This window comes from Coenobita brevimanus, chromosome 50 (assembly GCF_032717465.1).
Source record: "Coenobita brevimanus isolate Jiangsu-jjx chromosome 50, ASM3271746v2, whole genome shotgun sequence".
In the NCBI taxonomy this organism is placed as follows: Eukaryota; Metazoa; Arthropoda; class Malacostraca; order Decapoda; family Coenobitidae; genus Coenobita; species Coenobita brevimanus.
This window is the reverse complement of record NC_137003.1, coordinates 55,330,559-55,391,506: the sequence shown is the minus strand read 5'-3', so window position 1 is coordinate 55,391,506 and position 60,948 is coordinate 55,330,559. Positions and strand designations below refer to the sequence as shown.

Sequence of the window (60,948 nt, the reverse complement as noted above, 5' to 3'; positions counted from 1 at the left end):
AGTCGGGAGGAAAGGCCAATGCTAAAAGAGAGTATCGTGTTGGAGTGAAGAAACGGCAGTATAGTAATGAAATGAAAAGGAAGATAGTTGAGCACATGGACAAGGGCGCAAAAAACAGTGAAATCTGCCGTATATTTAACATCCCAGAATCGACAGTGCGTAGTATGAGGAAACAGCATGGTGGTAGCGAGGCAGCAAGAGGTGGCGCCAATACGTCTGGCGTGGCTAAATAAGCCCGCCACGCACCTCGGATACTTACCCCCAACATCCATTAAACACCTCAACCTGGTCTCTGTGGTATGTTTCTCCTCGTATAATGTGTACTGTACAGTTTTTATTGTTTGTACCTCACAATGCAATGTACAATAGTGATTTGATGTACTGTATTGCAAGTGAAAATGAAAATCTGATGTTACTTTAGGATAACCAGGAACCAATTAGCCTTTTTGCCATAAAGACAATGCCCCGATTTTCGCTACTTCCACTTTCGCGCATTATTTTTGGACCCAATTAGGCGCGAAAATTGGTGCCCCACTGTAATCCAGTGTTGCCCCATGAGAAGCGTAGGAACCCTGGGCTAGGCAGGTTGGTCCTGACATTCAGATGAGAATGACCATGCTCGCCCATCCCTGAGTGGCATTACGTGAACAGTAAACCCAAACCATCCCTCGGATATAAACATGCACCAGCTCAATCTGACTGGAGTGCCTTAATTGCTTACTAAACCAACAGGTGCCATAATTTGGTTATGTGGTTACCACCCAACATAGTAAATGGTTTCCTGGAGTACAGGAAACCATTTGGCTTGTCACTCAGTAGCCACCTGTAGACAGGAGGAGGAGGAAAGAATAAAGGAAAGAAGGACAGACGAGGAAGGATGGAAAGGTGGAAGAGAGGAAAGGGCAGGTGCCCGAGAGCAGCATTGCATCGAGTGAGTGGATAGTGAGTGCCCCCACCAACCACTGTCTTGGGAACTTTCATCATGAAAGTGATGATGAAAGTTCCCAAATCAGTGGTTGGTGGGGATGCTCACTATCCATTCACTCAATGTAATGCTGCTCTCTCTTTCCTCTCTTCCATCTTTCCATCCTTCCTTTCCTGTCCTTCTTTCCTTCATTCTTTCCTCTTCCTTCTGTCTACGGGTGGATACTGAGTGACAAGCCAAATGGTTTCCTGTACACCAGGAAACAATTTACTATGTTGGGTGGTAACCATATAACCAAATTATGGCACCTATTGGTTTAGTGGGCAATTAAGGCACTCCAGTTGGATTGAGCTGGTGCAGGTTTATATCCAAGGGATGGTTGGGGTTTACTGCTCAGGTAATGCCACTCAGGGATGAATGAGGCTGGTCATTCTCATCTTAATGTCAAGACAAACTTGCCTAGCCCAGGGTTCCTACATTTCTCATGGGGCAACACTGGATTAGATGAATGAATGAAGTCGCAGCGCACGACTCTGAGGTTGCCATTATCATACCCTGGCAACCTCCTAGTCAAAAGTGCATCCGATTTCGTATCATATTATAAACAGATCACATTATACACGAACATGTTATACATAAATCACATGCATCTCATATTATACACGAAACTGGGTACACTGTTGAGGGGTAGGCTGCCAGGGCACGATAATAACAAGTCAAGCGCCGCAACTATAGTTTCCAAATAAATGATACTGCAGGGAGAACTACGCTAAACTACAAAGGTGTCAGTATAATGTTCCCAAATACAAGATACTTCAGGGAGTACTATGCTAATACTTATATAAACTGTGTGTGTCAGTATATATATAACAGTATAAGACGAACTGAAACATGAACATTTGTCATCCTAATGTAAGTAGGTGTGTGTATAGAGAATTAGGCTACGGTTGTGACAAAAAAAGTTGCCTCTTTTTTTTTTTTCTTTTTTTTTTTCAGTGGGTAGGCATATCTTTCAGTATTTTTGACCCAGTAATTTTTATATGTGTGGTTAAAAAATAAACGTAAATGTATAACTTGTTTTTGTTTTATATAGCCATGACTTTTTCCCCAGACGTGTCCATTTATTGACAAAACCTCGCTATTCCGAAGGATGGCTGGCAGTAAGTTATTTATTCAATTTCTTTCTTAAGGAGATGGAAAGTCACAGCTGAGAACAAACATTTGTAATAAACAAAGTCAATTACTGATGAGTATAAAAGTCAGCTGTATATCACCTCATTAGTGTAATGAGATCTGTAATCACTGTCCTTACGGTAATAAAAAAAAAAAAAATAAAAAATAAAAAAACAGCATGGGCTGGCTAACCTGACAGCACACATACCAAGTCAAACTATAGTTTTTCTAATAGTTAACTTCATGAACAATGTGGTTCAGGACAACATGCTCCTATGTTCAATATGGTCAAGATTTCTGGTTAATGATTCTGAGTCATGTCTTTCTTCAGTACTGACAAGCATCCCTACAGACATACTTATTCATCCCACACAAATGCACTTCTTCCTTCTACACAAGTTTAACCTAAGATATTAAAAGGATTGGAGATTATATTAAGTTGATATACACAATATACACAATAGTTTGTAATATACACACCTATAAAACGTTTACAAGGTGGTAGTGGTGGTGTTCAAGGAGCTAACACATATGCACAAGACACTCGGGCCAGGAGTACTCTGATTAATCACTTTAGCTTGAATCTTGATATTTGAGGTACAGGATTAAACCACATCAGTCTAGTGACATAGTGCTTATTATTCTTGCTATTACCAGATGAATTTACTTTGCCTGAGAAACTGTTCAAATCTAAAAGACTATTCAAACCAGATGGGTTGGATATAGCCTTCATTAACCCATTCACAGCAAGAGATCTCTCCTTCAGTGAATAAAATCAGCTGGAAGTAACAAGAATAAATGAATGAAATACAATTACAGATTCAGGGAGTTAGGTTCAAGGCCCATTATTCCACCTGAATGGATGATTAGCTCGTTAGTACTTTTAATCCATCCATCATCATGCTTTTATACCACCATCCACTACCTATGCTATATATATTTTATCAGCATGGCTAGGCAGGTTCTTAAGGACTTTCATTTTTACTTTACTCAGTTCTAAAAATGTGCATTACAGAATGTTGATTAAAAATATAAATAAATACCAGATTTAAAACAAACCAAGAAAAATAAATATAAAAGGCTAACAGCATACAATCCCAAGCTCCAACAAGGCAGGCACTAATCAGAAACATTGCTGGTAAAATTCAATAACCAGCTGAGCTACTGAAGGCTTTATAAACAATATTAAGTTTCTATTAAATTTGTTGTGTCAAACTCTGAATGTCACTGATAAGTAAAAGGCAACTGAACTATTCTCAACTGTAGCTGTAGCATCCTCTACCTCACTTATTAAAATCAAAGAACTGTACAAACAGATTCCCTCATTCAACATCTCACAGTAGGTTCTAAGTCAGAAATCTTAACAACATAAATGCAACTATAATGGTACAAGCACTGATCATACATTAACACTTCCAGTATCCAACTGTTCAGCTACTTCTTCACAATATCCCATATCTCATTCACTTGATACTTAATTCCTCATTACTGAAATAACACTGTTTTTGGTTGATATTTTACTGTTTTATTGCATACATCCTTACCATCAGCTACTTGCCTTGTTTGAGTGGAACTTACACAGTCCAGTAATGGTGACAAAATATTCAAAACATTGGAGGGGTGCTAATTCAAAAAATTTACCACATTATCTGTTACAATTGCAGTAATTATCGTATCTGATACTCGTCTAAATATGTTAGCAAAATTACTACAAAATGCCAGCAAATCAAAAGAGTACCCAAATCATGATATAATAATTAATTTCTACAGTTCATCATAATACCACAGGCCAGACTGGTATTGTTAGGATAATTTTGTATAAGCTCTTCCCTAACCCCTTCACTAAACTTTTGTATTTATTCATTTACTGTTTTGCTACTCATACAGCCAAACAACTTTTCCAGATTAGATCTCATGTAGTGATGGTGATAAGATCCTAATGCTTCATCACCTAGTATTAGGAGGAAGGTTAACACACCAAGACACCCCTGTCTTTGGTTGCACCAATTTGAAACACCTGAAAGAGAATGGAACACTAATTCTGAGAACTTAGCATTACATAGTAACCTAATCATTTTGTCTCCATTATTAACTGATCAGTATTACTGGACTACTCATTCACAAACTTATTGCAGATCCTGAAAGATGCCCTAATGCTACATAATTAACCCCTCTGTGGCCAAGCTGGTGGAATACATCGGGACCCACAGGCTCGCCCCAGCACCAATTTTATATATACTGTATATATATATATATATATATATATATATATATATATATCTCCTGTACTCCAGGAAACCATTTACTATGTTGGGTGGTGGCCATATAACCAGATTATGACACCTGGTGGTTTGGCGAGTGATTAAGGCGCTCCAATCGGACTGAGCCAGTGCAGGTTTATATCCAAGAGGTGGTTGGGGTTTATTGCTCACGTACTGCCACTCAAGGATGAGTAAGGCTGGTCACTCCCATCCTACATGTCAGGACCAATTTGCCTAGCCCCGGGTTCCTATGCTCCTCATGGGGCGACATAGGACTGGATGATGGATGGATAAATGGAAAAAAACAAAATACAAAAAAATACGGCCAGAGATAAGCATGACAGGCTGGGATGGGAGGGGCAAGGAGTTGGTGAGGTAAGTTGCAGCTGTAAATACAATAAACAAGGGGAAAAAAGAAAGTACAATAAAAGAATGACCCAAATAAAATAAAGGAAAAAAAAAAAAAAAAAAAAAAAGGCTTACCTTTTACACTGCAGGGTTGGGGGTTGTACAGTGGGGAGTGGGAGTGGGAGGGATGCTTATCTCTCTCCCATCCCTTCCCACGTCAAAGCAAACATTAATAAGCAGTCACTGTCCAAGAAGCACACTTTCTTTACTTTCTTATTCTTACTTACACTAACACCTGACGGAAGCAAAAGACTGACATCCACTCATCTTATTCATGAGATGTACTGACTGTCTGCATGGTTTAGAGGGTAGAGCAGGTCTGTGACAACGTCTCTCAGACCTTCGTTCCCTTCCTGAGACTGTTTGCATTTTTTTACAGGTTGAGCTGAATCAATACTGCAGGCAATGCTCCGATAAAATGTTGTTCGAGGCCAGTGGCCACAAAGGGGTTAAAGTGAGAGAAGGAGCCTAATTAATTTTAAATGTTATATACTGTAAAAAAAAAAAAAAAAAAAAAAAAAAAAAAAAAAACTTTGAGAAGATTCTCCCCAAATACAGTACTGACCATAATGCAAAAAAGCAATGGATGTTTCTCATAGATACTAAGACACAAAGGCTTCTCATAGAGCTGTCATAGCTACAGAGTTTGTATCACAGCATATTATTAAGCTACATACCAAAGTCCCTGTTATTCATACACAATAAACAATTTACTGCAGTAGCACACAGAAATGTATTCATATATGCATGTTCATTTACATACATGCACCACATTGCACTCTACCAATGCATCCTTCAGGGAATTAATAAGTTATGCAGGTACATATGCCGCTACTCCAGACTATTATCATAAGGACAGCCTACCCCACAAAGCCATCCTGACAGCAACCTTTGTCCCACATACTTGTCCAGTTAATTTCAAAGACCTGTGCTGTGCTAACACTGCTACAGCCACATTACATGAAAAGTCAGATATATCCCCAATTGCTCTCACTTTACTCAAATTAAATGTTAGGTATACCTTGTGTCTGAATCACCTCAAAATTCAAGGTTCTCTCACACCCACAGTAGACCTCAACTTGATGAGCTACTTGGGATGTACAGTACAGGTGTTGGTAAAAAGGGAAAGATTTTCTTTTTCAAGTGTTTGCATTATGAGAAATGCAAGGTATTCTTGGTAAATCCTGATTTTTATTCTTACTGATTATGATTCCAAAAAACAATATGAAGGATGAGATATTAATGTGAGGATTTGCCATGAGATGCAGCCAGAAAGTCCTATTAAACTCATTATAAGAAAACAGAATCTGTACACATACAACTATACAGCATTCCCAACCATATTAAGCTCCAGTGAAACCTAACTTCAAAATACAGCATTTTTAAAATGAAACCCCGAGGATCCTGCATATCAAGTTGACAAAACTGTTAAGTGTTGCTGAGACTTCCCATCATTGGTGAGAAGTATGCCCAGTCTCTGGTTCACTCTCATGTCAAGCAGTCTCAGATTACCTGACTCGTTGCTCAACAGTCCACACTAATTTAAACAAGCTTTTATTGCCTCTTCCATTATTGTAAAACCAGGCCAACCTGAAATATGAATGATCATGTTAGTATAATTAATTGGGCTACAAATAGTATGGTTTTGTACAGTACTGGTACTGTACAGTGAGGTCTTGTTACACGATTGTTCAGTATGTGGGGGGGGGGGAAAAAAAAAAAAAAAAAAAAAAAGTTATATCATCATGTGAGTGGATGGTGAGCACCCCCACCTTCATATATCTCAAAACCCCAGTGTGTGGGATATCCAGCCAAAAAACTATACCTGAAGTGAAAGGGTTAAGGCCTCCATAGCACCAGCCACTTTCCTTCCCTGTGCCACTCTGCTTTCCACTTCCTTCATATATTTACTTCTTTTCTATCAATTCATCTAAGTACTTAACTAACAAACTGCGTTCTAGAACACACCGAGGGGGACTGCACCTGACATTCAAGACCACACCCACTCCCCCCAATCCCATGCTGAACCCTTTCTCATTCCAGTGACTCTCCTCTCCCTCTCCACAACTTTCCATTCCCTCTCCATCCCCTATATCCACCCCCACCTCCATAACCACCCCTTCCATACCACAATCATACATTCACACAGACCTCTACATCATCTCACTGTCCTTGTATCACCAACACTTCCCAGCATATTTCGCTCTACAGGCACATAATCAATCAGGCTCCTTTCAGTATTCTCCACACTCCCCCTGTACCATGCATATTTGTTTATGTCTTTGTGCTTGAAATATGCACTACAAATGCAAAAACTCCTTTCCTGACACATATCCTTCAGTCTCCTTCCCTTCTCACTCTCTCCTAGTGCTCCATAGTGACTCATTATATTATTCACAGGAACAGTGTCAATTTTTCCATTCACATCACCCATGATGAACAATTTATGACTCCTTGGTATCTATCTTATCACCTCATCCAACTAATCACAGAACCTATACAGTACTTTTCTGCCTCAACCCTGTCATTACAGGGTTGCAACTTTCACCTTCTTGAGCTGGAACTTGACATACATAAACCATGAGCCAACACATTTAAAATCTTTCATTTCCCTCTGCCATTGATCATTTATCAGCAATGCAACTGCTTCTTTACAACTTCCACATGCATTCATACCTGGCCTCTGACAATGACATGTAGGAGCTGCACTCCGCAAATTGGCATAATTACCTAAGTGTACCGGCAGTATACTGTAGCGGGTCAAGCTCAAAACTAGCCTAGAGTAAAATGCATTCATACCCTCCCACTCCTCCACTTCACACCCTTTCATCTCTGTTTCACACAATGCCAACATGGCATACTTAGCACTCGTAAACACATACACCACTTTCATCTTCTTGCTCTCAATCTCTCTCTCTCAAAAAAAAAAAATAATAATAATAATAAAAAATAAAAATGTTTTGCTATGAAACATGGGGGTGTTGATATCACCTGTCCTCATATAATTAATCAATGCACATTTAAAAACATTTCTGAGGAAACACAAGCACATAATATATTACTAATACAAGGTACTACTGATGGTATTGTATGCAATTTACATACAAACATGCATGAAAATGACACTACGCTTCCTCTTTAGCAATCCCTATGTTAGAGTTGACCATGGTATAGATAATCTTTTCAATGGACCAGAAGCTAAACCAAGTGCCAAAACCAGCTAATTACTTCCCAATGGTTGCTGGAAGCTAATGGGGACAAAAAATTTTACGTGTAATAAGATTTGTGATAATGTGGGTCTTGGTTTGGACTCATGATTCCATGAAAAAAGTGAGTGTCTGTACTTGAGGCTTAATGCTTCCTGCCTAAAAGTGATGACTATGTGGCTAGTTATTATGTTTGTAGCCACATTTGACTCTCATCGTAGTACCTCCCAGGGACTAGGGTAGACATCCATCTACTACCTGTTTCTTTGTTTTTTGTAAAGCCTTTGGACCTAAGCATTTCAGAATTGAGAGCTAATACTATATCATGAGGAACTCAAGAACAGTATGAGGGGGTGGAGGGATCGGGGGAGAATAAATGAATGATGTTGATATGGTTTCCTGCAAATACTGAACAAAAATACTGGTATGCACACACGTCAGGTCCAGGTGTAGTACTGCATTCTTGTCTACTGTCTCCTCAGCTTCTACCCTTTACCTTTTGCATTTAACTGCCTATCTGTCACTTCACCTAGATCATACCATCTTTACTTCTTTACTTTTAAGAGTTCCTTTCATTCCAATCCTCTGTCCCCCCCCCCCTCAATCTTTTTCTTTGTTTATGCCTGACCTTACCTTGTTTGGTTCCATAGTGGGACAGCGCCAGTTGTAGAGGTAATACTGTAAGTTGCCATCACCTTGCCCAAACTTAAGCTCTTCTAAAAACTCAGAGTTTTCCATCAAGTCCAAGGCATTAAACACATCATAATCTGCCTGCAAAGACCACCAACAATGTTTAGTAATGTTAATGTACTTGAAAATCTGAAGCAAACTACTGAGAAATTTCAAAAGTATAAGTATAGACTAACTCAGGGGGAAGGCATGTCTGTGCTTTCTAAGTGTCTGTACTATTAAAGACTTAAAACCATGTTGGTTTTACATGAAAGACATCTGTGTGTGTGTGTGTGTGTGGTCCTGGACTTGTTTCAAAGTCTCCCACTAAGTGTGTACAATGGACAGACAAGCCATAGTAGCTACAGGCCCTCTGCATAAAAAAATATGGAAGCTGTCTCTGGAGTGTAGCTTTGCACTCATGCTGCATCCCACAATTTCTTTTTGCGAGGTGAGGGAAGCTAAGGAGTGTTTCTTTATCTGGGAGCTCTGCCGTCCAGGTACATCAGTGTCACCATGTGAAGGCATCCCTCACTAGCACAACGTAATGTGATTACCAACACTCAATAACTGTCCTGGTTACCCACCCTACCTAGGCTGGTTGACTCGCTAAGATGTTGAAATAACATATCTATTGGCAAACACTACATCTGAGCTGCAGCCACTAGACCAGGAATCATACAATTCTGTACTGGTAACCCATGGCATACATCATGAACTGTTCTCAGGAGGACTGCAATATATAAGTTGGATGGAAAACTTAATTTAAAAGCTGCTTTGATCCTCATTATGACTAAACTAGAACAAATACAGGTATAGTACTGACCTGAAAATTTGTTTACCCATTTTTCAACATACCCTCTCCTATCTCAGTGCCCATGAAACTGATCTCTCTCTCTCTCTCTCTCTCTCTCTCACACATGCATGCACAAGCGCACAATGTTCACACACACACACACACACACACACACACACACACACACACGAGAGACATAGTGGGGAGCAGATGTGTAAGAGCTGCGCTCTGCAAATCAGCATACCTACCTAAGTGTATCTGCAGTATAGTGGGTCAAGCTCAATCCCAGGCTAAAGTAAGAGATGATCTAATATCACAGTGCAATTAATATGCAAAAAAGTGAAGTGCAAAGGAAGTATATATTGAAAGATCAGTCTTTATGGAAGAAAGCAAATTTGAGAGAGATGAAAATGAACAAACTTGCCCACACATATTGACAAGTATATGCATATCAGAACAAGAGGTCCAGGAAGAGGTGTGCAAATTAGATAAAGGAAAAGAGAATGGTCCTGATGAGATTCATGTTGGGTATTACATAAGGTGACCAATTTGGTGAAGCTAAAAGCAGGACATTGTCATGTGTATGTATATATAGTGGAGGAAGAAAAAAAGTGCAAAAAGATCATAAAAATTTTAAGAGGAGAAGGAGGAGGATAATCTTACATTCTTAGCAGTGATGAGAGCATCTTTCATAAGAACCTTCCAGGGTGTGCCAGATGACACATTGTAGAAGGAATATGCTGCCTTTAGGCTTTTGTAGGTTGGATGGTGCATCACTGTTGATGGTAGGGTATAGTAGCTCACAAAGTCTGAAATATATGAAAACTATGAGGTACACAATATGCATTGCTTTGACAGACCACCACAACACTTTTCATCTTCAACCTTTACTCTCATAAAAACTGTAGAGCAAATACTGTACAGTACTTAGAGCTCTGTTAAGGTCTGATATGTATCAGTAAGTTTACCTGAACCTCATAATACTCCATACCTTTTATTAAACTCCACTGATTTCCCAATTATAAAAGACAGTGACTGTGATTTCACTTATGAGGATTTACATAAAAACTGCTACAACAACCCTACATGCTATGATGCAAAATTAAGGACTGCGAAGGCTTAACTTACCAGTAATTTTGCCATTATTCTCTACAACATAACTATCAATTATCTTGTCTTGAGGGAGAAACCAGTGCATAAATTCTTCTTTGCTAAACACAGGTGCCAAGTCAAATTTCCGCAAATATTTGGCCAATAACTTGTGGCAACGATCTACATCTTCCGGCAATAAACGCCTGAAGCCTGGTGTAGCTGTGTCTGAAGGGAGACGGTAAAGCTTTAAGGTCCGCTGCATGGTCATGTTTTTGCCCAGGTGGGAGAACTTGACATCAATCAGCTTGCGAGGGTTGAGGGAACGATGCCAGTACCTGCATGATGCTACAGGTCGTGGCAGTACTACCCCTGCAGTGTACACTGCCTGTAGGATTTGATTGTATCTTAGCACAAAAATATCAACACTTATGTTACAATATTTACAGTGTACATAGCATTTCTTTAATGCAATGAGAAAAGATAAAATTCAAAAGCCTACAACACATACATAAGGTTGTACAATTTAGCTTTACAATATACTGTTTTCTAATGTCCTGTCACTGCAGGGAAAGGGACATCTTCATGTAGCAGCACCTTCAACACGGAGGCTCTGCTGCCACATAATACAACCTCCCTATTCCCTGAAAGGGGGATGGCAGATTGCAAGAGGGCAACTTCAGCCTGCAGTCCACCAGGTTCACATCATTGAAATTTCCTCTTCATCCATACTGAATTTATATGAATAGCTCCATTAGTTTATGTGCTGGGAGCAAAACAGAACAACTGGGCATTGCACCACTGAGAAGTGAGTCTCAGTAACATTTTTAAAAATTCAGTTTCTCCAGTTCTAATAAAAACTTTGTTTGGTTTATAATCCTCATATACAATTGTAATTTAAGATTCTGTAATATGAAATACACTTTTCGCAAATCTTTAGGTGAAACCAGCACAGAGCAGTCAGTATGTTATAAACATTTCAAATGCAACTTTTTTGTTTTTAAAAGCTAATATAGCTCCCAATCTAACTGGTTATCTCATTCCTGTCTGCTGCTTCATGCTCAGAGGTATTATTCTTTCTACCTGTACCTGATTTATGCACATACATAAACTAGCGGTGATTCAGGAAAAGTGGGAAGTTAGCGATACTCCGAGATTCAACACCAGGCATTGCATCACTGCACTTGAACTGGTTCTCAGTGACACTTTTTAAAATTAGGCTTCTCTGGTACTAATTACGAAAGAAGCATCTAGTTTGCTTTATACTCTTTGTCAAGAGTTGCACTATTCGATTCTGCAATAAAAAAACATACACAAAAAACAGTATGCAAAAAACAACTGTGAGTGGTGTATAAACATTTTGCACTTTTTTGTCTTTTTTTCTTAAACCTCTTATTCTTTCTAAGCTATTGGGTTCATCTCATATCAGCTTGTTGCATCATGCTAGGGTAATTTTTCTTTCTATCTCTACCTGATTTATGCACATAAATTATATCAATTTGTGGAGATACAGGAAGAGTGGGAAGTTAGTGCCACTCGGCAGTTTAGACATCTACTCATCAAAATGGTTTTTATTTATTCTCCTATTGTATTTCTGCTGAATCATCATGAAAATTTAGTCTTAGCTATGTTTTGTGACACAGGTTTCATGACAGAATGACCTAAATTTACATGCCGAAAATCGCTCAGCAAAAAAGTTATGAAAATTATCTCTGGACCAGCTACAGTATGTGTGTGGCAAGCACCCCATGGCACAATCTAAATAAGCTAATCCACTCATCCCTGATGGTGGTAATAGTACTGTAATAATACGGATCAAAAAAACATGCCAAACCACATCAAGAAATTAAATTCTTACAATTTACCTGAAATATGCCAGTAAGGTTGACCCTCCTAGTGATCTCCTTGATCAAAACAGGAGCAAGCCGCTTGGACCGTAGCTTCTTGTGCACACAAAGGAAGTTGATCTCTACCATCTGCTGTTGGCTGAGGGGTAAGTTATATTCACTTTCACTTTTTACCACCCTCATATGAAATGACCTGCATACAAGCACACCTGACTACATAACTTACTGCAAATTAATCAAAATCTGCAGTGTTTAATATCATATGAAATGGCCCACATTTTTGTCATCCAAATTCATGTCCATCTCTGAATCAAAATCTTAGTAAAACCATGAAAACAATGTTACAGCAAGGTCATTTTACTTCGGAGATGGTCCAAGCTAACTTCAGCAAAACCAACTTTGATCTTCACAGCATATGAAAACAGCTCCAGAGCAGTCTTAGACATGCCTGGAGGATGAAGATAGATGAAATAAAGGGTGGAAATGGTGACCAACATAAAATATCTACTGAACCAATTACTCTTGAAAACAATATTAATTATTGCAATGAGAAAAATGCAAGTATAAGCATGAACTCAGTAACTGTGAAGCAGGTAATTCAAGACATATCAAAATAAAACAAAAATTTAAATTAAAGTCATATTAACCTTCATTTTTACCTGATACCAACAAATGGTAATTGACTCAACATATAGCACTACTGGTGACACATAATTGTATACCTGGTTGTTTAGATGGGAGAACATCCAACATATGAATCATACCTAAGATGTCAGCTAACATCACCCATACCAAGTAGGGTGACGTATGATCTTGGAGGTGAAGATCATGATGCACAGATAACAGAAATACAGCTAAAAAAATAAGTCTATCAACTGATACCCTAAATTAGCTTGATATGACCAAACTTTCGGTACCATTGCCACTGAGCTTTAGCCATGAGTGGGAGGTAGTCTATAACCCACAATCAGAGCTAAAATGTCCATCTGCCCCTGTACTGAATGGTTAAAGCCATCCCCTCGTCCTATTACTCCCACCGAACTTCCAGCACCTGAGTAATATGATTACAGCCCGTAAGCGGCGTCAGAATGTACGCATGCATTCCCCACCAAATGTCCAATATTGTGCAGCCATAGGGGCATGTCTTTCCCAACCACCACCTCCAACAAACACAGACCACAAGCCACCAGTACATGTTCAGTGACAGCAGCCGTCCGTCTCTCTACTGAACACTGAAAGTCCCCCTGTCACGGTGAGTTGTGTTCCTGAATGGCCACTCAACGTCTAACAGACCGCAAGCCACGAGTAAATATACGGCAAAAGAGCCTGTCAGCCTGTTGACAGAAGGGGGAGAATCTTGCCCACAGCCTCTCTTCTCCCCCCCCTTCCCATCCCTCCTTCATATCCTCCCGGCTCCCCCCTCACTTCCTTAGTCCCTACCCTCCTCCATGGTGATAACAATGACTTGAGAGTTTTCAAAGGTTTTTGCAATTTATTCGATTACTATTGGCATAGAAATTCCGCAGTAAACACGAGAAAGCTCATGAAATTCTGCATCTAGACCTATGCTTAAATCTTAGAAGGTGCTGGCAAAATTCTAAACTAGGATGGTGGGAAGCTATATGAAGGTAAGTATTACTCCTGAACACTATTCTTGCTATATTTCTGTATTTTACTTGTCAGTTTTGTGTGTTTTGATTAGCTTGTAGTATAAACACCAGTGAAGATGACGGTATACCATCAATACCAATATAACCAATTTCTGGTGGCATATTTGGCTGTAGATTTTTTTTTTAGCCCTGGAAGCTATCACTCATCACAGAGAACAGATTTTCAAACCGTTGTCAGTTTTTTGTGGATTTTTGTTGTTTATGCAAGTTTTCTCAATGTTTAGCATTAATATGGATAATCCTATGTGTGTTTTGGTGTCTACAATATGGCAGACTGACCAGGACACAGTGCCAAAATTTGGAGGGGTAATGTACAATGTCATGTGTAAGTCGGGTAGTTTTCGCTTTTCATTTTTTTTTTTCTATGGTTTTCATGGTGTTTTGCATTACTTGGGATATTCCTATATGTGTTTTGATGTCTAAATATGGCAGATTGACCAGAAAACAGTGCCAAAATTAGGGAGGATACTGTACATATAGTAGTGTATAGGCAGGGTTTTGTTTTTGTTATTTTTTGCACATTTTTCTTGGTGTTTAGCAATATTTTGGATATTTCTATGTGTGTTTTGATGTCTAAATATGGCAGACTGACCCGAAAACAGTGCCAAAATTAGAAGGGGTATTGTTCATACAGTGATGAATAGGAAGGGTGTTTTTTTATTTTCAATGTTTATTTTTTATTTTTTATTTTTTTTTGAGGTTTTCTTGGTGTTTAGCATTATTGTGGATATTTCTTTGTGTGTTTTGATGTCTAAATATGGCTGATTGACCTGAAAACAGTGCCAAAATTAGAAGGGGTACTGTACATACAGTAGTATATAGGTACGGTGGTTTTAGTTTTTCAATGTTTTTTTTTTTTCTTCAAAGTTTTCTTGGTGTTCAGCATTACGTTGGATATTGCTATGTGTGTTTTGATGTCTAAATATCCCTGAATGACTGGAAAACACTGTCAAAGTAAGCAGACATATTGTACAAATAGGTTAGGCATAGGTTGGAGGTAGGGTATAGGTAGGGTTTGGGTATAGCAGGGGAATAGTGTTCATAATCCGGATGTCACTACCCGGACATGCCTTTGGCTCAATTATGTCCACATAAATGAGTGATTACACTATTTATGTACAGTACTACAAATACAAGATGAAACATGACAGCAGCTGGAGTACAGATTGGAGAGGGAAGTATGTATGGGTGGCTAACTGGTTGATCCAGGCCTTATGAACTTGGGATTTTACTGCGCTTACTCTAAAACCCAATTTTCCTAGAAAATTGGTCAGGTTGGAATAGCTCTCCCCCCCCGTTGGTCTGGATTGGGGAAGTTATACTATATTTCCTTATCATTAGCCTACTTCTCTTCTATCACACCATTTCCAAATTTCTTCCTGTAATTCAAAGCATCACTAACAATAAAACCGAGAGAACTATTATAAATGTCAAGTGAAATAGGTCATATATCCATTCACTCATTATTCACACCTATTTTTGGATGCATCTCACGAACACTCGCTAGTAAAATGCCATTCCACCAACTGACAAGTTTTGAAAATGAGCGCAAATCTTGGCATGTTAATCACCAAACGTATTGCGCTGATCCATTGCTACTGTCAATTCTTTGGCTTCCGTAACTTTCCTATTTTGCTTTCTCAAACATTCACTTATGTGTAGCCACAATCTGCAAGCAAACGAAGTATTGCAGCTGAGCAGAAATTTGGTTTTAATGATGGATAAAGTTATCGATAAAGTAAAAAATAACTTCTCTAATTCAATGTGGATGGGCTTAACAGTCAAACAAGAGGAAAGATCTTCAAGCTTGATCCTAACCATAATTTCTACATGCATTACATCAGTCTACACAATTTTGGTTAATCTGAGGCTTCCCTATCACCAAAAATCATACATGCAGAATTCCAACTGTGCTAAAAATAGAATGGTGTTTCAGTATTCTAGAAGAAACAAAAAATGAAGCTGAAAGAAAGAATAAGTTATTAAAATGGACAAAGTTTAAAAAAAAAAAAAAAAAAGCACGGACTGGTCATATATCCTTATTCTGGCCGGGACCGCTGAAATGAATCCCACTAGTTTGTTGCTCTTGCTGACACGGACACCCACATGCCAACTAGGCTGCCAACCCGGGGGCATCAGGGCCCACCTCAGGAACTCTTGACTGTAGTCAAACCTACAAAAAAATACATATTAAATAAACACATATATAATCACATCTAATGTCAGACTAAATGCAGACACTTAAAATGACTAGAAAAATGCCAGCACATTCTCCAACAAATTAACATTGTAGTGTGTACTTTTACTGAAGCCCATGTATGGCAGGCCCCTGTTAAACAATGAACTGGTATGCGATGAATCGCTTATATATAAATTGACAACAGTGTTACAGCCTTTTCTCAATATACAACAAAATTTTCACTTAAAAGATTATTACAATCCCATACAAAGCCTCACCGTTCAATATACAACAGAATTTTCTCTTAAAAGATTATTGTGATCCCATACAAAGCCTCGCTGGTCGATGTACAATCGCTAATTTCGTTAACCTGTACCATGCTTGCGATGAAGATCTATGTCCCCTTCAAAAACGCAGGTGACATAGATCTACATCCTGCAGCACTGAGAAGTCATTGCAAGGAACCAAAGTACAATGGAAGGTAATATTGTATCTCGCTAACTTCAGACATTTCCCCACTACGCTTACAACATCGTTTTAGGAGTGTGGGAAGGGAGAGAGTCTTCACAGGCTCACAGCCGCTCTACTCTGTCTGTAACCTTGAAGATTTCAGAGGTTGGGTGGCACTCTCCAGACTCGATGCAACCTATTTTCTGGCTTTGGTGATTACTTTTATTAGTGCCAGGAATCTTATATTGATGTATTAAGTCCAATTACCCTCCCCCAAAATCCAAAATTGGTTCACAAGCTCACAGATGCTCTGCTCTCTCAGTAACCTCGAAGATTTCAGAGGTCGAGTGGCACCAACCTGACTCGATTCAACCAACTATCTGACTTTAGTGGTTACTTTTATTAGTGCCAGGGATCTTATATTGATATATTAAGCTCATTTAGCCAGAAAAAAAAAGAAAGAAAGAAAACTGGCCTACATAGAGGGGTACAGTTTTTTTTTTTTCCCCGCACGGTACGAGTTACTAAGATAACGCTCACACAAGTCTAGTCAGATGTATGTTCCAAGATGGCATTTACACTTGTCACTATCGGTTGTGTTAGTGTCACTGATGAAACAGTAGTGTGGTGTTGGAGTAGAAGCAGCAAGTGAAGTGCAGTGATGTAAAATACCTACCAGGTTAGGGGAGTTAGAAACTTGTTTTTAGGATTATTTTTAGTGATAAGCTGGAGGTGAAGTGAAATAACAACCAGATCAGATGAACTGGAAACCTGTTTTTAGACTTTACTGGGTGGGTGACCCTTGGTCAAAAACATATCCCCACTGAACCCACATTATAAATGACTCGATATATGATACAATTCTGATATATTATTGTCAGTTATTACTCAATTTACAAATTTATCACCATATTAACCTAATTCCTCACATTCAAATGAGGTGGGGATCTAAAACATAGCTCTCTGATCTTTCTGGGAACACAAATTTTAAGAGCAGAAAGCGCAGAGAACAATCTAACTCCCTCCTGTAATGTCCGAGGCACAGGGCACCCTGCAACAAAAATGCAGAGACTGCCACATCCCTAGGCCAATGTAAAGTGGGGGAAGATTCCAGTTTCCCTCTACTGCCCACCAAGGTCATCTTATACAACACATAAGTATTATGTGGGTAGCATCTTTTACCTACTGTCTCACGGAATATTATCATCAACCTTACTCAGTTTAGCGAATCTTAAGCTCAGTTTTTCTATCCACTATGACTATTGCCACAAGGTATTTCACTACTCTGAGGCCCCCATAGGAACATATCTCGTTATTAATGAAGAGATTTCAATGAGACTCAGTACTTTAATAATTCTGTAGATATCAGTCAGCAATCCATCACTCAATTCTTCACTGTTCCATCAGGAATGTATGGGCCCTGGGCTTGGCTATTCTGTCCAGTCATTAAAGGCAAGGATGACCAGTTCAATCACCCTTGAGTGGCATTACATGTGCAATAAACTCAAACCATCCCTTGGACATACTGGTAAAACCTTACAGGTTTAATCTGGTTGGAGTGCCATAACCCACTAAACCACCAAGCATCATTTGCTTATATGGTTATCACCAATATAGTACATGGTTCCCTGGATTACAGAAAGCATTTGGCTTGTCACTTAGAATTTAGTCACCATAAGGTTTCACTACAATGAATGAAGGAAAGGTTAGTGACCCCTCCAACCTGAATGTCAGTTGCATTGTGCATATGAGGTACTAAGACATTTGAACTTAAAGAGAGAAAGGCTGGAAATGAAATACTGCTTGCCCACTAGCATAGCAATAAGTGGGCATTAGTTGATCAGCTGCACTGATCCAGTGATCATGCCACATTCAATAACTGAATATGTACCGTATTTCAAACTCCTGATTTTACTGAAGATGTTTTTCCTAGCTGTGGGACCACCTTAAGGGAAAAGGGTTTTAAAACAAGCCTTGCACATTTGATTAGCTGAAAAGATTATGAGGGAGAATGCAACCCTCCTTGTGGTTAAGCTGCACCAAAATCTGCTAGTTTGGAATGATGGATTCAATTATATTTTAATGCTGATGGAAACTGCTTTTAAAACCTGGTGAAACTATGTACAACTTATTATGAAAAGAAAAAAGAAAAGGCCAAACATTACTGTAGCTGGTTCATCAATAATGAAAATATTTAAACCAAGCTGTGATGAAGTAGTGTTATCATCCAATATCCCTTAATTACATAACATACAAGTGCACACTTATTATACAGTATGATTATTATTCCATGTAACTAACTGAACAGTTGAAATGAAAGGACATAATGTATTGCAGTGTGAATCTTACTGTTAACTGCGAGTACTTCATAAATACTGTACCATGAATGAAGTGAGGTTCACTCACCTGAACATGTTGTCATCATCTTCAACGTAGTTCTCGTTCAACAGGTTGTACAGGTTTTGTAACTGTAAATCCAATTAATAGTTGTAAAACTGCTGCCCATCAATCCTATGGCTAGTCATACTGCTATCCTAATTTCCTTTGTTCCCAAAGGATGGTGATATCTTGCACAAATCTTTTATTCTTCTAGACACATTACAGTCAACACTCAAGTTATGACAGTTCTTTCTGCAACAATTCAGATTAATGACATAAAAGTTAGAAACAGAGTCAAGCTACAATCATATGGTACACCCATACCCCAATATCCAGTGGTGCTGTGAACCAGTGGGAGTGTTTGGTCAGCGAGTATGTTGGATATCGAAGCAATTTTTCCCATAAGATACTGAAGACAAGCAAGAGATGCATTCCAGACCCAAACCCAAACTCTCATATACCTTACTCACTCAACAGAGACTGACACAGAAACACCATAGGTAATGTTATTACCCTCATAAACAATACTTTTGCTAAAAAATGGGACATCAAATATCACATATGCAGGAGGGTAAGGTGTTGGGAGGTGCAGCAGTGAGATGCAATCAGGTCCACACACACAGTGAGAGTGAGGTCAGGCAGACTGCAGGCACCACACTAGCGGGGGTGGGGGAGGACGGGGGGATGGGAAGGGAGACACGCCTGGCAGCGCTGACAGCAAACGAGAGGAGAAATGAAGAAAAGATAAATGAGGGAGGTGGTGCCACCACCTCTCTCTCGTTCTTTCTCTTACACATCCTCCTCCTGTCTGAATTTTCACAAGAACAAGGAATGACGCTAAAACCGCTAACTTGATGTCGCCAGAGGTGAGATCCTCTATTGTAGAACCGGGCAACTATATCTAAGTGGATCTTACAAGATGCCACAGTCTTGACAGATTCAGGGTTACACAGTGTCATCACTGTCAGGGTTTTGGTCATGCATCTGAGAGGTGTTTAGAAAAAAATGATGATCCACAATGTGTTTTTTGTGCTGGAGTCCCCAAATCTAAAGATTGTGGTAACAGACATTCTCTCAAATGCATCAACTGCTCTTCCTTTAGACATCAAGAAGCTAATTCTAATTCACAGTCTGCTGCCCATTTTGCATCCAGTAGAGGTTGTCCAACTATGATTTTTCATAGAAATAGATTGATTGGGCACTCACCATCCACTCACTCGATGTAGTGCTGCTCTCGGGTGTCTGACCTTTCCTCTCCATCCATCTTTCCTTCCATTCTCTTCTGTCTTTCTTTCCTTCATTCTTTCCTTGTCCTTCTGCCTACGGGTGACTTTACACTCCCTCTTCTGTCTTTCTTTCCTTCATTCTTTCCACTTCCTTCAGCCTGTGGGTGACTTTACACTGAGTGACAAGCCAAATGGTTTCCTGTGCACCGGGAAACCATTTACTACGCTAGGTGGTAACCATATAACCAAATTTTGGCGCCTGGTAGTTTAGTGGGTAATTATTGCGCTCCAATCGGATTAAGCCAGTGAAGGTTTATATCCAAGGAGTGGTTGGGGTTTATTGCTCAAGTAATGCCACTCAGAGATGAGTGAGGCTGGTCGCTCTAATCTTAAATGTCAGGACCAACTGCCTAGCCCTGGGCTCCTACGCTCCTCATGGGGCAATGTAGGATTGGATGATGGATGGATGGATGAATAGACTGATTGAAAACACCAATTTCAACCATTCAGAAAACTGACTACATCCCTCTTGAACCGGTTATGGATGGGTCTTTTAAATGTTCGTTCCATCCGTAATAAAACAGACTATATTAATGAAGTTCTAAATCAGCACGAGCTTGACATTTTGTGGTTGACTGAAACCTGGTTGTATATGTCTGACATTAATATTATTCGCAGTGCTCTCCCTTACGACACATTATAAGTACCGGTACTGTATTCCCAGGCCTGCTGCTGACTATCTGGGAGGAGGTGTAGCACTCATCTACTCAGCAGCACTTGCATATGTTTCTCTCATAGACTCAGACCTGACCCCTCTTCATCAGAATTTATGGAAGTACAGTATTAATAAATTTCCATCAGAATACCATTAGAATTGCAACTGTCTACTGACCAGGTCATCTGGGCACAGATCAGGATTTAATGAGAGTTTGGGCAGCTTCTTGACGTGTTTTTTCTTCAATCTGGAGGACTTCTTGCTTGCAGTGATTTCAATTATTGGGTTGACAGTCCGCAGTCAAAACCATTTTCTTCAGAATTCCTTGAGCTGACCACCCATAATTTTTTCAATCATATGAGTGATCCAGTTCATGTCTCGGGACATGTAATTGACTCGATCTTGTCCCCTGTCGGTTGCAGGCAGTATCTGAAGTGGAGGTTGATTCGGTTGACCCCCCTCATCAGTAACCATGCTTTGATCACTTTTAGTTCTGATATCCCGAAATCCCCCTCCTATAAAAGGGTCATCAGGTTCAGAAATTATAGGAACGTTGACTGCCATTTGATGCATTTAAACTACGTTGATTCTTCAAATATTTTGTTCTGATGATCTGGTTGATATATATAACAATGAGCTTAGGTCCATTTTTTATCATTATTGTCCTGAGGTAATAAAAACAATCACTGTACGTGATAATTCTCTGTGGTACGGTCCATCCATTAATTCTTTGTGTAGAGTGTAGAAAGGTAGAAAGTTAGTGGTGCTTTCAACGGACCGAAATAACTCCATTGCGTTACATTTTTGCGAGGAGCAGTTATTCACACTGTAAAATCCCAAAAGGCAAGGTATTATCAAAATACAGTTTTCATGTGGTGGTGATTAAAAAAAAAAAAAATAAAATAAAAAAAATAAAAAATAAAAAACTTTGTCTGCAGTTGTGAACAATTTGGTTGGTTGGAAGTAGGTAACTGTTAAACCAACTTCTGTATCTGATGCCCAATCGGCTTCTGATTTTGCTTCATTTTTTAGAACTAAGATATCTCGCAAAAGAAATGATTTAGACAACAGTCCTAGTGAAATTTACAGTTGACTTCTAATCACGGTGCACAGGGGGTCATTTGCTTTCAACATTTCATCCACTGGATGTAAATTAAGTCAAATGTTACATAAGAGAACTTAACAAAACATTTTTTCCATTCGATCCGTGTAACTTGTCATAGTTGCCTGATGTGTACAAGCATGAAGCAGACTTTATCTGCAACATAATAAATAGGTGCTTCTTAGAATGAAATTTTGTGCAGTCTGAGAAATGTGCTTTGCTCGGGCCCCTAATCAAGAAACCTGGCCTTGTTGTCTAGAGAATGACAAATTATCGTCCTATCTCTAACCTATCTTTCATATCCAAGATAACTGAGCGGGCCATACTTGATCAACTCTTACCACTACTGGAACATTACAGAGTTGTTTCTGTTGTTCAATCAGCATACAGAAAATACCATTCAACTGAAGCTGCATTAACAAGGATTCATAGTGGCTTGGTGGCAAACACTTGTGGTGGGTTGTCCTCTATCCTAGGTCTGTTGGATCTGTCTGCAGCTTTTGATACAGTAGATCATAAAATGTTGTTGGATGATGTGTATTTTTAAGGTGTTTGTGATAGTGCTCTTTTGTTCCTAAGTCATATCTGTTGGACAGATCTCAGAGAGTGGTTGTCGATTATGATAGCTAAGATTCTGCTCCCCTTCTGTTCAGGGTCCCTCAAAGATCAGTTTTGGGTCCAATTCTATTCACAATCTACATGAGTAGTTTATCATCCTTACCTGATGGTCATGACGTGTCCTATCATTTTTACGATGACGACACTCAGCTCTATGTTAAGATGTCAGATATTAACGATACCAAGACTAAGCCTGAATCTCTAATGTCTGATATTTTATCATTTTTATGATGATGACACTCAGCTCTATGTTAAGATGTCAGATATTAATGCCATCAAGACCAAGCTTGAATCTCTAATGTCTGATATTAAGATCTGGATGGCTACAAGGAAACTTAAGCTGAATGATGGTAAAACTGAGATCACCATCATCATCATCATCAGAGGAAACAGAAGGGGTGACGACACTGATAAATGCCCTGGCTTTGAACACTGTTGTGTCACACCTTTATCCAGCCAGTTCTGTTTGAAATCTGAGTGTTTATTTTAATTCAAAGTTAAATTACAAAGAACATATTAATCAAGTCGTCAAAGGGTGTAACTTGCATATCAGAAATCTGTACTCTATGAGAAAATTCCTGAACAGACGTTGCCCCTTAATGATCCATGCAGTGGTCCTGTCTCGTGTCAATTATTGTAATTCACTGTGGTTTGGTCTTCCTAATAACACATTAATAAAAGTTCAGTCTGTGTTGAACAGGACAGCATGGCTTATCTTTGGTCTCCCCCCAGGGTTTATCATTATGCCCCTACCTGCACTTCTCCCACCACTCCTCAGTCATTAAGTACATCCACACTGCGCTCACACTCACACCCACCCACACCCCCACACACAAGCATTAGGTTGCATTCATTTTTACCAATTATGATAGCCTTGTTACAGCAGCAAAGAGGCAGAGGGTGAACAGGATTAATCACTCTGATCAGCAGTGAGTCAGAGGGTGAAAGGGACTGATTGCTCATCGCTTTGTCAGCTGTGAATACAACAAAAACGGTGGACGCTGCAATGAAAGCCCATCTAGCACTGCTAATATCAAATATTGTATTATCAACTCAGTAAATTTTATCCCACTTTCATAACATAGTACTTCAACTGGCTGAGCCAGCTTAAAAACTGCTAAAGTACTTCAGTCACAGCTGAAAAAACAGTGTAGCTGTGATTTCAGGCAGTACAACTGCAACATATTTAATGTTACAATTGTTTTTCCTGTTTTTCGCTACCAGTAATGTAAGAATGTTTTCTTTTATAATACTCTTGTCTTGAAAGAAACAAATGCCAGTAAGAGATGCCAGCCTAACAAAGGTGTCTGATTTTCCATATGGGACAGATGTATGTTATAATGACTCAGCAGTCTTGCTAGCCAACATATCTCCAATATGACTTAGTTAAAGAATGGATGGTAAGTGAAGTGATCACGATTGCCATTCAGAAGGTTAGCAGGCAGTTCACCGGTGATTGTGTTAACTTCCGAGAGTTGGGCAAACACTAAGCGCTAAATTGCTATCTATCTATATCTATCTATAGACCGACGCCCTAATCCCGCAAAGGGTGGCCGCAGACAAAACGCCTCCAAGTCACTCTGTCACCCACCATTTGACTCCCCTCCCCCCAACTCACCCCCCCCTCCCTCATATACCTCTCAACTCCATCCCTCCACCTCATCCTCGGTCTACCCCTCCCTCTCCCTCCCTCCACCTCACCTACATACACCCTCTTGGTCAGTCTTTCATTCTCCATTCTCTCCACATGTCCAAACCACCTCAGTGTATTTCTCCTAATCTTTTCAACCACATCCACATCTACCCCACAACGTTCCTTCACTTCTTCATTCGTCAACCTGTCCCTCCACATCACTCCACATGCTCCTCTCAAGTAACTCATTGCTAAACCGCTAAAATGTTGTAATTTCAGGCAATACTGTTTAACACTGCAACTGTTTTTCCTGTATTTCACTAACAGTAATATAAGACTGTTTCCTTCTATGATCTTCTTGTCTCAAATGAAACAAAATATCAGTAAGAGAAACCAGCCCAACATGGGTTATTGAATTTCCATATGGGACAGGAATCTGTTATAATGACTTAGCAGTCATGCTAGACAACACCTCCAATATGATTCCCTCACTAGTTAGTGGATACCAAGTGAAGTGATCATGACTGCATTTCAGAAGGTTTGCAGGGAGTTCAACAGTGATTAGCATGCTAGAGTAGGGTGTATGCTACATGCTAAATCGCTAAACTGCTATACTGCTAAACCCCTAGACCGTCACATTGCCAGTTGAATGTTCTGTGTTCTTGAGCTTGGGTGTTTCTGATTATAAAATCTGCTGAGTACATACACAAGTAAATGTAATTTTTTACAATAAACCAACTGTCTTTACATTCTAGAAAATACTCTGGAAATCTGATTGATATTTACAGCTTACATTTTCAGTAACAAAGTTTCACATACAGTAGCAGCTGACTGGGTAAATAAAACACTTACTACATTCAAGTCAAGAAGGTCTAATGTATCCCAACGAAATCCATCAGGAAGATTATAAGGGTCCTTTCTTATATCAGCCACTGTAGTCGATCTGTCAATCGGCTCGTTTACAGTTGTACCGACATCCTCATCTGACAAAACACGTTGCAAGCATGTACATAATGAAATACTGAGGCTGTATCATGGTTCTTACACCTAGGTCAACTGCACAATAGAAAACCAGTAACGTCCAGTAGCTGCAATGCTGCTGCTGCTGTTGTGACTCAGGTTCATCTAGATGTGAACCCAATGGACTGTAGGAAACCAGCCACTTCAGCTGGGGACTCCTAGAGATATTTTGTTGAGGTTATTTTGAAGGATTGTGTTGTGATAGTGAGATGCATAGTATGTGTGATTGCTGAGGTGTGGGGGCTGCTTTATAGAGAGTGCCTGGTGGATTTTTTGCCAACTGTGCCACCCTGACAGTTTCTGAAGGCTGAATGTCTGGTGGTGGTTCTTGAGGGATGGTGACTGACTGGAGATTTTGGATGACTGTGGTGGTTATGTGCTTGTGAAATGCAATGCTGGGTGAAGGAGGAGAGATGTTACTGTGTACAGTTGGGAAGTATTCTTTCTTGTTTCTCTGTATAACAAAACATTACCATACATGGGTGGAATGGATCCAGTGCTGAAGCAACAAGTTGCCTATCTCTGATGATAATGTGTCCTTACTTGAGAGAAATTTTGTTACTTGGTGTAAGTGACCTGTGTTTACGGTCTTAATACATCCACTTATTATTTTTAAAACTATGATTGTTTGTTTTAAACTTTTCTATGTCTGTGGCTGTAATAAGCTACAGACATGAAAAAGCTATTTCAGTGACTGTTTTTATTGATTTCTTCTGCTGTTCTAAGATTGTGCTCATGAGTTTTTTCAAATCATCAAGCAGCTACAATATTTACCATATAAGCTGTACTGTGAAAGTGTCAAGTAATATAGTAGATGACAAAGTCCTCCCTGATACGGGCAAAGAATGCTGAGTAATAAAATTTGGGGGGACCAGCCTTTACCAAAGTACAACGTTTTGCTATTGCAAGTTTTCTTAGGTCATGGGGAAAACTTGCTGGAGCAAAACTGTGTCAGCAACCATATTAACATAATGGGTGAGACCTTGAAATGGTACAAGTATGAAAAATCAGCAGTGATAACAGCAGACATGAGACTAGCAAGGAATCTGTAAGGAGCCTGTTGCTGTTGTTGCAACCCCAGGCTCATTCAGACATGGATCCAGGGGACTGGAAGCTGGCCACTTCAAAAGGTGCCTGAAATATTTTGCTGAGATTAAGCTGAAAGACTGTCCGTCACGTGACAGTGTGGTGCATAATTACGACCGAGCGAGCAAGCGCAGCAACGTTTACTCTACGTTCAGCTGAGAAATGAGTGACCCAACATGACACGGCCTGACCTTGATGGTTTTCAGAGGCTAATAACTTTTCTACTCTGTGAGATAGAGATGAGATTCTTTCTGCAGTTAGTAGATACTTTCAATTAATTTTTTTTGTTTTTGGCTGTATATTTACATGTGAGACCAAAGAAACCCAATGGAATCCCAACTTTCCAAGGGAATATACCGGGGGCTTCAAATTATATGCTCCACTATGAAATAAATTTAAAGAACTATGAAAGTGGCACATGCAAGGTATGAGTTGCTTTTCACTTTCATATGTTGATTGTGTGTGTGTGTGTGTGAGAAAATGTGATAGTAAATATTTCAGCTCAAGTATTCTTGTTATTGTTTAATAACCTCATCACAAATACTGAAAGTTTACACCAAGGTGAAATTATGATTACTGGCGTATGTTCAAATGTTTGCTTGCTCGTCACATGCTCATATAGCACACTTTACTGATGTAAGCACTGAAGTGTTCTGTGGTGTAGGGGATGACTGGCAGCAGTGCTCCACAATGCCTAAGTATTGGAAATATCGGGTCTGTCCCAGTACAGTGGATATGAGAAACAGTTCTGCATACAATGCAAAATAAGGGAATTTACTGAAGAGAAGTGTGTGCTTAGATGGTATCGTCATACTGAAAGAATGAACGTGAAAAGGTTGATGAAAAGGGCGTATCTTCTTTAAGTAAGGGTTAGATTTGTCAAGACACTATGAAAAAGAATTAAGCAAAACTCCTAAAAATTATGCAAATACACCTACAGATACTCCAACATATTCTATCCTCATATGTCTAAACTTGGAAAAAAATGGAAAATAACCTGGGGGGGGGGGTGATGTCTAGGAATGCAAATACAAGGTACATTTATTTTTATATGCAAGGTCTGGAAATTATGCAATGCAAAATTTTCAATTACTTAACCCCTTAAAGTTGGTCCTCATTAGTGTCTCATGGGGACGTCGGTCCCCGTTCCAGAAAATTTAACACTGACCTCAACCACTGCACCCCAAGAAATCACTGGAGGAACTCTGGCCACCATTCATTTTGACGCTAAAAGTTTGTACAGTAATTCCTCCACTATCCGATGTAATAGAGCCAAATGCATGTCCGGAACGTGGTCCTGTCCGGAAAGTGGGCCCCTGCCTGCTGGACTGGTACTTAAAGACACTAACCCAGCCTAAATTTGAGAGCCACCTAAATAACTCCCTACTGGACATGCATAGCATCTATTTAAACCTATTAAAGACCCTAACCAATAATGGACATAAAGCATGAAATAAATGAAAAGGAACCAATGAATGAGGAATCAGAAGTGACTGTACCTCAGCCAGGGTACTTACAGCACGTCTGTGGCCACCTTCTCAAGGCTTTGGCAGTGATGAAAATGCTCTTGAAGCACGTACAGTAATCCAGTGTTGTGCTGCACTTACAGTAATTCATTGCATTGTGAGTTATAATTATTTAACACTGCACATTGTTAATTGCACCATGCCAGTTTCAACCACCAGTTTGCTCTCCACAGTTAATCCTCTGCACTCTCAATTCTAATTTCTGAACACTGCACAACACTGTAAATTCCTGTGTGGTCTAAAGGTGAGGTATTGCAGTTTATTCACGAAAAAACAAGCAAGTGTGGCATCCACTGTGATAAGTATCCACTCGCAATCATGTTGGAGTGTTGGTGACGGGGAAACAGAGTTACCACATCGCAACAGCCACATTACCAAACTCCTCAATTTTCATTACCAAATTTAACTTTTCATTACCAAATTCGTAAAGCTAGCATTTATTCTTCACTAATTATATATACAAGTGGAAATACATGTATTCACTCTCCTTATAATTAACAGCATGTTGATTACTTTCACGCTATGAAGGCTAGCAAATTAATCAGAGAGAGCAGACAATCCACCATCTCCATCCTGTGTATCCTCATACATGTGAAAAATCCATTTGGTAATGCATTATTCTGATTCATTACCAAACAAATTTTTCATTACCAAATTGGCCCACATTTGGTAATGAAAAATACCAAATGGCAACCCTGACAGGGGAAAGGGGGAGGGGGGAGGAAGGAAGGGGTGAAGGGGCCATGGTGTAAACACCTGTTCAGCGCTGTGCGGCAATTTCAAATTACGGAACGGGAAAAAATCCTTTTGGGGGGGGGGGATTTTTTTTTTTTTGATCTGTAGGTCCAGGTCCACAATGTCCGGTAAGTGGGGTGTTCAGAAAGTGGGCATCCGGATAGTATAGGGATTACCGGTACTCTATTTGTTATAAGCACACGTTATTTTGATAGATCTAACAGTTTATACAAATATGATTTTTGAAAATGGACTATTTTCAGCATTTATGAGTGGGGGGAAAAGCCTGTCCTCAGACACTCTTATGTTCTCAACCACTGCCCTACAATAAATAATAATAGGACACTGGAACATCACTCATTTAAAAGCTAAAGAGTTCTACTGTACTTTGTAGGGTATAACGATTTTCAAGATAGGTTTCATAGTTTTCACAGGAACGATTTTAGAAAAACCATCTACAATATTTTTGCAAAAAAAGTCTGCTCCTGATGGTTGATTTTATAAACAATGCCCTACCCCAAAGGAGTTAACTGAGGGTAGAAGGCAGCATGGAAGGCCAAGAAGAGGGCAAAGGTGAATAGTAACTGCAAGTGTGAACAAGTGAAGCATGAATGAGGAAGCAAAGTAAATGACTTGAAAAAATGGATGCAGTAATGAAACTATGGCAGTAAGACAAGGGTTGCACCCTCTTCTTTAACTTAGTAATTGAAGCTGAGAATTCAGAGGTCTTGAAAGATGAGTGAATGGAAGTATGGCCTATTTCACGAATCACAGGGCACTCCGTTGCTTGTCTTCATTTTTTTGTACTTTCCTGTTTCTGTTTCTGGATTCTTCATTCCCCTACCTCAACTGTAGGTCAGTAATAAGAAAGTAGGTGATGGGTAATAATGACATACGTTAAATATCAACAAATGGAACATACAGAAAGTTTAGATTCCTTACCTGCACTTGTGAATGTCCATTCAGAAAAATTACGGCTGCCCCACATAGCTTTTTAAAAGTAGCTCAAAAGCTTTATTACTACCAATTTTCCTACTGTCTTTGTAAGCTAAAAATATGACAGTCTCAGAAAAGTTTGGCAGAAATTTGAGTTTTTAACAGGTTTGAGGGTTAAACCCTGAGGGGATTTTTTCCAAATAATTTTTCACTCACTTGATTTTCTCTGCCTTTTATGACTTCACTTTCCACAATATATACATATACCCAGTATATATATATATATATATATATATATATATATATATATATATATATATACAGTATATATATTATATCCACTTGGTCACTGTAGTGCTGCTTTGGGTGTCTGCCCTTCCCTTTCTTCCTTCCTTCTGTCTTTCTTTCCTTCATTCTTTCCACTTTCTTCTGCCTATGAATGACTTTACACTCCCTCTTCTGTCTATCTTTCCTTCACTCTTTCCTCTTCCTTCTGCCTATGGGTGACTTTACACTGAGTGACAGGCCGAATGGTTTCCTGTACACCAGGAAACCATTTACTATGCTGGGTGGTAACCATACAACCAAATTATGGCACGTGGTGGTTTAGTGGGTAAGTAAGGCGCTCCAACCAAATTGAGCCAGGGCAGTTTTATATCTAAGGGGTGGTTGGGGTTTCTTGATCACATAATGCCACTCAGGGATGAGTGAGGCTGGTCACTCTCATCTTAAATGTCAGGACCAACTTACTTAGCCCCAGCCTCTTTCGCTCCACATGAGGGGGCATAGGCTTGGATGATGGATGAATGGATGGATATACATATACATAAAGAGAGAGAGAGAGAGAGAGAGGGAGAGAGAGAGAGAGTGTACACATAAGGAGAAGTCTTTTAGAAACCAGAACACAACAAAACTGTTTATACTGAAAAGGACAACTACTGTATATGCAAAAACAACTAGTTATATCACACACCTGAGAATAAAAACTCACCAATTTTGGGTACAGGTTGTGTGTCCCAAAACTGAAATTCCTTCCCTGACTGCAGCTGGAGCTTCTTCATGTATTGGCTTATCTGAGGCTCCAACAGCCCACTCTTGTCTGTGTTTTCACCTCCATCTTCTTCATTCTTCTCATTCTTGTACTTCACACTCTTTTTGTTCCCTTTGGTATCAGCATTTGGTACTGCTGTCTGGAAGCATCATTTATTATCATACACATGCACCTACATACATGCTGCAGCTATATAATTTCCACAATAAGTTTCAACATATCACCTCACACGAAGGCTCTATAGACTAATGATAACAAACATATATTCACCATTTAACAATATTTTACAGTAAAAAATGGGAGAGCATCAATTGTTGATGGAGTGTATGCAGATATGATCAGGTGTACTAGAGAACGGAATGAAGTACAGAATTTATTGTAAATATTTAAGGAAGCTTGGATACGTGAAACTGAGTCAGTCTTGTGGAATTACGATGTAATTATGCCCTTGTAAAAAAAAAAAAAAAAAAAAAAAAAAAAAAAACGGGTGATCGAAGTGAGTGAAAAAATAACCATGGTGTAAATCTGTTGAGTGGTGAAAGAAAAATATACAAGAATTCTCAAAGACAAACTAAATATAATAAAAGATAAGGTGACCAAAGAACATGGTGGCTATATTGGCAGTAGGAAATACATGAATCAAATATATGGAATTAAACAGAGAGTGAAGAAAGCTTTTCAAAAGGACTGTAAGGTATTTATGGCATTTGTGGCTCAAGCAACTGCAAATAACAAGGTAAACAGCATGGGATCATGAAAGATTTTGCATGATTATGGTGTTGATGGAAAGGTACTAAATGCTGTCAAGGATTATGATAAGTTTTGCATAATTAGGGTGGTGATGAAAAGCTACTAAATGCTGTTGAGTGTTTGTGGTACTGCTTGGTGCTGTTGTGATATTCCAGTCTGCCTACCCTAACCGCTTCAAACTGGCCTTGTATGTACCAAACAAGAAAAAATAAAAATAAATAAAAACACATCGTACAGTCGGCTAACTAAACAAGTGCTGAGGCAGATCACACCATCACTCACACCACAGCATCACCCAACACCATCATGCACACTGTAACCAATCACCATCACCCACATAAATAACCCAACACCATCACCCACATAATAATGCTACACATCACCAACAACACACCATCATCCAGATCATCATTCACACCATCACCCAGACCATAATATCACCTAGATCAGCAGTTCTTAACCTTTTCTGGGGCATGTCCTCCTTAGTCTTGGTCCACATATCCACACCCGCCCTCCCCTGATTCCCACCATCTGACTCTAAACTCTTATTCCCGAATTATTGTTATTACTCTTGCCCCAGATTAAAATGGATGTTAAATCAGGTGAATACAGGCTGAATTAGCCCTTCTCCTGCAATCCATTATCCCCCTTTTTGGGAGATGGAGGAGGGGAATTTGAGGGGCATTTATGGTATATTTTAACTGGGGTGCGGCCCATCTTGCAACATAAGACTTCTAAGCATCATTAATTTTCTCATAAAATGACCAGGAGAGAGAGAGAGAATATTAAGTGTGCTTTGAAGTCTAGAGTTAAGACAAACTATGAATACTGAATGTAAATCTATGGTTCACTGTGACACACACACACACACACACACACACACACACACACACACACACACACACACTCTCTCTCTCTCTCTTGTTGAGACCACTTCTGTTTTTCCTCCTAGTTCTTACACCCCCTTAGGAAACTGGTTAAGACCACATTCACCTAGAAGAACTAACACTTGGAACACAAAACACAAACCATTATTATTATTAACCTGGTACTGACCTTGAGAATAACCCCACTGGTTCCAGGTTCTGCCTCTCCATTCACCAACGGTCCATCAGTTGCATCCTTTTCATCCTTGTCCTTGTCCTTATCCTTGTCCTTCGCTTTGTTCTGCTTCTTTTTGTTCTTTCTGGTAACATAATGAAGGTGAATATGTTTAATTTTCATACAGTGGAACCACTTATGAAAGGAATTTACTCTGGGTTATTTTTGTTGTTGTTAAACCCTGGTTTGCCTGACAAACCAGACCTGTCAACCACAGATAAGCAACCACCCCTATGGGGTTGCCTCACATGTTCACTACATTGTTGCTATTGTGCCTTCAACTTAGTGTTGTGTGTTGTGCAGTGCTTCACTGTGTGCTATGTTGTGTGGGCGTATTTTACGAGATGGGCTCATTTTGTCTATCATTCCACTCAACCCAAATTTACAAGTATGGTTCATGTCTATGATTTCACCCAACCCAAATGTAAGCAGATACATTATGAGAGCTGGATAAAGTTCTGATCTAAGCCTAATTAAGTGAACTTAATCAGCTCTATTCTGAATACCTCTGATGGGTAGACATTGGAACAGGGGGCTTGTAGTATAGTGCTCTGATTGAGATGTACTGTCCTGCACATGGAGTACATATGTATTTCATTACTGTTAGTCTGAAAGTAAGGGGGTTATAGGAATAGTATTGGTGCAGCCTGTGATGATACAGAGGTTATTCAATATGATCTGCAAGATGTTAGACTGGGTGTTAGATAGGATGAGTACCCATGCCTGTGAAGCAAAGGACATCACTGAACTTATACAGTACTGTATACTGTTTGTGGAGAAGGAGGTATATTTCTTTTTACTGTCCCAAGCCTGTCCCCATAAGTGCCCTAAGTGCATTTAGTCTGCAGGTGCATCACCTCTTTATGTACTTACAGTATGTCGTCTATGATGGTGTGTCCAGTGTCATCACACTCCAAGGATCTTAGTGGAGGGAGTATGTGGAACAGGTACAAGATTGTGTGTGACATTAGGGGTGCATCTGTGATTGTGATCGACACTGGTGATGAGTACAGTGGTGGATTTGTCTGGAGTACTCATTAGCCTGTTTTTCTTGACACATGCCTGAAATGCACTAAAAAATCTTGTTCCAGTGAGCAGGCTGTGTCTGCGGTGTGATAAGTAGTTGTTATGCTAATATCAAGTTGTCAGAGGGTGAAACTAGCATATCAGAAATCTGTACTCTGTGTGAAAATTCCTGAATAGACATTGCCTCTTAACACTGGTCCACACAGTGGTCTTGTCTCGTGTCGATTATTGTAATTCACTGAGGATTGGTCTTCCAAGTACAATACTAACAAAAGTTCTGTCTGTGTTGAAAAGGGCAGCACGGCTTATCTATGGTCTCCTCCTGAGAACCTCATGTACCCTGTTCCAAACTGAGCTGCATTGGCTACCAAAAAAGGCTAAATCTGAAATTAAACTGTGTCTTATTACATTCAAGGTTCTAAAGTTTGGTGAACTGAAGTACAGTATCTTACTGAATTGTTAAAACTCCCAACAGCACGCCCGGGTGTGATGTTATGTAGTGATGATGATTCCTTGCGTCGTGACAAGCCTGGAGCCATTCATCACTCATTTTTCTCTGATCGTTCTATTGTGTACAGAGCCCCTAGATCATAGAACAGATTGCCATTGTCCGTGAGACAAATGTCTTCTGCTGAATCCTTTAAGAGACAGTTGAAAGCCTTTCTTTTTTCAAAATGCCATGACCTGGAGACAGGTAGCTATTATGATGGATGATTATAAGGTTTAATTGCTGCCTCTTCCATTTTTTTTTTTTTTTTTTTTTTGTCACTGATGTACCTTGTATATATTGTATATGAGAGATGTCACAATTCTTGTAATTGTAAATAATGTACAGTATATGATGATGATGATATGTGTGTCGAGCACTAGTGAATTCTCAAAGGAAGAACTGATGCTTCTGAGAAACAAAAAGCGTTATTATTATTATTATTACAGGTAAGATGTTTCTGATCTTCGATATCCCAAATTACAAATAATGGTACAGTAAATTGTTCCTAAATACCATCTGCTCATAAATCGAGGGGTGCCTGGTGTGTGTTTCAGGAACTTTTTGTTTTTTTAACGTTGATGCAATAATGTTATATTTTATAAAGAAAAACTACATTTCTGCATTACAGTAAGACCTCACTATAATGGACTAATTAGGGCCAAAACCATTCTGAAAAATGTGAAATTCCGATAACAACAACATCCGGACTTCTCCCTGCTAATCCGGACTTTTTCCAATATATCAGACATTAGTCTGGATCACATGAACGGTTTTTAACTGTGCTGTTATAAGTTCACTACGTTAATCAAATGGTGTAATATATATAATAATACTGTACTGTACACTGATAAACATGTCTTTTATTTACTTTATTGTGGTGAACATAGCTGAAGAGGTCAGGCAGTCCGGACTGCTCCTGGCTTTAATGGAATTTAGTCTGGTAGCTCCTCAAGTCCAATAAAAGTGAATTCCAGTCTATTGAAGTCCATTATATCGAGGTTTTACTGTATATGAATGGGGGCACTCCTTAATTTTCACCAGTGTCTGCATATCAGTACCATGTGCTATAATCCATTACTGGCCAATTAACTCTCTGTTAAGTTAAAAAAACCTCCATTTGGTACGAGCCTCAACAGAATACAGTAAAAGTCCTGTAATCTTAATGGAAGGGGACCAAGGGGCTTTTGGACTACTGTTTTTTTTGGACTACTGGAAGGGCCCTCTGAAAACATTAGAAATATGTACATGATCATTAATTAAACACTTAAAATGATATGGGTTATTGTTTTACTCACCAGAAATGTATAGAACTGTAGATGAAAAGTTGCAGGCAGGTACATCCAAGTCCAAGAGCAAGTCCATGCCGGATAAATCCTTATATAAAGTCCAGAAAAATGTGAAAAATTTCATCTTGAAGAATTTGGAGTATTGGGATATTCGGAATATTGGTGGTCAGACTGGACTTTTACTGTACTACAGTGCCTATGACTGTGAATGGCTCACTTGGGACATGTAAACTTTTGACAGCTAAGACTCCTCTGGAGAATCAAACCTTACATCAGTCTAAATAAACCAAGTATACTAGCAGCAATGTGAGGGTTAGGACAGGTAAGCAAGCATTTTCTCACACAAGCACCTGTCAAATTAACATGACAAATTAAAAAACAAGTTTGGTAAGTGACTTACCTGTTTTTCCTTGCCACTGCTGACCTGTTAGACAAGAAAACAGATTAGCAAGACATATTTACTTCTAAACCTGGGACTAACCTACACTTATGACTGTAACCAGCAGCTTTATCACTAACATAAGACCTGAATATGCCCAATATGATATCCACACACAAAATATCAATATATTTCATACTTTTACAGCTAAATGCATACTCTTTATACTGGTCTGGTAACGCACAAATGAACTTTCTAGAATATCATACTACCGTATATGTAATTGAAACTAAGCGAATGTCCTGATTATAAAAAAAATATATCCAAACCTATCGGTACAGAATTTGAAACTACACCAAAGTATGACATGCGTTCAGACACTGGCAGCAAGTTCTGCTCTTGGTGGCTGCTTCATCGGGGTGACAATAGGTATGATATAAACAGATCTTTATGTACTTTACATGTACCGATAAAACTTAAAAAAATGCCCCGTATCTGCGGTAATAGGCTATATGAGGTATAACAAGTAACCTGTGAAAGACTAATTTCAACATGAAAAAGGGGAAAGGCTGCACCCATCAGGCAGAGAATTAATAATGATTAGTTCTGGAGATGCCCCTAATCTACAACTTTATCCACATTACCAACCCTTGAGTTACATTGTTGTTGGATGTGGGTGTGGCCACCCGAACTCCATCCAGCGACAGTTATCACTCCTAACTTGGGTCTGACTTGACCTATTACATACCTATATGGCCAACCCACCTCCCCACTGGCCACGTCAGGCTGGCCAGGTGCGTGCAAGGGTGGCCAGTACAGGGTGGCGAGGCCAAGGTGACATACCAACCCATCCTTCCTTGGCCGACATAACAATTAAATTATGTCTGCTATCATTCTTGTGTGTAATTCACCTTTACACTGATAATTATTGGTCACTCACCCCTTATTCGGCTCACTTTGCATTGCACCGGACCCTTCAGCCGTATCGGCCGCCGCCATGTTTACAGAAATACCACTACGGCAGCCCAAATGACGAGCTGGAAGCGCACAGACACTCTCCATAATGTACCATCAGTGGCAGAAATACCAAGGACAATACATTGCTTTAACATACCAGTAAATTTGCACTCTAAAGGAGATTCATTGACAGCCTACGTTATTCAGTGATTCTAACTTTAGGTGTCAAGCGTGCTTTAAGGAAGTCATTTATTTCTTCTTATGGGTTTAATGTATATGGCCAAAACAATGACCCAATGCCCTTTCAGTGCAGTCTGATCATTAGCGCCTCCCGTTATATGCAGGAGAGTTGTCTAGATTTACGGATGAAGTCCGCACTGCACGTTGCCGTAACTTATAGGGTCCCCATCGCCCCCTACGTTTAATCCTAGTGTGTCAAAAAGGTCAAGAAACATGGAGTCTGTGCATGTGATATGATCAACACAGAAGCTATGCCATTGGATGGAGGGCAGGGTGAAGTCTCGTATTATAAGTAGGCTAACTCTTTTAGCCAAGCTAAACTTATGAATGAAATGTATGAAACTGACATTCTCATCATGAGAGTAGGAAGGTGGTCGGTATACTGTAAGGTTGTGGGAGTATAGCTTACAACATTTCTGGACTCCATAAAATCATGTGTTGCACTGAACACAATGTAAGACATCTTGGTTTCCAACATTTTTACCACAACAGCCACATGGGTAGGGTTGTGTGTCATTATTTAATGTTGTGTTCATGTTGGCATCTGGTCTGGAATCAACATCATTCGCACTCGGACCTAGGCACCTCTCTTAACAAAGGCCATTCCGCAACAAAATATGATGGTTACGCTCACTTACGCTTCTCATTGCAGCCTGGGATGAGAGTCTGGGATCTGGGATGAAGGTGGGAATCCCTTCTTCGGAGGTGACTCAGAGCTGGGTAACGAAGTGGTTAACTCAGGCCCACGATCCACTGAACAGGTCTGTTATGCCACTATTTACAGTTTTACAGCCGTTATATTCACCACAACGTTTCATGATACTATTATAGTTCACTTTAACCACATACTATCTTCCATGGTAGGCTAAGATAGCGATATATTAGAAAAAACAGGAGCATGAGCTGCACAGGCTACGTTCGATTGTTAGACCTTTCACTCTGGTGTTAAAGGACTGCAGGGTAGGCTACTTGAAAATGAATTGAAGCTTGTCAAGGGTGCTATAGTCTCTGTGGCTGAGCTCTGAGTGTGGTTGGTGAACCGCATATTGTCGGTAATCATATTTGTTACGTCAGCAATGGCAGGTAAAAGTCCATGATATTGGTCAGTGAGAATGCCAGTGGCCTGGTTGCCTGAAAAGTGCTTTGTTAGGGACCCAATGACCTCAGTCAATGGAGAAAGAATAGTAAAAAACTTATAAAAGGAAAAAGTAAATAAATATATTGAAGAAATAAAGGAAGATGTGAAAAAAATGAAGTAACACAAGAGTCAATGAAGCAAAACATATAGTTATTTCGAAAGTATTGAATTCGAGGGCGCAAAAGTAATATTTATGATAACAAGAATGACTGAAGTGAAAATCATAAAGAAAATGAATAAACCAAATTTACTATGTGATATGCGCAAGGAAGAAACTAAACATCAATTTTTCTCATGACGCAGATGCTAGGCGAGAGCGTTACCACTGAGCCGGCGAGCTGTGTGTTCTTACATAATTATTGTTCTTACCTAACTGTATCTTTACAGGAACGAGTCAAGCTCGTCCTGTCCCGTGCATTAAACCATTTTTATCATACATATCCTTAAATTTGTGAATAGTTTTAGCACACACTACTTCATTCAGTAGTGCATTCCACTGATCAATTGCCCTATTTGGGAAACTGAAAATCCTTACGTCTTTATCGCCTCTCTTTTTATGTAGTTTTTTGCAGTGTTCTTTTACTGATGCTTCCCCATAGGTTATATATTAATTTATGTCTGTTTTCTCTTCCCCTGAGATGCATTTATATAACCGAATCATGTCTCCTCTTTTCCTTCTCTCCGTTAGTGTTGGTAGATTCAGTTTTTCTAATCTTTCTTCGTAGCTTAGATTCCTTAAGCTTGGTATCCATCTTGTAGCTGCCCTTTGTACTTTGTCAGTCTTATTTATGTGTTTTTTGGGATGAAAATTCCATACAACTGATGCATATTCCAGGATTGGTCTGATGAATGATGTTATTATCTTTCACAACATGTCTTCATTTATATATTATGTGAATGTTATTTGCATATTACCAAGCAATGTATACATGTTACGTACCTTCTCACTGATATGGTCATCTGGAGATTGTTATTGATAATTACTCTTAGGTCCTTTTCTCTTTCTGATATGTGTAGGGTTGATCTTCTTAACTTATAATCCCAATCTGGTCTTTTCTCACTTTTACCAAATTTAATTACATGACACTTGTCCACACTGAATTCCATTTGCCATTTATTGCTCTATTCATGAAGCTTATTTAATTCCTCTTGCAGCTCTTTACAAGAATCTGTGTTAGTAATTTTCCTTCGAATTTTTGCATCATCCGCAAACATATTTAGATAGATTCCATTTCCAATGTTACTGTCTATGTCATTTTTATATACTAAAAACATAATTGGTGCCAGCGCCGAGACCTGTGGCACTCAGCTGGTCACTTCCCTCCATGATGAGTAATTTCCCCTTAATACTGTTCTCATTTCCCCTGTTCTAAGAAAATACTGCATCCAACAGTACAGATTGCCTTGGATACCTCCTAGGTGGTACAGTTTCCATAAAAGTCTTTGTTGCGGTACTCTGTCAAATGCTTTCTTAAAATCTAAGTAGATAGTGTCCTTCTAGATGTTTTACCCAAACTTTCCTTATCAGCTTTTCTGGTATCTTACTTACAACACTGGTCAGTGATACTGGTCGGTAGTTGAGTGGATTTTGTTTATTCCGTTTCCTGAATAGGGGAACAATGTTTGCTTTCTTCCAAATATCAGGTACGAATGTACCGTCCCTTCCAGGTGTAGGGATCAAGGGCTAGGCAGTCTCTGAAGGCAGATTTAAATCCCTGAGCGCATATACATAATAGAAAACCTCCAGTAACCTCTAGAATTGAAACTGCTGTGTATCGAGGCACGGCCGTCACCAACCTAGTACGCTACCACTAGATGTCTTCTGTGGCAAAGGAATTAACCGAAGGGCTTATATTATCAGTTACTTTAGAAACCTTTGACATGAAAAAAAAAAAAATAATAACATGTTCAGGTATTATAATCACACCTACACCAATGAGCCACTGTGGCAGCCAGTTTGGATTTATGCAAATTAATTTTAATCATTTAAAACATCTTTTCACAATAGGTTTCCTATCCTCATAAACCAATACGGTATGCTTTTAAGCCAGTAAGTGTTCCAATTTACATGCTGTTGTGTGGCAGGGACAGGATCCGTGAAATTTTGGCCTCTGTATTGGTTTTAAGCAAATTGGGCACATTTCTCCAAGGCAGATTCGGGTGCATTTTTAGCATATTTTCAGCGAGTGCCTCTGAAGTGCTTTGTAAAGAAAAAATTGTGTTGGAAGTTTTTCAAAGTTGGCCAATATTTTCGTGGATTTACTAGACTATAACTGGTAGGTGATTTGCGTGCCATTTTCATCTACTAGGGATCCTACTCTGGACTTTTTTTCATTGCATAATTGTCCCCCCCTAAAAAAAAAAAATCTTTATAGCAGGGAACGCTTTATTATCTTTTTCTCTTCTTTGTGGGACTCCAGTATCTTCTCATCTATTTGCTTTAGTTTTTCTCTCAGCTCTTTCTGTCGTGTTTAGTCTGACCACAAGCTTCTGCAATGTGTATTTTCTCCTCTTCATCAAGATTCTCCTCACTTGGGATCCTCTTGGCAGAAATATGGTGATGAGTTGGGTGGTGGTGATGTGGGTAATAATGGGATGAAAGATGGTGATGAAGTGGGTGGTGGTGATGGTCGGTAGTTGTTATGATGTGGGTGGTGGTGGTGAACGGATGGGTGGTGGTGATGAGATAGCTGATGGTGATGCGGTGGATGATGATGATGATGTTGAGGTGGGTGATGGTAGTGGATGGATGGTGGTAGTGACGGAGTGAGTGGGAGTGATTATGGTGACGAGCTGGCTGCTGATTATAGGGTGTATGGTAGTGACGGGATGGGTGTTGGTGGTAATGGGGTGGGTATTGGTAATGGGGTGGGTATTGGTAATGGGGTGGGTATTGGTAATGGGGTGGGTATTGGAAATGGGATGGCAATATGTAATGGAGTGTGTATTGGTAATGGGGTGGGTATTGCTAATGGAGTGGGTATTGCTAATGGAGTGGGTATTAGTAATGGGATGGGTATTGGTAATGGGGCGGGCATTGGTAATGAGGTGGGTATTGGTAATGGAGTGGGTACTGGTAGTGGAGTGGGTATTGGTAGTAGGGTGGGTAATTGTAATGGGATGGGTATTGGTAGTGGGGTGGGTATTGGTAGAGGGGGGGGGTACTGGTGGTGGTGGTGATTGTGGTGATGGGGTGGTGGTAATGGTGATGGCATGGGTGGGTGGTAGTGGTGACTGAAAGGGTGGTGGCAATGGGGTGGAGAGTGATGGTGATGATTATGAATGGATAGTGGCAAAGGAATGGCTGGTAGTGGGAGTGGTGATAGGGTGGATGACGGTGATGGAGTGGGTAATGGTGATGGAGTGGGTAATGGTGTTGGGATGGGTCGTGGTGGTGGCAATGACAGTTCTGAAGCAATACCAGGTATGTTTACAAGATATTATTCGAAGACAACCATTCACTAACGTTAAATATTGTTCAAAGCAGTACTTAGCCTTGAATCTGTCTATCCATCTATAGCCAGACGCCACATTCCAGTAAGGGGTGGCCGTTTTGTCTTTGAGTTAGTTGTTTTACGGGAAGGGGCACTAACCCTCCGCCAGCCCACTTGTTAACACGTAGGGAACACGTATGGGTTGGGCATATGGTTACCACCCAGAGAAGTAAATGGTTTCCTGCTTACGGGAAACCGTTAGGCTTGCCGCTCAATGCAAAGCCACCTGAAGTGGAATGAACAGTAAAGAAAAAAAAAATAAAGTAACAGGAAAAATAAGAGAAAAAAGAACAGAAGAGGGCAGACACATAAAAAAGAATGATACAGGTGAAGGAGGAAGAAGTAGGCAGCACTACATCAAGTGAGTGGATGATGGTCGCCACCATCTACCACCATTTGCTGTAAATGCTAGAACTTAAAGCTTGAATTTCACTTGATTGTAGTTAATGTTGCTTGATGTGCTAAATCGCGTAAGATTCATTGCAGGATAAGACCTTTAGAAACCCAGCATTAAGCAGTTATTATATTCTATCACTAGAAAGTAGAATAATAAAATAATTATATACAATATACGGGATATACAAAAGCGAAGGATAATGAAAAACCTGGGTGTTTGTACGTGTAGTATATGTTTACAATGTTCACTAAATAATTCACATGAATATATTCTTATTTATTGCGGGTTAAACAGAATAAATACTGCCATGTGTGGGCATGTTTTGCCCGGTGCGGGCGCGCAGGCGGTGCAGGGTGGGTGCCGGCCGGCCCGGGCGGTCCACCTAGCCGCGGGTCTGCCGGCAGTAACGGCTGCAGGAGCCGACAGCGCGCCCGCCTCCACCACAAGTCACAACGACACAACAACACGCGATTGTCGACGGCCCCAGGCGCCACCCAATTGTTCCAAGAACAACTGAGCCCCGGGTGGCGCGAGGGGCTGGCCCGGCCCGCACCCCGTGACAGCAGCGCTGCGCGGCGGCGGGGGCCTTGGGCCAGGGGGGCCACCAGAGTGCGGCCCTGTCCAGGAGGCTGCCCCGCGGTACTAGCGGCGGGGAGGCCACCTGGCGGATATGCGGTGGACCCTGGCTGGAAACAACGAGTCATATGGCGACGCCTGCGGCAGCACTGCCATGCTAGCAGCCACTGCCATCCATTGGGCGCCGCCTTCTGCACCCCCCAAACTCACTTGAGTCATTCTTGGAGCGGTGACGGCTGACGGTAAGTATACCATCGCCGTCACACTCACTGTCACATGCACGCGCATTCATTCAACATTCACACTCCCCAACCACCTGACCGTCTGTCTGACTGTCTGTGTGTCTCAGCACACACGCCACAAACTATATGAGACAACACACAACGTGGAAGAACTACAGCAACACCGCGCCATACACGGTCAAGCGCGGAGGTGGCAACACTGTAGAGGGACCACTGGGGAGGAGGTGGCAATATTTTAGAAAACCCACACAGTACGAGGAAACATGGTTAAGGAGTACTGGATATGGCAACACTGTAGAAGGACCACTGGGGGCTGAGTGTACCACGGGTCCAGAGGCAACATACGGTACCCCTGGCAAGACTGGCAACACGTGACGGTGAAGGGCACACTGCACCCCGGGTGGTGGTGGTGGTGACATCACTGGGGACAATATGGTCTACCTGTGTAGGTACCATAAGGAGCATAGAACACTGAAGGGTGTCACTGGTTAAGATATGGTTACACTGTAGAGGGAGCTTCTGAGATATGACAAAAATGCAGAAGGGTGATGAAGGGCATGGCGGGACTGCAGGGTCACAGGGAGAGGAACACTAAAGGGCCACTGTATATGCCCTGCCAAATGAATCCAGCAGGGGGCAACACTGTGTACCAGTCACAATACAGATATCAGATATTAGGCCAACCATACGCAGGTGGAACTATGATGAGGATCCCACTAGTTGTGGCAACATTATACAGGGACCACTAATATGCAGCACAACGGTAGAGGCTTCACTGGAGAGTGATTATTTTTTTTTAGAGACCACAGATGTGTGTTGTACCACACTGTTCATAGACCACTAAGATGTGGCAACACTGTAGAAGGGATCACTAACATGATGGCAACACTAGAATGCACTCAGGCAAAGCTGGTAGACCATAACGGAGTGCCAGAGAGCACAGTCACTTCAGGAGAGAAACACCGACTGACTCTACGTCACGGGGGTGGGGCAGGGAACACCAAGGGGCACAAGAGGAGCAACACCTAATTATAGCCACTGGAGTAGCGAATATATATTATTGGACTTAAGGGATGGGGGCAGGGAGCGAAGGGACACATAATAGATACCACTGAAAAGGGGAAATAGGTCACAGGAGGAGGAAACAGGTCACGGGGGGGACTAGGAGGGAGTACATGAGATGAGTTAGTATATTTTGGGAAGGAAAGGGAGGAGAGCACACGATACAGCAACATCTTCATCATAGAGAGATGAAAATATTTTGTGTCTTTCTACACTAGGGTAACACATTATTTCAAACCCTCCTTAGCGCAAGACACAAGACTGTTCAATTGTGTATCTGCTCTGAGTAATGAACACGGAGGTACTCACTTCAGCTCCTGGCTTAGGCTTGGATAAGAAGCTCAGCAGAGTAGTGAGAGGAAAAAAAAACTCAGTCCCTACTAGATGTGTTGGTGTCCATATCAGAAACACTGATGTAGAAATGACAAAACTGTAGGACTGAATCTCATGTCACTTTCCAAAATCATGACACACCTGAGCGAACTCCTCAGGGGCCGAAGAGATACACCTTTCCCTCATATTCTATCTGGAGTCATCATTGAGACTCGATTACAGGAGGGAGTAAGTTCGAATGGTAGACTCTCCTTTCCATCTGCACATTATCATCAACTGCCATTTTCATTATCGAGAATATAATGTCATGTAAAGAGGTCACGTCTTGTTCTTTCAACATACTGAACAGTACGAATAGAGTTGCCTTTCCACAATCTACAGTATATATGTTACTAAAGTGAGTTAGCTCTCCTACTGCGTACTCCATAAAAATCAAGAAAGGAAATCTAGACAGAGATATATAACATGATTATCAAAAGTGAGAGAACAGCTATTAATGTCTCAGAATTGTGGAACATCAATATGAAAAAAAAAAAAAATGGCAAATGAAGTATAACAATTAAATTTCATGATGCAGAGTTTGGTGAAGACTATGAGACGAATGACAATTCTTTTTCATATAATACTGCTCCTAATTCTGACACTGACATAGATAATTATGTAAAGTATGTAAAATTTACACAAAAAATATTCATATTGCTCTGACCTAGGCATATTCCATGAACAACACTGACAGTCCCGCATGTATGGAAACTGTCCTTCATCTGGAATATCTTAGATCAGTTTAACTGTTAACTGCCAATGATAAGCTAAGCTCTCAGAAAATATTTCTGACAACTAACGAAAGGTAAAAGTATTAACAATATTGGTCTTAAAAATAAGGATAAGGAAAGTCATATAATGATAACTGATTGTGAGAGAGAAAAACTGCTTTCCTGACAAAGCTGTGAACAAACACGAAGCACAGGCATGTGACATCTTAGATAACAACTTAAATACTCTAGGATGAATTCATCCTTTTTGCACACTAAACCAAACGGTAATTCAAATGTTGCGCGTAGATGCATCTTTCGTTGTAACACTTCACTAGCTCAGATTACCTTTATAAAATGGATCATTATAGGAAGATGATGGCAGTCTGTAGGGGGTTGGAAGGGATGCATCACTAGTAAAATAATGAAACAAAATCGTAGAGACAGGGTTTCTGCCAATCACAAACTAATATGGCACATTTGCTGTTACGGGATGAACGAGAGTGCGGAGAGACTATAGCGTCGGTGAGTCTGTGCAACTTTATACGCACGATAGAGGCCGTCAGTCACATGAGTCACTGTCATCGTAATGGCCTCTTTCTTTAACTAACGAGATCTGAAACACATTAGGGAATATTTTATGACTAGAAAGGACCCTTTTCATGGGATATCAGTTTTAACTTAGATCTTTATATTGAGCCCGTATTGCCTGTAGTCACGTAATGGTCTCAGTACCTGGTCATTTCAGATGTGTAAGTCTGTCATTGTTCTGGTTCACTTATTTATTTTGAAATTCATTCGTGCTAACACTCTCTAGCACGCTTACGTTCATTATTTGCTTCATATGCTGTGCTATATGTGGCCGAAACTACAGTACGACTTCTACCTCCCAGGCCTGTCGGGAAGTTATTACTGATCAATTAAGATTTCTTGGTATTAGTTTCAACGTTCACTATTTTGCTAAATCATGTGAGAGTGGAGCTGCATGCCACTACCCCAGACCCAGCACCAAACACCCGGCACCACCTCTCACCACAAATGGTCCTGCACTCTCTTCACTACACAGGTTACTAGCTAAAGGTGGTATGGGTCCGCTGCTACATTTACCATTTTTCAAAGCAATCTAAGTACAGTCATGTAGCAACACGTGGACTGCAGTCATGAGTCTTACCATACGCAAAATAATTCCAAGCTGAAATTAAGTTATGCCTTGAAATAAAAATTTCTCTTAATTTCCACTACTAATCTCTTATTTCACTGATGCAAAAGGCAGATGTGTGATATGTAATAGAAATTTCATTTCATATTATAATCTCAATTTGAAAACACGTCTAAGTACGCTGTATATCATTACGGTGAGACTGATTTCTGAATATCTAATAATTATGGTCACTATGCCGTACAGCTCTCACCACCTGTGATCCCTCACATTCTTCTACCTCATTATTGTGTTATCTTTGCAGTCCAAGTACTGTGCGACAGTGCTGTTAGTACTTAAAAGCGCCTGATGCTGAATGATAGGCTTGGTAATTTAAGCCAGAACTAAGTCGTTAATGATTACCGAGAGAAACTGAGGAGTTGCTAGTTTTGCCATGGAAACCAATGAATCCTTAAACATATAAGAAAACATTTGGGTTGTACTTCATTGAACTTCCACATCCCACAGCTGGTGATAAACTTAAAGTGCTGCTGACGAACAAAGAACTCCAAAATGTGCTCATCCTGTTAAAACAAATATAGACTAATTCGGTGACGCAAAACCAAGAAGCAGATACTGACACCAGCAACGTCGATCGCGAACGAAAACTGGATAGAATGACACACGGATGGAATAAACACCAGTACCTGTCACACAGCATCAGTTAACCCAGCTACCATCAGCAGACATTCCATTTTTTTTTTTCTGAAATAAGATAGGGAATGCAAAATTAGCTTTGTTCAGTTGGTCTTTCACAGATAATTCTTGTCAAATTACAGTCACAGCTCTGGTGATGACGCGGGAATGCAACGAAAACAGACACCTCGACTACAGTTCTCACTCCTACAACAACAACAACGACAGTAACTCATATCTAGCTCAACCCACAGCAACAAAAATATATATTAGAGAATACCACTCATAAATCTAGAAGAAAATATTCACACCTGGCTATATGAAAATGTAAGAATGCATCAATAACAAAACATAATGTTGTACTATAAAAAGTCAGAACAATTATGCCACTTCAGAGCCATATGGCATTTATTCTGACGTCTTCAATATGTGAAAATCGGGGCTACATACAAAAACAAATCACGTGGCAGAAAATCTGTAAACTTATCAATAATCCTATGGAACGATACTCTGAGGTATAAGTCGATACTCTTTGTATGCATTAAAAATATATCGCTGGATAAGACATTTAAACCTTTATATACAATAACAACGTAAGATTATTTTTTTGGCAACAAGAATAACAAAACTTGGAAAGGATAACAGATTCTCCTATTCAGTGTTCTCCCCCTCCCTATGTCTTATTTACTCATCATAAATGACCTGCCATTGATAGAAGTGTGTTGGTTGTGCGTCTGTTATTTCCAGTTTGTGCTGCGGCAGTTGTGTCTGGGAAGACAGAGGGAGACGGAGACTGAAAAGGAGAGAACAGTAGGAGGGAGCAGTAGATGGGACGAAAGGAGACAGAGAGGAAGATAAGAAAGTAGGAGAGTACAGTAGTGATTACAGAAGATCGAGTCATGAGGAATTGGGTATATAATTTTCCCATCCCCTTAACTTACTAAACACTGGTGGAATGATTCAGAAGGATATGACTAAACAGCGTGTACAGACTCACACTTTCGATCCTTGTACCCTTTTCTGTCTTTCACTTTTATTTCCACTACCGTTTGTCTTTTGTGCAGTAGCCTACTTGTCTTTTCATTTTTTCCCATTCTAAGTCCTAACGGACTTAGACACTAACTGAGATTATGAGTCAAACCCTCCACATCATAACATAATGTTTTTGTCTATCCACAGTCCATCACGAGAAGCAAAACCTTGTGGGGGTTCATATGTGCTGACGAAGACGATGCTGGTGGCGATGCTGGTGGTTATTGGTGGTGGGCGATCTTGTACGTGAGTGGCTGGTAATGGTTGTCAAGAGATGTTGGTGGTGATAGATGTGGTACGGGAGATGGTGGTGGGCCCGAGCAATGGTGGTGGTGGTGGTGGTGGTGGTGGTTGTAACGAACGGGGTAGTGGTGGGCCTGGGATGGTGGTAGTTGTGGGTCTGGGATGGTGGTAGATGTGGGAGAGCAGCTGCCAGGCGCCCTTGTCTGCTCAAGCTGTGGTAGCAAGGGGGGGGAGTGGGGGGGAAGGGAGGGAGCGGGGGGAAGGGAAGCAAGGGACGAAATGGAAGGGTTATAAGGGAAAAGGATAGTGGAGAAACTAGAGGAATAGTGGAGAAACAGATGAAGGTAAGCAAGGGTGATGCGACAAGGAGGTAGGGAGGAAGGGTAGATGCTAGGAAAAGGAGGCTGTAAAACTGAAGATAAGGATCGTAAGAGCGGCGGGAAACATTGGACCTGTTGTAAGTGGGCGGCGGAGGGAGGAATGGAAGAAAAAAAGAACAGGAGGAACAAGACGACTTGAAGGATGAAGCAGACAAGGGTAGGGAGAGAGAAATTGAGGAGGGAGAAAGAGAAAGACAGAGTCTGAGTGAGAAGAAGCAGGAAGGGTAATTGGAATGAGCTAGAGGATGCAGAATAGAGTGAGAGGAGGCAGGAGGGGATGCAGGACTTGGGAGAGGGTTAGAGAAGGTAGAACAGAATGAGAAGGCACGAAAGAAACATTGAAGCAGGTGAAAGGAGGCAGGGAGGGGAGTTACAGTGCTTGAAAGAAGGAAGAGAGGGTAATAGGGGGCATGGGAGGGAGTCAGAATGCGTAGGAGGCAAGAGTGGGTGAAGGGAGGCAGGGAGAGGAATCAGAGTGGGTGAGAGAAGGAAGGAAAGGTAGTTAGAGTAGATGAGAGAAGGCAGGGTGGGGAGTTAGAGTGGGTGAGAGGAGGCAGGGAGGGGAGTTAGAGTGGGTGAGAGGAGTCAGGGAGGGGAGTTAGAGTGGGTGAGAGGAGGCAGGGTCAGGCCGCACCTCCAGCCTCGCCTGCTCCCCCGCCACCATGGAAGGTTCAGTGTTCCGCCGTCGCAGTTTAGACTTGGATGTTTTCTTCAGCATGGTCGCCTGTGTGGGAGCGGCAGGTGAGTGGCGCAGTGGGAGAGAGAGGGGAACAGAGGGAGGGGGGAGGAGTGGGGGTAGATGTGAAAAGAGGGAGATTTTTAGGGAGGGATGGGAGGGAAAGAGAGGAGCAGTGGGAGGGGTTGGGGAGAAATGGGAGAGAGAGAAAGGGAAGGGTTAAGGGAGGAATGGGAGTGAGAGAGGGTAAATGGGATGTGAGAGGTCAGAGATAAAGAGGAAGGGATATGAAGAAAGAGGTGAGAAAACAGGGTAGGCGAGGGGTGGGCGATAGTTATTGGAAGTGAGAGAAAGAAGAAAAAAGAGAGCAAGGGGTGTATTGAAAATGTTAGGGAAGAAGAGGTGAATAAAGAGAAAAGTACCAAATTGTAAGGGGAAAAGTAGACAGAATGTGAAGTTCAGACGAAAAAAGAAATAACAGGATTGAAAGTACAGAGAATGGTTGGAGGATAATGAGAGGAAAATTGTCGGATACAGCGGTCGGGAAACAGGAAATGAGGAGAGATGACAGGAGGGAAGGGGGGAAAATGCCAGACATAAAACAGGGATGGAGTGAATGAAGTTGTAAGGGGAGTACATGAGAAGGAAGAGGGCGGGAAGGGCAGGGTAGAGGAAGAGGTAGTGGGGAGGGGGTAATGGAGGAAATGCAAGAGGAAAGCGGAAGGGGAGACAGAATGGGAAGGATGGGGAGAGGATTGGAATGGCAGGAGAAGGGAAAAGGAGAGAAAAAAAATTGGGATCAGATCGGCAAAAGACATAGCAACAGCAGCAGCATGAGACACTGTTCAGAGAGGAGAGGAAGACGCGACAGTGAAAGACGGACCAACGTAAACACGAACAGAAATACACCTTACGGGACACAAGTTGGCTAATGAGACTTTAAGAACATGAAATGTAAGTATAACATTGTTCAGCTGGATGGAATCATGAAACAAACTGCTTCTCACATGACAAGTATCAGTGGCTGTACTCTGAGGAAACTTTACAATGCACAAGACATGGTTAAGTCATAGAAAAGGAGAAACGCCAAGACATAAACATACTTAATAATACCCAGTTTTTAGTGCTACATGTTGTCTTACTATACTGGGCTACTTGTCGCTGAAGGGGACGTGGTTAGCAATACATACAGTTAATAGAAGCTAAGAAAAAACGGTGAAGTTGGACTGTACGTGAGGGAAAATCAGTCCTCTGTTCAAAAAACAAATATACAATAAAAAAATGGCAGTGGGTGGAGTAGGTTCTGTTACTCTGGTGATGGCCAGTGAATGAGAGAGAGAAAGGGAGCGAGGGTGAGGGTGACTGAGAGAATGAGGGTGAGTGAATGGAGATACAGTAGCTGAGAGAGAGAGAGAGAGAGAGAGAGAGAGAGAGAGAGAGAGAGAGAGAGAGAGAGAGAGAGAGAGAGAGAGAGAGAGAGCAATGACCTAGCAATCGTTTGAGTGAGCAGGTTCTGTTCAACTTTAGTGGGATTGGGAGTCAGACGGGGTTAGACTGAAACCAAATAAAGGCTGGAAAGGGTCATACGGGGGGAATGAGGAGCTACACTTGAACCAGACGGGATGGGGTCACACCAGGGCGGTCAGAGTCACGTGAAATAGGGCGAGAGTTACGTGAAGTAGGGCGAGAGTCACGTGAAGTAGGGTGAGGTGACACAAGGATGGATTTAAATTGAGGACCGTATTCTAGGCGACACAGGAGGCTTGGTGGCATCAGTTCCCGACCAATGTATGTTGCGTATTTCACTTTTACAGTCTCTTGTATGTTATTCATGTCGTTTAAATCTCGATATAGTCAGCATTAATAGCATACAAGAGGATACTGAGGATTAATATGATGGATAAATCAGTAAGGAAGAACTGTTATGATATATCAAAAGCCACTTGGAATACGGACCTAAAGCAGTAGAAATGGGTTGACTCTGACTATACACAGTGAGGGCAGAATAGGGCTGCGGCGGATGGGTCTAGGGCTGAGGGGGTTCACACACAGGGCTTCACTGGGGCTGCCGGGCTGTGTGGAAGGCATACTAAGGGCTGGTGGGACATGAAGGGACAGGAGACAACAAGGGTTATTGTAAAGGATGATTGGACATCAAGGGGCATTCTAAGGGCTGGTGGGACACGAGGGAGCAGACTACAGCTGTTGGGACATGGAGGCAAACTAAGGGCTGGGACATGAAGGGCACACTAAGGGCTATATGGGACATGAGGGAGGCAGACTCCTGGACATGAGGGCAGACTAAGGGCTTGGACACTGGGGCACACTAGGGAATGGGACATGGGCAGACTAAGGGCTGGTGGGACATGGGCAGACTATGGCTCGGCAGGCTCCTTGTCACCGTTGGAGCCATGTAGTGACGGCTCGGTGTTGCGTCTCTTGATCTTACTTTTCTTCAGCATTGTGGCCTACGAGAGAGACACCAGAGTTGTAAATTTCTTCCATACTAAGTAAATCTTACCCAGATACAGAACCAGTTAATCAAACCATCATTTAATCTGTCTTAAATTATTTCCAGTTACGACCTTAGTAAAACTGTAAAGAATTTTAGCTTTTGTGCGTATTATTTTACATGCCTAGGTAATAATATAAAATGCTACTGAGACGTAGAGTAAAAAAAAACAGTTTGCTCTCAACTTCGTACCTGAATTATTTAATATTTTGTTGAGTAACATGGAACTGATTACCTTATAATCTTAATACCTTTAAGAGTATAGTGTGCTACCTGGAACCAAAAGCTACTCATAAAAATTACCATAAAATGCAGTAACAGACATTTCAGTAGATATTACCTTAGCGATGAGCAGTAGTGCTAAATCTCAAAGAAGAATTTTTGTTACCCTTAGCAATATATCACATAGTTATACCAATATTACGATGAGGGAGGCAGGCACTGGCAAGCTAAGGGGAGTGCACACACTGTATATATTTCTTCTGGAAAGTTTACTGCACTACTAAATCATAAACAAATGACCAGAGATGCGCACGTGGTGAAATTCTGCTTCAGCACAGATAGAAGAAACCTTACTAGAGAGATTTATGTAATCCTAGTAGTAATATTAAGACCGCTATGATATGAAACAATGCTAATGAAGGATATTACTGTTGTATATAAGGTAAGGGTAGACTGAAAGTTAATGCAGAACACATATTACGTCAACAGAACATCATTGTGATCTTGCTTAACCAGGCCCTGTAGTATCCTGCTGTATATACGTAACTTGTCTCTATGTTACGAAAATGTACGAGAACATACACATGGGCTGCATATAGAAAATACTGTGAAAGTAAGATTAGTAGAGTAAACACGGTAGGAGTGGCAAGGAGAAGCCTGGAATTAAGACATTCATTAAATCAAAACTGGAGCTGCACAATTCGGGTTTTATACCGACGTGTTTGGTAAATTACTTACGAAATGCCTTCTCACGCAAATGATTTTCTGTTTGTGGTTACCTTAATAAAGAATTCAAACCTCGTCAAAAGTAAGCTTAAAGTATGACACAGGCAGGTGATGAAATCACATGTCTGGTTTCCTGTACGTAACTAATACTGACACCAATGAAACATTATCTGTTGCAATATAGTCATGATTTTTAAAAAGCCTGGATTTTGCATTTATATAATAACTTTATCGCAGATTTGTTCCGTTTTCAAACTGCCGAATGTAACACGTGGGCAAGTAAAATATAACACACCATATGATGCTGCAAATATAGGTAATTTGTTTTCACCATTCACTGTTTCTGTTTATGAATAAGCAGGGCCGAAGGTAAGGGTGATGGGAGACACAAACAACCTGAGAGGCTTCATAAATTATTGAAACTATCGTGTGCTGGCTAAGTCCTTTTCCTCAACACACGCGTTCTTGGACTATGGTATTGTTTTAGACATGTTGGGGATTACTTTAGACAAATGGGTCAAATTTTAAATAATCTAGGGATCACTTTATGGACGTGGGGTCACTTTAGGCACGAAGGGGTCTATTTAGGCACTGGGGGTCACTTTAAGGACATGGGGTCAGAGCTTGCACTAGCGAAAGCTTGCATGGGAGTGGCTTGAACATATAACACTTGTACAATGTAAACAGAGGAAAGGAAGGACGTGGAACAGAGGAGAGGGTGGAATGGAATACCGTGTCAGATGAAATGGGAGAAAGAGAGAGAGTGATGGTGGATGGTAGTAAGTCACAGTAACTTACTATTTACAAAGGAAATGTGATGTGTGGCAGTGTGCAGCGTAAAAGCAGTGGACACTACATACAAACTACATGTGCTGGCGAGTTATAATCTTGTCTACGCTCTACTTTCATCAGTTTTAACCATCCTCCGCTTGTGAAAATTTCTGCCTACATCCCATGCTGCTACCCCGGTTTACATACTCCCTCCCTAACTTCTCATTACCGGTACCATACTTTCTGCCTCTCTTCACTTTCAGTTTTCTCTCTCTCCCTTATTTTCAGTCTACTTATTTTAGATTCCAACTCCAAACCTACCCATTCTTAGCTCTTTCAAAACCTTTGTTTCTCTCAGCACTCCTCTTCCCATGCCTTTACTACAACTGTTCCCCACTGACCTATTTCATTAAGCTCTCCTTTGCTCTACCTCTATCTTTGCTCTCCCTATCTCTACCTCCATTTTATATATCTTTTCCTCCTAATGCCTTCCGTTTCCACATTCCTATTACTTTGGTTCTGTTTCTAGTGTCTTAGGCTTCCACTCTGCTACATATTCAAACTCATCTCTGTTCCTCCATTACAACTTAGTTCACATTCCTCTCTTAACCCCAACTGTTCTCCCAAATCATGGGGAAATCTCAGTCCCTACTCATCCACTTTCTCAGTCATAGCTCCAGTTACAACTCAGTCTCAGTCCCAGTCCCAGTTCCACGTCCAGCGTCAGTCTGATACTAATGGCAGTCTCTTTCACAAGCATCCAACAGACCTTGAGGGCAGACTTGAGGACGACGACCTCGCCTGGTGCCTGGTTCCAAGGCTCCCCATCCACCTGTACTGGCAGCTCCGAATTCAGTTTGATACGGATGTGGCCTGAGGGTTTGAGATCGATGGATTATGTGGTACCTACAGTCCTGTGTATGTAGAGTGGTCCATACATAGCCTTCCACTAGAAGCTTATCTGGAGGTATATGTTGCAAGGATGGGTCGGTCTGCCAGTTTGGGCATGGGTACGGCAAGGGGAGTACGAAATAAATAAATTACAGAGGACAGACATTAATGGTGCTAACTGAGCCGTCCCCACGACAAACAAGAAATCGCCCAGAAGAGTGAAAGAGAGGCATTGTACATGGACCACTCTGTATTATGGTACCGTACATACAAACATATAAGCACCATCTGGCACGGCAATTAACCTGTACAAGAACCACAGGCAACCTACCACCCTGGGCAATCCTGATGGCACTTCTGAGACCAGACTGAATCTGACCCAAGTGGACAATTCCAGTCACACCAACAACTTCCAGGTGGCCATCCCAGTGGTTAGGTTTGTTGAACTGATCATCCTTCTCTGGGCCCCAAGGATTTGCTCCAGATCCCCATGACAGGATGTTGAGAATAATGACTCCTTCGAGTGGTGGTAGTTCCACATGTTTGCCATCCACTTCAAGACGAATCTCCTTATGCAGGTCCTTACACAGCTTCCGAGACACCATCTTCCGGAGACCCATCTTCACATAAACGCCCTTGTTGTGCAGTCTACAGGAAGAGAGAAATCAGAAAGGCAATTACGCAAGAGAGACTCTACTGAAACTGCAAGTAATCATTCATTAATTCTTTTATGGACACATCATGAGCACTATTCAGTCCTCAAGGATACATTCATGATCAATAAGACTGGCTATCACATAACTATGATTACCTGATATTATGACAAATATAAAATGAAAAATGGATACAAAAAAATGAACTGTTTTGTGTTGTGGTACCGCTGCCCATAATCCTAATTCTTTGTAAGTCACTAACACATTCAACATATTACCTAACCTGTATTCTCAGCTGTACAGCATGAAACATATAATTACTCTACTGTCACCTGCAATTCGTTTACAGATCCGTAGATTATAAAAACAAAACCTCCCATATCTCTTGATTTAATTTGTACAGATTTCTAAGTAATCGTCTAACAGCATATCCTGTCTAAATTTGCTGCAATACATTACCCTCTTGTTTAGTTCTTCCTGATACAGCTGCCTGTCTTTAAATAATTCGGTCTGCTCTTTGTCTTCTGCCTCACCTGCTGTTGAATTTGTTGGGGTTTTCCTCTCTCGCGTTGTGGAAGTCGAGGCACAACTCCGCCTCAATACCAATGCCGAAGTAGTTGTTCATGACGAAGATTTGGCTGTTGTCCTCGCTAGTCGACCCGGCTGTTGGAATATGGGCAGTTAGGGCGTAAAAGGGCTGGAGAATACATTAGGAACGCATATGTAGATGCATTGGGATTTAAAAAACGCACTTACAATCAAATCCCTGTCGCATCTCTGGTTTTGATATGCAGGAGGGACAAAGGGGCTGCAGAATGTTCTTGTTTGTCCCGTTCTAGCTTCATATATAAATATTAAGATACGACACGAAGATTACAGCAAGTTATAAACGTTTTCTCAAAGAAAATTAAGGAAAGGAATGCTAACTCTTTCTTTGCCTGATTCCTCCTGTAGAAACATATCTATGTTATGAAGGAGAATCGGCTGTAAATATGTCTGAGAATCCCATCCCAGGTGAGGACGGCAGAATGGATCACAATGGAAAAAGCTATGCAAATGAAGACTGATATGGGTATCACAGAAATTTATGTGAATAGGAAAACAAAGCAAACCCTGCTAGCAATTCTAATTCTATCTGGGAGGGAGACGAGTGGACAGCACACAACAACTGGAGAAAATTCTAGCTGCTGGACAGTAGTAAAACCAAAAAAACACACAAAGCAACCATGAAAAGAAGTATACTACAGAATAAGATACTGGACACACCCTATTAAATACAAGGAGAGGAGAATGGCCATGGAGCAAAACAGGCATAACAAATTAGACGATGTGACAGAGTGTATACATTCATACTCACCGGTGGAGTTTGTCTGCGCTTGCTTGTCTTCCACTTTTTCATCAATGTGGAAAACGACTGTCCATCGGTCAAGCCTGATGTCTTCTGCATCAATTACATCCTTGAGAAGATTTATTGGATCCTCACCACCATTGTATCCGGGCCCCCATCGCAGGACGCGGGCCAGGTCGTTACCAGTGCCCAGGGGTACTATGGCACAGGCAGGATGCTGACACACTGAGTCTTGACCCACGTTATCCAGGCACTGCAACACCCACCCGATGGTTCCATCACCTCCACACACCAGAATCTTATACTTCTGCACTTGCCGGAACACATACAGGCTGTAAGAGAGGAGCAGAATTTAGCAGGGATTATTATATGTTCATTAGCTCTAACCTAAGAACACTAAAACTCGCTACAAAGCCTTATATTCTTTATAATTTACTGTTATATTTAAATAATGCAGCCTGATACGTCTGTCTGAGCTAATGAAATTCACAGAAATATTTACAACTCTCAGCTCTTTGCTCGATTCAGGCCTAAACTAATATATAAAGTACTGTGACGAGATATCTGAATATATTAAGTTGGCAGGTAGCGACCAGAAGGGCAACTTTCACTTTCATTACCGAAAGCAAGCTTTGGATGGAATATTAGAGGTAAAGGAGATTGAAACAACAAAGGGAATAAAGACTGCATTGAGGATAGAAGTTACGTGAAATGTAGTATTATATGTGTTGTAGTGAATACACACACACACACACACACACACACACACACACACACACACACACACACACACACACACACACACACACACACACACACACACACACACCGCTTGCTGGTGCAGTGGTAACGTTCCCGCTTGCCAACTGGTGGACGGGAGTTCGCGCCTCGCTCAGGTTGCGAAAAGTTTCACTGACGAAGTGGGTGGTTACTGTCCCCCTTGAGCAAGGGGACGGGTGTATGCGTGTGTGATGGTCACAGCCTTGCCCTTAGATCGGACTATATGAGCTCTCAGCTCCCTTCCGGGAGGGTAAAAGCTGACAATCACGACCATCAAGTGATCCTGACCGACCCGGTGAATTACACACACACACACACACACACACACACACACTGGTAGTTGTAGCAGATGTAACCCCAGCTTCATCTGAACATGGACCCAGTAGATTGTAGGCTGAAGTTACTCCTCTCCTGCAGTCCACTATCTCCCTTTCAAGGGATCGGGAGGAAGCTGCGGGGCATTTCATAACCAGGCAGCGGAGCTACCCAGCTATGACAGTGCCACCTAGCCAAGATGCCTCTCTCCAACACACACACACACACACACACACACACACACACACACACACACACACACATTAAGAGGTAAATAATAAGTTAAATTCGTATGATTCGAAGTAGTGAGGTACCGGTATATACTGGGGAAAAAACAGAGGAAACATGCGTTAAAGAATGATTACATGTACATTTTAATGTGATATGACCATGTGAATAATGTGTGGCATGAATAACACGCTGAGGCGAACAGTACTCACTGCCACCGTAATGACTCACCCTGGAAGGGGTCCTCCATTGTCGAGATCAAATACTTGGTACGGGTTAAGGAGCTTCCTGAAGGAGTGGATGAGCTCAAGGCCTTGACACCCACCGCTCTTCACGTTGACGAAGACTAGCAGCGGCTGGACACCGTCAGGGATCATGTGAGGCTGCACGTTGGGCAGCAGCATCACTGCACCAGGGTATAGAGTTGATTCATAAAAAAATGTAGATATCACACAATGTCTGACTTTTTATCAGCCGATTCATTAAATATCTTTATCAAACTTTTACAACACAGAAATCCTTCCTAGTATTAGGACAGTGAGGAATAGAGAAAAATAGATAGATACGTGGATAGTTAATATAGAAAAAGGGATAGCTACATGGATAGTTATATCAAGATACTTCAGCTACACAAACGTGAGATGTGTATTTTCAGATAAGGTAAGTAGAAGCATGCTGGTAAGACAAATTTTCGTAAATTGATACTACAGATTATACATATATACCAGCACAGGTGATAATTCGTAAATACTGACCGAGAAGGTTCCTATCATCATATTTGGACTCCCTAAGTGCGTAGAAGGCCCGCACAGCCACATCCGAGTCCTCGTAAGTGATGACCATAGAACCGTACTCATAGTAGATTGGCCCGATGCTTGAGTACTTCAGACCCGCTGAAAAGGCAAACTTTGATTGGCCTTATGAGTATCCACACTGAACGAAACAGAAAGAAAAAATAAGAAAAAATCCAGGGAATACACAGTCAGTTGGAGGACTGTTTTTAAATTATATAGAAGAAATAAAGGTACCAGTAGGAAATATTAAGAGAGCAGCAATATAGATGTACTTGATAATTGAGGGTATCTTAGATTAAAAATACAATACACTGAAACAACGGTTTTGAGAGGGAGATTATGGATCATGAAGAAGGTGCTTACTAAATGTTTAGGAACTGCCGACAACAATATGATACACCGCTTGAGAGAAGGACTCCATTATAGTATGGGCATGCTTTTGAAAATAACATACACACCAACACTATTACCGACTCACCATCACCATTTCCAAAGCATTCCCCATTACTTACCCAGGAAATCAATGAGTATCTTCTCGTACTGTCGTTGTGAAAGATTTGGTGGGAGATTGCCAACAAAGAGGGCAATGCTAGGGCCATGGGGATCCTTAGCCAGCTGCAGGTAGAAGCGGGTCATCTCCATCTGACGTACGCTGTCCCGGGCCACCGCCTTCAAAAGATCCCAAGGCCGTTCCCCAGACTCCATCACACGTTCAGATACTGCGAGAGGTGAGAAGGTAGACTGGTGAGGGTGTGGAGTTCTCGGAGTGGAGAGAGGGCAGACAGACAAAGATGTAGAGCTCTGGGAGTTGTAGGAGGGCAGACTGATGAAGGTGTGGAGTTATGGGAGTGGTAGGGGGCAGACTGATGAAGGCGTGGAGTTCTGAGTGTGGCAGGAGGGCACACTGACGAAAATGCGGAGTTCTGGGTGTGGCAGGAGCGAAGACTAATGGAAGTGTGGAGTTCTGTGTGTGGCAGGAGGGCAGACTGATGAAGGTGAGAAGTTCTGGGTGTGGCAGAAGCGAAGACTGATGAAAGTGTGGAGTTCTGTGTGAGGCTGGAGGGAAGACTAGTGAAAGTGTGGAGTTCTGGGTGTGGTAGGAGGGCAGACTGATGAAGGTGTGGAGTTCTGGGTGTGGCAGGAGCGAAGACTGATGGAGGAGTAAAGTCTGTGAGAATACTGAGAGTCAGGATGAGTTGAGAGAGGTAGGTTTTGTTGCCGTCAAAGCAGGCCACTAGGAACAAGTACTGAGAGAAGATTAAAAATCACAAAGCAATTATTGTGGAAATCATGATCGGTTGGTGTCAAAATGGATAATCTGTACAGGATTAAAGTCTTCCGAGGATATTTTGAAGTACTCGTACACGGCCACCACGAGAACGGCTGAAGCCATATGGTGGACATTGATGGGTTCCTGTAGTATTATTTGTTGGGCTTGACAAATTTTATCGAAAGTAATACAATACACTACCCCATCCCTCCTCACTCACATACATTCCCGTAGTTAGTCTCTCACTTTCCATCCTATCCATATGGCCTAACCACCTCCGTGTATTTCTCCTAACACTTTCTATCACATCTAGATTCACACTGTTTTCACTTCCTCATTTGTCAGTCTGTCTCTCCACGTAATTCCAAATGCTCCTCTCAAATAACTCTTCTCAAATGAGTCACTGTAAATGTAGAATGAAAGATGAAAGCAGTGACTCCCTAGAAGGCAAGTAAGAATTCAATACGATAAGGCTCAGAAGAATGCAGTACAGACCTCCCTTATCGAGCATGACCTCCACCAGGTGATAGTCATCAGGTCGAGCATCAGGCAGGCCGAATTTGTGTAGGGCCATTGCAATGACGTCAGTAACGGTGGTTTGTGACGTGACGGTGAGCAGTACCTGTTCAATCGTTACAGTGGCTCCCAGGCGTGACGGGTACACTCGGATGCACCCCTCGTCATTACCATGCTCCCTGTAATGCCCAGATAAACGTCAGCATCCACCAAAGCACAAAAACACAACATCAACTTTTAAAAAGCTGCACATTAACCCCTTCAATCCGGTGACCAGTACTTTATATTTGTATTTTATTCTAGCTACCTTCTAGTTAGGAGAGACATTTTGAATTGGAGAGGTTAGATGTGACATTCATTAACTCATTCATTACAGGAGGAATACTACCCTAAAAACAATGAAATATCGCAAAAATGCCAAATTAGAGAGAGAAGTGTCATGCATTTCCACCAATCAAAATCTTTTTCCTATTTCCAGAAGTCATCAGGGAAAAAACATTGATTCACACTGCTCTGGAGCTATCTTAAAAAATAAAATGTCAAAATTACTTCCTATAAAGCATGCTGGGTGCACTTTTGAGAAGCCCAGAATTGGCAGGTGCCAGAAACTCATAGTCACTATAACATGCCTCTATTTCAAAGATTAGTATCATGACACTATAAAGAATAGCATGAGATGGCGACTGACCTGAGATAACCTAAGCCTGGCACAGTGAGGCACTGACCTGTACCTGAGGAAGACCGCAGGCCGCTTGCCATCTCTGCGAGTAAGCTTAGCCACAGGTAGGGGGTCAGTAAGCTCTGTCTCCTCAGCCGAGTATGCGTCTGTCAGGT

General features: G+C 41.0%; 2 protein-coding genes across 5 annotated transcripts in view; both read right to left on the bottom strand.

The window, feature by feature from the left end:
• Positions 1 to 886: 886 nt before the first annotated feature.
• Positions 887 to 36,733, bottom strand: Nmt (N-myristoyl transferase). Its single transcript, XM_080272422.1, has 12 exons — positions 36,673 to 36,733; positions 35,754 to 35,777; positions 32,507 to 32,636; positions 30,641 to 30,839; positions 25,199 to 25,329; positions 19,080 to 19,141; positions 16,071 to 16,217; positions 12,393 to 12,513; positions 10,567 to 10,915; positions 10,102 to 10,247; positions 8,607 to 8,744; positions 887 to 6,357 (listed from the first exon to the last, which is right to left on the bottom strand). The coding sequence occupies exons 1-12, from the start codon at positions 36,729 to 36,731 to the stop codon at positions 6,337 to 6,339; spliced, it is 1,527 nt and encodes a 508-aa protein (XP_080128548.1). The 5' UTR covers positions 36,732 to 36,733; the 3' UTR covers positions 887 to 6,336.
• A 12,186-nt stretch (positions 36,734 to 48,919) lies between these two features.
• LOC145399842 (diacylglycerol kinase theta) overlaps positions 48,920 to 60,948 on the bottom strand; it is a 95,719-nt gene continuing 83,690 nt past the window's right edge. Inside the window, exons 8-17 of one of the 4 annotated variants that reach the window (XM_080272416.1) lie at positions 60,840 to 60,948; positions 60,094 to 60,293; positions 58,841 to 59,047; positions 58,290 to 58,427; positions 57,766 to 57,940; positions 56,221 to 56,543; positions 55,397 to 55,526; positions 54,542 to 54,858; positions 54,089 to 54,192; positions 48,920 to 49,136 (exon numbers count right to left, since the gene is read on the bottom strand). The exon at positions 60,840 to 60,948 is cut by the window's right edge and continues 147 nt beyond it. In XM_080272416.1, the coding sequence (XP_080128542.1) occupies positions 49,011 to 49,136; positions 54,089 to 54,192; positions 54,542 to 54,858; positions 55,397 to 55,526; positions 56,221 to 56,543; positions 57,766 to 57,940; positions 58,290 to 58,427; positions 58,841 to 59,047; positions 60,094 to 60,293; positions 60,840 to 60,948 (1,829 nt within the window). In that variant the 3' untranslated portion in view covers positions 48,920 to 49,010. Of the gene's footprint in view, positions 49,137 to 51,248; positions 51,557 to 54,088; positions 54,193 to 54,541; positions 54,859 to 55,396; positions 55,527 to 56,220; positions 56,544 to 57,765; positions 57,941 to 58,289; positions 58,428 to 58,840; positions 59,048 to 60,093; positions 60,294 to 60,839 lie in introns of those variants that run through there. The other 3 variants (XM_080272417.1, XM_080272418.1, XM_080272419.1) reach the window with 3 other exon arrangements.

What these genes read in the sequence shown, in the direction of transcription:
- Nmt (XM_080272422.1), bottom strand. Translation starts at nt 36,731, where the DNA reads ATGGCGGCGGCCGATACGGCTGAAGGGTCCGGTGCAATGCAAAGTGAG. An exon ending in GCAGTGGCAAGGAAAAACAG is followed by an intron (nt 32,637 to 35,753) that starts GTAAGTCACTTA and finishes TTATGTTACCAG; the next exon opens with AAAGAACAAAAAGAAGCAGA. An exon ending in GAATAATGGCAAAATTACTG is followed by an intron (nt 10,248 to 10,566) that starts GTAAGTTAAGCC and finishes CATATATTTCAG; the next exon opens with ACTTTGTGAGCTACTATACC.